This window comes from Salvelinus namaycush, chromosome 22 (assembly GCF_016432855.1).
Source record: "Salvelinus namaycush isolate Seneca chromosome 22, SaNama_1.0, whole genome shotgun sequence".
Lineage (NCBI taxonomy): Eukaryota > Metazoa > Chordata > Actinopteri > Salmoniformes > Salmonidae > Salvelinus > Salvelinus namaycush.
The window spans coordinates 9275489-9347577 of record NC_052328.1 but is presented as its reverse complement, the minus strand read 5'-3'; the positions used below and the strand labels follow the sequence as shown (position 1 = coordinate 9347577).

The following is a 72089-nucleotide window of genomic DNA, read 5'->3' as shown; positions in this document are numbered from 1 at the left end:
AGGTTACGTATATATTTTTCTCTCACTTGAATATAGAAAAGTAGGCTGTCTTTTAATTTGTAGTCTCGCTCAACCCTCCCACTTTCCCCACTGCATTTTATAACAAGGTTATGTAGTCAATATAGCCTCTTTTCCTCAGAGAAAACGTATTGTTTCTAGCCCTTACCATAAAAAGATATGACTCATAATACCTGCGCTATGTTTTTTCTATCGTGCATTGGCCAGCAGCATTTTACATTCATAAAGCATATAGCGGACCGTTCTAAAACTAGGCTACTTGCGGACAAAACCGTTAACCATTTGTTTAGGCTACACCTTTTTCAATCGTGTTACCTCATTAGTTAGCTATAGCTAACAACCTGGGGGCGCGTTCAGAAGGACGCAACGTTTTGGAACGTTCAGATTGAAAAATGCTACGTAGAACAAACATGCCTCTCTGACATGTTGAAAAAGTAATAACGTCTGCTCTATTCATGGCATTTTTATCTACAACGTTCGAGAACGTTTTGCAACTGAGCATGGCCCTGGTAACATTACCAGTAGCCTATATGCAATTACTTGGTGGCACATAAAGAAAGGGAAAGGGATAGCAAACAATTTGACTAAATTCTTCTTGCCAATACGCTACATCTGACTGGGTAGATAATTTTATTTTGAGTTAATGTGGACTCAGTGACATAGACAGTCCACAGACTTGAGCACTTGGACCAGGACTCGAGCCCTGTTACTCAGACTTCAGCCATTGGTACTTGTGACTCAAGATTTAGTGACTTGACTGACTGCATCACTGAGCGAACAGTCATTAGCTCCCGTTCTACTTTTGGACATCAATGTGGCTGCGGTGTCTGTCGACCGTTGATAACAACGGCAAAGCGACCGAGTGACGGATCTGGTGATTGTGCTACACGTCTGTTTGTTTTGTATGTGATATTTATGTGGGCTAAATTAGGAATTTACATGGACAGATAATTGTTATACTGTTTATGATTTTCATATGTCTGCTGTTGGGAAGAGAATAGGATGTTATGCAGAAAAATATGTTGGTAGAACAAGGCGATGTATGTTTGTGCACATGGAAGTCAGTGATTACAGTGCCTTCAGAAAGTTCACACCCCTTGACTTTTTCCACCTTTTGTTGTGTTACAAAGTGGCGTTAAAATCGATTTGTCGATTTTTGTTAACGATTTACACAAAATACTGTAATGTCAAAGTGGCAGAAAAATGTGAACATTTGTAAAACATGAATGAAAAGTAAAACACTAATATATCTTTATTACATAAGTATTCAACCCCGGGTCGAACATGTTACAATCACCTTTGGAAGTGATTACAGCTGTAAACTGGGTACATTTCTAAGAGCTTTCCACACCTGGATTGCGCAACATTTGCCCATTTTTATTTCAAAATTCTTCAAGTTCTGTCAAATTGGTTGTTGATCTTTGCTAGACAACCATTTTCAGGTCTTGCAATATATTTCCAAGTAGATTTAAGTACGGAGAAAATATGGAAAGTTGTACTCAGTAATGTGTTGTATTGGATTTGCCCCAAACGTAACCATTTTATTCAAGACAAAAAGTGAATTGCTTTGCCAATTTCTTTTTGCAGTATTGCTTTAGTGCCTTGTTGCAAACAGGATACATGTTTTGGAATATTTTTATTATGTACAAGCTTATTTCTTTTCACTCTGTCAATTAGGTTAGTATTGTGGAGTAACTAAAATGTTGTTGATCCATACTCAGTTTTCTCCTATCACAGCCATTAAACTGTTTTAAAGTCACCATTGGCCTCATGGTGAAATCCCTGAGTAGTTTCCTTCCTCTCCGGCAACTGATTTAGGAAAGAAGTCTGTGTCTTTGTAGTGACTGGGTGTATTGATACACCATCCAAAGTTTAATTACACTTAAAATATTAACCCAACATGTAAAGTGTTGGTCCCATGTTTCATGAGCTGAAATAAAAGATCCCATTAATTTTCCATACACACAAAAAGCTTATTTCTCTCAAATTGGGAACAAATTCATTTACATCCCTGTTAGTGAGCATTTCTCCTTTGCCAAGATAATCCATCCACCTGACAGGTTTGGCATATCAAGAAGCTAATTAAACGGCATGATCATTACACAGGTGCACCTTGTGCTGGGGCCAATAAATGGCCACTTTAAAATGTGCAGTTTTGTCACACAACACAATGCCACAGATGTCTCAAGTTGAGGGAGCATGCAATGGCATGCTGACTGTAGAAATGTCCACCAGAGCTGTTGCCAGAAAATGTAATGTTAATTTCTCTAACATAAGCCGCCTTCAACATTGTTTTCGGACACGCAGACCACGTGTATGGCATCGTGTGGACGAGCGGATAACATTCCACAATCAACTGCCTGATCAACGCTATGCAAGGAATAAGTCGCTATGCATGAGGAAAATGGACACACCAGATACTGACTGGTTTTCTGAGCCACACCCATATTTTTCTTTTTTTAAAGATGCAACCAACAGATGCATATCTGTATTCTCAGTAATGTAAAATACATAGATTAGGGCCTAATGAATTTATTTCAATTGACTGATTTCCTTATTTGAACTGTAACTCAGTAAAATCTTTGAAATTGTCGCATTTTATATTTTTGTTCAATATAATAACTTCACCATGCTCAAAGCGATTTAGAATGTCTGCTTTTATATTTTTACCCATCTACCAATAGGTGCCCTTCCTTGAGAGGCATTGGAAAACCTCCCTTGTCTTTCTGGTTGAATATGTGTTTGAAATTCAATGCTCGACTGAGGGACCTTACAGATAATTGTATGTGTGGGGTACAGAGATTAGGTAGTCATTAAAAAATCATGTTAAACACTATTATTGCACACAGAGTGAGTCCATGCAACTTATTATGTGACTTGTTAAGCAAATGTTTACTCCTGAATTTATTAAGGCTTGCCATAACAAAGTGGTTGAATACTTATTGACTTAAGACATTTCAGATTTATTTTTATTCATTTGTACAAATTTAATAAACATAATTCCACATTGACATTATGGGGTATTGTGTGTAGGCCAGTGACAAAAAAAAATCTGAATTTAATCCATTTTAAATTCAGGCTGTAACACAACAAAATGTGGAAAAAGTAAAGGGATGTGAATACTTTATGAAGGCACTATATGTTTGCTGTAGGTTAATGAGGCAATACAAATGTGATGTGAAAATGTGACAAAAATTAAAGCGCATTTAGTTGACTAAAATGGCCCACTGTTTGTGATTTTGAAAATACCTAGACTAAATCATTATTCAAATGACAAAAATGGCCCTAATACTTATTGATATATTGGTCAAATCGACTAAGACTATAGACTAAATAACATTTGTTTTAAAAGAGTGCCAAAATGAACACTGACGTTAAAGAGGGCAAGAGAGATACATTGCACATCGTGACAACTATTATTGGCGCTGAAGAGCATTAGACACTTACTATAACAAATGATTGTATATTTAGAGTTTTTACTTAATTTGGCATTAGCTGCTAAGCCTTTGAGCAGAGGGATTTGTTCTGAATACGGTCACGCAGTTACAGTGACGTTGCCGTCAAGCTCTCAGATGAGACTCATTGCAACTCTTCTTACAATTGGCATTGCCAATTTATATAGCTACAACGAAATGATAAATTGCCATTATACAGTTTGCATTTCAATGCAGCACACTACTACTGGTAACATAAACATATATTTCTAAATTAACTTACAGAGGTCTTTAGTAGTCTCCCAACGGTGGCTGCCATTTTGTATTATGACGTTGTTTTCGGGCGTCATACAAATCTTTTGCGCAGGTAGGCTGCGTAATGGCACTTCACTTATGTAGCTAGGTAAAACACATTTGCAATCCCTTGTAAAATTGGCTTTTTGAATATATATATATATATATATATATATATATATATATATATATATATAAAGAAACATATTGCAGATCAAACCACAGCATACTATTTGTATGCTGTGGTTTGTTCGCCAGTTTCTGCAAATGTCTTGATTTTCTTGATCACGCTTGGCTATCTGCACAGCGCTCAGCTCGCAGGCTCTCGTGAACATGGCAAACAAACCCCTGCCATGTGAGCTTCTTCTTCTTCTTCTTTTATTAGGTTTAACGGTGGTTGGCATTCAATAAATGTTGCATTACCGCCACCTACTAGACTGGAATATAATCCCTTATATTTTGCTTTAAAAACATTTTTTACAAATAAAATAAATCAACAAATACACTACCATCTAACCCTTCACTCACTAAAAACCCACCACCCTACTCCACTATTTAAATCTCTCTAGTCATACTTCAGGCCAACAGCCTGAAAGGACGGGACACCACCACTCAACACACCCTGTAACTCTTCTGACGTCAAGTTTCATACACCCAAATACCTCTGCAGCTGCCACCACAACCAAAATGTTCTGCGACTTACATTCCATCCATGCAGTACAGTTGATAATCATTGCTATAAAATGCAAACAATTCAATGTTAGTGAAGCATATAGCACCTGTTGGCCTATAGCGTAGTGGTTAGAGCGTTGGGCCAGTAACTGAAGGGTTGCTGGATCGAATCCCTGAGCTACAAGGTAAAAATCTGTCGTTCTGGCCATGAGCAAGGCAGTTAACCCATTGTTCCCTGGGTGCTGTGGATGTTGATTAAGGCAGCCCCTGCACCACTCTGATTCAGAGGGGTTGGGTTAAATGCTGAAGACACATTTCAGTTGAAGGCATTTAGTTGTACAACTGACTAGGTATCCCCCTTTCCCTCTGTACTGGTACAGATCTATTACTCACACCACTCCCCTTGGGATCCCTTGACCCATCTTCCTCCACTTTCTTCACTGCCTCAGCATTTCACAACTTCTGCACTACTCTAACCCTGGAAACCTCAACCTGCCTCTCTCGCACTGGACATTTCTGATCCCCAGCCCCATGGGCACCCCTACAATTAACACATACCTCTACTTTCCAAAATGCTACACATTCCTTTGTCTTGTGCCCTTCTGCACAATTCTCACACCTAGGAACCACACTGCTGCCACATGCCCATAAGCTTGACACCTGTAAAAACAATGTATAACTTATATATCCTAACATCACTTTGTCGAGCAAAGACTCAACATCAAACTCAAAAGAACAGGCAACGACTCTTCTGTTTCACCACTAACACCACCCTGTCTGTGTCGCACCAAACGATGAGAATCACAAACCCCGGGAATCTTCCCATTCAGTCAACTTTCACATTTACCGCTACCCCAGTAATCACTCCTTTCAATGGCACCCTTTTCTTGAGAGCAAAACAATTCACATATCTTCAAATCAACGTGCTTACCTATTTGTCACATGCGCCGAATACAACAGGTGTACAGTGAAATGCTTACTTACAAGACCATAACCAACAATGCTTTAAGAAGTTAAGAAAAATAAATAAATAAGTGTAAAACATAAAAAACAAAAGTAACAAATAATTCAACAGCAGCAGTAAAATAACAGTGAGGCTATATACAGAGGGTACCGGTACAGAGTCAATGTGCGGGGGCACCGGTTAGTAGAGGTAACTGATGTAATATGTACATGTAGGGAGAGTTAATGTGACTATGTTAATGTGACTATAGATTATTAACAAAGAGTAGCAGCAGCGTAAAAGAGGGGTCTGGGTAGCCCTTTTATTAGCTGTTGGGGGTAGAAGCTGTTAATTAAGAAGTCTTTTGTAGCAGAGAGAACAGTCTATGACTAGGGTGGCTGGAGTCTTTGACAATTTTTAGGGCCTTCCTCTGACACCGCCTGATATAGAGGTCCTGGATGGCAGGAAGCTTGGCCCCAGTGATGCACAAAGGTTCGTCATCAATGCGTCATTCGTTTAACGCGGAGCACCTGCTCCCTCTGACCAGCAGAAACACAAACAATTAGATGTCAGCAGTTGTCAGTTGTGATTAGAATTGTGTCACTGAAGGAGAAGCCCCACATAAAGAACATTTTTGGGGGTTTTTGGAGTCAGAGGAGTCCACGGGCCAACATTTGGCATCCCTGATTCTCAAAAGATTAGAGGAGCTAAAAATTCATTTTGAGGACTGCAGAGGACAGTCTTGTGATAATGGGGCCAACATGAGAGGCAAAAACAAAGGTGTCCAAGCCAGACTCCTGGAAATGAATCCATTTGTGCCACATTGAACCTGGTTGTGGCTGATGCTGCTAAAAGTTCTGTCGATGTCACAGGTTACTTTGGCATCTTACACAAACTGTACATCTTGTTCTCAGCCTCCACACATCAATGGGCCATCCTGAAAAAACATGTGGACGTCACTTTGAAGATGTGGACTGAGACAAGGTGGGAGAGTAAAGTTAAGAGTGTCGAGCCACTGAGGTATCAGGCAGCAGCGGTGAGAGAGTCGCTGATTGAGGTGAGAGATCAAACCATAGACCCTGTGATGAAGATTGAGGAGGTGGGATCATACCGCTTCAGCATCTGTACAGTGGTGTGGTATGACATCTTGAGCCAGATCCAACATGTGAGAAAGCTGATGCAGTCTCCCAGTATGCATGTGGATGTTGCAGTCAGTCATCTCAGAAAGACAGAGAGAGGTCTCAGCAACTACAGGGCATCAGGCTTTATGGCTGCACAAACGCCAGCCAAGGATATTTGCGAGGGTATGAATGTAGCGGCCGTTCTACAACAAAAACGTCAGGTCCACAAAGCGACACTTTTCATAAGAATCATTTGATGAGCCTTTGAGTGATGTCCTGAAGAAGCTGGAGGCAACATTTTTCAATGACGTTGTTGATGCTGCAACCTCAGCCCTTCAGGAAAGATTTTCCACATTGGAAAATGTGGGAGAGAAGTTTGGAGTGTTGTCAACCTTCCAACGTCTCTCAAATGAGGAGCTGACAGAACAATGTGAGGCCCTTAGTATGACACTGCACTATAAAGAACACTCAGACTTAGATGGCAGAGAGCTTGCACAGGAACTGAAGAACTTTCCTGACTTGCCATCGAAGACCATGACCCTGCTTGAGCTGCTGATATTTATACATGAAAGGGAGCTCTCAGAAATGTATCCAAATTTGTGGACTGCTCTCTGAATTTGTCTTACTCTTCCAGTGACCGTAGCTGAAGCAGAGAGGAGCTTTTCAAAGCTGAAGCTCATCAAACCCTATCTGAGGTCCACCATGTCACAGGAACGCCTTAGTGGCCTTGCTGTCATCAGTATTAACCATGCAATTGCTGGGCAGATTTCTTATGATGATGTAATTGATGGCTTTGCATCAAGGAAGGCAAGAAAGGTCAGGGTTTAGATGGCAGTTGTGCAATTTAGTTTGTGTGTTTCTTGTTTGAAGTGCAATAGTGTAATAATCAGGTTCTCTGCTTTATAAATGTGTTATTCTAATTTTGTATTTGTTTGATATAGGATTTGTGCAATTTAGTTTTATTTGTGTTTTTTGTTAGCAATAGTGTAATAGTGTAATAATTCGATTCTCTTTTTTATTAGTATTTATATACTACAATTTGTTTCTATTTGTCTTTGTTACTTATTTTTGATATTTATGAGTTTTATTTTTGTATATATTTTTATATTTATATAGTTTTAATTGTTATTTATTTGTGTTGTTCCAACACAAATGTATGGCTCCATGGGGTTCCCCCAAGCTAGAACCGCGACTGACTCTGGGCGGTCCTCATGAGAGCCAGTTTCATCAGCGCTTGGTGGTTTTTGCAACTGCACTTCAAGAAACTTTCAAAATTCTTTACATTTTCCGGATTGACTGACCTTCATGTCTTCAAGTAATGATGGACTGTTGTTTCTCTTTGTTTATTTGAGCTGTTCTTGCCATAATATGGACTTGGTCTTTTACCAAATAGGGCTATCTTCTGTATACCACCCCTGGATTGTCACAACACAACCGATTGGCTCAAATACATAAAGAAGGAAAGGAATTCCACAAATTAACTTTTAACAAGGCACACCTGTTAATTGAAATGCATTCCAGGTGATTACCTCATAAAGCTGGTTGAGAGAATGCCAAGAGTGTGCAAAGGGTGGCTACTTTGAAGAAACTCAAATATAACATATATTTTGATTTGTTTAGCACTTTCTTGGTTACTACATGATTCTATATGTGTTATTTCATCATTTCGATGTTGTCACTATTATTCTACAATGTAGAAAATAGTAAAAATAAAGAAAAACCCTTGAATGAGTAGGTGTGTCCAAACTCTTGACTGGTATCGTAGATGGACATTCATAAAATTCAATTTCATGCAACACTGTAGACTACACCTCATTAAGCACAGACCGACACCTTTTGGACATCTTTTTTTGGTGCAGTTCTGGACTTGATTTCCACATTCACCGACATTGGTTTTTGGTCCGGTCCGGATCAAATCTGAACCATTCATAGACGTCTATGTTAGATTGAGATTTTGTCCGGTCTGGACCAGCCTTGATTTGGCCTAAACATAGACGTTTATAAATTAATTATTTTCAGCTTTCATTCAGGATAAAAAATGAGCCTGAATTCAACATCCTGAAAATACATATTTTCAACATCTGGAAAATACGTATTTTCAACTTTTATTGAGAACAGAAAAAGAACCTGATTTCAACGTCTGGAAAATATGCCTATTCAAAGTCCTGGAAAATATGTATTTAAAAAATACAGAAAATACCTTTTTACCTTTCATTCAGAACCTAAATTGAACCTAGCTTCAATGTCTGGGACTATTCTAGTTTTGCAGGGGCGTATGTTTTGGTTTCGCCTATGGCGGCAGAACGGCAAGGACCGGCCCTGGATACGCTCATAGGGATGGCAATCATACATCTTCCACATCTATTATAATAATGTATTGTATTGTACTTATGTATTGTAAGTGGTCCTGCACATGGCTCAGTTCATAAGAGCATTGCACTAGCAACACCAGAGTTGTGGGTTTGATAACCACTGGGGTCACATACCAAAATGTGTGGGTTGTTGTCACTTTGGATAAAAGTGTCTGCTACGTAAATGGCATATTACAGTACTGTATTGGCCAATGCAATTTTAGTACAGACCCCAGCAACTTATTTTTGGAAACATGTTTATGGTATATAGGATGCATTTCTTGTTTTGGACTTTCTGGGTTATTTGCGTGTTGGTATTGTAGCATGAGCAGCCCAGCTGTCCAGATGTTTTTCAGGTCCGTATTACCAATTCCCCTCTAAGGTAAGTGCATAGGATTTGAAATACTGTATAAAGTAAGTCTGATCTGGGACATCAGGGTACCGTTTTGCACATCGGCGTTAAACTAGACATCGGGCCGATGTCGATGTTGGCATTTTTAGCTAATATCGTCGATTTCGATATCTTCACCGATATATCGTGCATCCCTAGTTCATAACACACAATCAGTTAATGTTAGGTTCTGAACATAAATTATAACGTTTAATCTAAAATTGCTATTTTCATCATTCTTGATCATTTTGATCATTCTTGAATGATTTTCAATGATCAAAATAGCAATTTTAGATTAAATGTTATAATTTATGTTCAGAACCTAACATTAACTGATTGTGTGTTATGAACTAGGGATGCACGATATCCTGAAGGCCACAGGATGCAGTTTATGGAATATGCCCTGTTACTTCCGACGCTGGGATGATGAATTCAATCATAATTAAAGACATGCTCCAGAACTTTGGCCACTGCTAAGTATTTTTTCAACGTCTCGCTTTGGGCTGGATGTGTTAATGTATAGTTCATACATGCATCATCTATGAGCAGATTTACTGTCTTACCTCAATAGGTTACTACAACCTAGCCTACGATTGGAGTAATCAAGGTGACAGACAGTGACACATTCAATATCGCCTTGCACACTCTTGCCTGTATCTAGCTGATCTAGGGTGTAATCATAAGTCCAACAGTTGCAAACAATAGTTTCTATTGGACAAATTCAGGTAGATTTATCCCTGTTTTCTTTGCTTCCTGCTAAGAAACGTTAACAGAATCGGCGGAATTAATACACCCCTGATCACCTGCACACACAGTTCACTTTCATAGCAGCCACATACAAACAGCATAATCCCTTTGCTCGTTGTATAATTCCTTCTCGTATCTACGCGCTCTCTTCCTCCTCTCACAACAGCTCTGTGACCAGGCGAAAAAACCTTTACAAGCCAAACCTTGATACCATAACCACTACACACAGCCTACACCATTGTCACCATATTAGCTAACGTCATAGTCAACATAGCTACTAGAACTAACGCGTTAGTAAACCCGCTACAATCATGCAGTACAGTGTACAGCAAGCAGTTTAGCAGTTACAACAGCCTGCCCCAGTGGCAATACATTTATAAAACCGAAAGCTTACCTTGACTTGGAAGAGTTCAAGTGTTGGATAGCCTTAGCCAGATAGCTAACATAAATAGCATTCCTCTCTGTTTGAGCCAGGTGTTTGAGTAGGCTACATTAGCTAGCTAGCTAAGCAAGTGAAAGTGGGGGAAAAATACAATGGAATATAGCTAGCTCCCTCTCTCTCTCTGCTGCTTCTCCTTAATGTTTTTGGAAATGAATTTGTTCAAAACTGTTCAACTACTGTATTTTTCTCTCTTTGAGTCAACTACTCACCACATTTTATGCACTGCAGTGCTAGCTAGCTGTAGCTTGTGCTTTCAGTACTAGATTCATTCTCTGATCCTTTGATTGGGTGGACAACATGTTAATTCATGCTGCAAGAGCTCTAATAGGTTGGAGGACATCCTCTGGAAGTCATCATAATTACTGTGTATGTGTACAGTATGGAAGGGGGTGAGAACCATGAGCCTCCTAGATTTTATTGAAGTCAATGTACCCAGCGTAGGACGGAAAATAGCTATCCCCGGCAACACCATGGTGCTACCCCAGAAAGTGCTCATGAGGCTACTGTAGACCTTCATTGCAAAACAATGAGTTTGAATCAGTTATTTGGTGATATGGGAATATATGTAGTATAGTTTTATCTAAAAATTATTACTTTAATGTTTCACTATTTATTTATTTGTTAAATTCACTGAGTAGGATAATCCTCCCCTTCCTTCTTCCTCAGTGGAGCCTGATACACAAGTACCGGAGAATCCCTTTAATTACAAATTGATAAAGGACAGAGTCCATGTTCCGGTTCTGTCACGCGGGACTAGGTGAGTGAAGGAATCAGACGCAGAGAGTTCCACTGGGGAAAAGTGCTCTTTACTTCGGCACACAAAATGATAAGCCCAACAATACAGGGCGCAGACAACAACGTGACAACCCAAAAAACACAGGGTGCCAAGTTTAAGAAAATAAATCCACCTCTACCTAAAACGCACACACGTAACATAAAGACAATCCCGCACAAAACAAGGGCGGGTCCACCTACTAAAAATAGGGAAGCTCATTAAACCAAACAGAAACACAGGTGAAACTAATAAGACAAAACAAAAGTCGTGACAGGTTCAGTTTAATTTAATAACTGCAACTTGTATGTGGGTGTAGATAAACAAAGCACTGCAAGTTAATTGTAACCATGAGAATGTGTATAGCAAACAATGTCCTTCCTCGTACAGCATTTCACATGTGATTTGGTTTGCATGTTTTCATATTGCGCTCCATTATTTACTTGCTAAACATTTAAAGGAGAAATACCTATTTTTCCCGTATTACAACAATAGTTAGGCTATTTTCAAAAAACTCTCCCCCCTCCCCACCCCCTTTCTCAACAAGCCTAGAGTCACTCCCCCTTTGCATGGCTTTTTGCTCTCCGACGTGATAGAATAGCTGCTTCTCTGGATTGTATTATGTTGAAAATGCCTATATATTTAACAAAAATAAAGTATTTTTTCTTGAATAGTTAAATAGTTAATGTCTGAACATAATCATAGTAGGCTATGTGTTCAACTGTTCAGTCATCAGGGAGCTGAATGATGCAGACAACAGGGAGGTGGTGAGGCTGATGTTTCAGCGAGAGCCAAGGTTGGTTTTTATGTCCTAGAGATTTACCGGCAGATGAATGGTGAGCCACCACCTGCACATGTACCAGGTGCACCTGTGGCAACTGCAGGGAGATGCCTATAGACTCATTTGTTCTTAACTGACTTGCCTAGTTAAATAAAGTAAAAAAATATATATAAAAAAAAAATGAATTGACAGAGAGAGGAAGTGTTGCGGTCAAACCAAAATTCTGTGTAAGCCAGCTGCCACATTTCGCCCATTACTGCCTAGACAACGGCTATTTACATTAGCACAGACGGTATAGGGGTTGACGTGCTGGCAGTGGCTAATGCAGCAGAGCCTGGAGATGATGCCCGGGAACACCAGCATACTGACTACACACAGTTTGTGATGTGGCAGCCTGATGCCCTTGGTGCAGGAAATCGAGTTGTCATCCCCAGTTGCTGTGTTTGGAGAATCAGGGACACTTTCCCTGATCCCCATTCGCAGTACACTTGGTTCCACCCTGAGCGCTAGGATTCTCAAAGCGTTTGGCATGATGACACACTAGTGTTATGCCAAAGCGTGTCTGTTGCCAGACATTAGTATGGCATCATGCCAATTGCTGTGAACAGAACACAACCTCTCCCTCAGTTTGCATTCTCCACACACAAACACCTGCCAGGTGCATCTTCAGTACATCACAACCTTCTTTCTGGGCACACCATGTCATATCAAAGATTTGAAAGGTTGTTAGTTTATTTCTCACCCAAAAGTGTGATCACTGCACTTTCTCCCGGCACAACAAAGTTTAAATGGGAAAATGTCTGATTTTATTTATACATCAGAAAGAGTGCTTGAATAAATAATAATTTTACATTAGTTTGTTTGCATATTGTTTTTTTTCTGGATATACAGTTTCAAAGTCCCAATTTTACACATTTTAGACAATGTTTGTCTATATTGAAAATTGGTTACCATTGACATAATTCTACGGGTGAAATGTCACCGTCAAAACAACAGTTAACACCAATGACTTGTGCCAGGTCTATGTAGGTAATTGAGAACTTACTCCAAGCCTTGCTTTTTAAGGAGACATGGGATGTCCGGTGAAATAAGACACAGGACAGTGAAATAAGACAGAGGCGTGCAATGATTAGGTTATGGTACCGATATTCCAGAGGAGTTTCAACTGGGATATAAAACACATAACTACCCCTGGACAAATGTGGGGTTTTTATAAGGTTTTTGACATGCTTAACTAACTATTCTTATGCATTAAAGTTTGAATTGCTGACTCTTGCTACTCTTACCAGTGCTCAGGGCCTAACCATGAACAATCAGCCTGAAATGTGTGTGTGTTAGAGAGAGCGCTGTACTGTATGAAATATGTGTGTGTATGCAACAAATGTATCAGTAGTGTGGGCGCTGTACTATGTGACCGAGACTGTGCTAATCTTAGAGAGACACAGGAGGGGGGTGAATCAGGAGACTGCTGAATAGACAATAACAGATAAACTATACACACGAAAAACATATGTGAGGTTCTGAGTTATGCACTATAACCCAATACTATAACAAACGTGATTAGCAACTGTATTATATGTGATTGAATACTATAACAAACGTGATTAGCAACTATATCATATGTGATTGAATATTGTATTGTATGTGATTGAATACTATAACAAATGTGATTTGATATTGACAAACTGTTTGGGCGCCTGGATGTCTGTATGTGTGTGCTGGAAGTAACAGTTAGCTCAGATAAGAAGCTGGGAAGCTGTAGTTAGCCTTGAGCGAGAACAGAGGACATTGTATACAGGTGCAGATATTTCAGACAATGTTATAAAACTGTCTGACCCCAGTCTCTGGGGTGAAGGAGCGTGATCTACACAGCAACAGCGTTGGGACATCATATGCGCTAAGGGGCCAGGACTGGCTTAAGGCGCCAACATCAACGATAGGCTGGGTGAGTCTAAACCACGCCCAGTCTCTACTCTGACAGGCCGGCTCGGAAGCGGGAACAATCTCTGTCACGAGTATAAAATACTATCTTTGTCGGAAACAAATCAGTTGTTGTTGTTGGAGTTGAAGTAGAAGATGTAGTTGTTGTAGTTCCTTGTCCCACCCTGCGGGGTGGTGCAGTGACCCGGTATATACGGAAAATGTGTTTGTCATTTATTAACTTTTGAATTAAACAATTATTTTAACCAAGTTCAGGTGTTCCTATCTCAGTTGAACTTTCGCAACCCTAACACAAATGAACTCAATTGCATATTTAAAGTGGTAATCAGTGAGTCGTCCATGACCCCAGGCTCACCCCGCTTCTTGTGTTGTTTATATATACACTATGTATGGTTGTGAGAGAGTGGGAGAGCGCAAAGCTGCGTGAGAGAACGCTTGGGCATGAGGGAGCTACTGAAGAATGCAAACAGCAGCTAGCTAGTTGTAGATAAACAGGCAGCAGGGACATCGTTTTTAAGAAATGTTCTACTGAACAAGCGTCATCATCATTAGTATTGGATCTGGATCAACTCGACCCGAAAAGAGAAGTGAGAAAAAGAGGTCAGTGTTGGGTTTCGTTACAAATGAAATAACAAAAGAGTTGCGTCCTGGGGGGGTCGCAGACGACTCACTAATTCCAGCTTTAAGGAGTTTTAAGATGCAATGTGAACATGATAAAACGCAAGTTAACCCTTAGCTACCAAGAACAATGGTCAACTGATAAATGGCTAAAACAGAAACTCAGAATATAACCAGATCAAAAACACCTTTGATCCAGAATCTTGTGTCACTTGTCACCTAACAAGAAATAAAAGACGTGTGTGTCAGCCCAGACATAATACACACCCCTAGAGGCAGGTAGAGCCCCATGAACACAGGAATGGGAGGATTCGAGGAGGGTAAAGAGGCCAACAATATCTTTCAATAGAGCTACGGGTGACAGGTGATCCGGGTAAGATGTAGCAGCATAGGTGGCTCAATGGATCTAGCTGTGTAAAGACCTCTATAGATTTAATCTGAATTAACTGATTCGTTTGCAAGTTGTAAAGTCACTTTTTGCAAAGCGCCTTTTAGGAGGAGCTGCTTGGCAAATTGAATGGGGTGATCATGTGATGACAGCGGGCCTTGAATGAGGTAATGTACTCTCCAAAGTAAGGCCATGTTTACAGAGTAAAGTAAGCCTATGAAAATGGTCTGGCACTGTAGGCCCTCTGTACAGCATTATATTAATGCTAATTTAATGTAATTCCTTCCCTATGCCAGCCAGCCATAGAGCTTAAGCTGTCCATGTGTATGTTCCTGCCATCAGGTTGTGTGTATGTGGCCTGGTACATGGAGAAAGTGCTGCATCAGTTTTTGGGTTGGGACTGTGAGGCAGGCAGGGAGGTCTCCGCCTAGTTGCTTGATAGTGGAGGCTTCAGAGGGGTCTTTAGAGAGGTCCAGCAGCAAGGGTCTTGGTCCATCAGGGCCTTTACTGTTAATCTAGAGATGTATTCCAACAGATAAATATATTATTGTTACTATGAGGGGCAAAGAATTCTGTAGTGCAAAAACTAAATGAAACTGCTTCTTTTAAATTCTATCATTGTAATGTACTTGGTGTAAAAGTTTGGGGTCACTCAGAAATGTCCTTGTTTTTGAAAGAAAATCACTTTTTTTTTTATTCCATTAAAATAACATCAAATTGATCAGAAATAGAGTGTAGACATTGTTAATGTTGTAAATGACTATTGTAGCTGGAAACGGCTGATTTTTTATGGAATATCTACATAGGCGTACAGAGGCCCATTATCAGCAACCATCACTCCTGTGTTCCAATGGCACGTTGTGTTAGCTAATCCACGTTTATCATTTAAAAGGCTAATTGATCATTAGAAAACCCTTTTGCAATTATGTTAGCATAGCTGAAAACAGTTTTTCTGATTAAAGAAGCAATAAAACTAGCCTTCTTTAGACTAGTTGAGTATCTGAAAGCATCAGCATTTGTTGGTTGGATTACAGGCTCAAAATGGCCAGAAACAAAGACCTTTCTTCTGAAACTCGTCAGTCTATTCTTGTTCTGAGAAATGAAGGCTATTCCATGCGAGAAATTGCCAAGAAACTGAAGATCTCGTACAACGCTGTGTACTACTCCCTTCACAGGACAATGGAAACTGGCTCTAACCAGAATAGAAAGAGGAGTGTGAGGCCCCGGTGCACAACTGAGCAAGAGGACAGGTACATTAGAGTGTCTAGGTTGAGAAACAGAAACTTAACAAGTCCTCAACTGGCAGCTTCATTAAATAGTACCCGCAAAACATCAGTCTCAACGTCAACAGTGAGGAGGCGACTCCGGGAGTTCCTCAGTCCACTGTCTGTGTTCTTTTGCCCATCTTAATCTTTTCTTTTTATTGGCCAGTCTGAGATATGGCTTTTTCTTTGCAACTCTGCCTAGAAGTCCCCCTAGGGGGGAGGGAAACCCAACTCTAGGAGGGAGGGAAAGAATGAGGAATGTAGAGGTTTAGTGTACCTATACTGTGAAATTATAAAAAGACAACTATTCATTGACTGCATAGGTATCATCTCCTACAGGCTTTGTTGTAACTCACTCTGAGGTCTGATGCAATTATACCTGATATTCCTGCCTTCAGTTTTTTACTTACCTACACCTCTTCTCACGTGTGATTGCACAAGTTCCTCAGTTGTTGGTGGAGGAATGGGGTAGGACATTATTTCTTTATTGAAGACTCATCTCTTCAGTAGGTCCTATGATTGAGTGTAGTCTGGCCCAGGGGTGTGAAGGTGAACGGAAAGACACTGGAGCGACGAACCGCCCTTGCTGTCTCTGCCTGGCCGGTTCCCCTCTCTCCACTGGGATTCTCTGCCTCTAACCCTATTACGGGGGCTGAGTCACTGGCTTACTGGTGCTCTTCTATGCTGTCCCTAGGAGGGGTGCGTCACTTGAGTGGGTTGAGTCACTGACGTGATCTTCCTGTCCGGGTTGGCGCCCCACTCGGGTTCGTGCCGTGGGGGAGATCTTCGTGGGCTATACTCAGCCTTGTCTCAGGGTAGTAAATTGGTGGTTTGAAGATATCCCTCTAGTGGTGTGGGGACTGTGCTTTGGAAAAGTGGGTGGGGTTATATCCTTCCTGGTTGGCCCTGTCCGGGGGTATCGTCGGATGGGGCCACAGTGTCTCCCGAACCCTCCTGTCTCAGCCTCCAGTATTTATGCTGCAATAGTTTGTTTCGGGGGTCTCTCTTTCTCTCTCTATCAGCCCTAGGACCATGCCTCAGGACTACCTGGCCTGATGATTCCTTGCTGTCCCCAGTCCACCTGGTCATGCTGCTGCTCCAGTTTCAACTGTTCTGCCTGCGGCTATGGACCACTGACCTGTTCACAGGACGTGCTACCTTGTCCCGGACCTGCTGCTTTCGACTCTCTATGTACTGTCTCTAACTCTGAATGGCTATTTACTCCTGAGGTGCTGACCTGTTGCACCCTCTACAACCACTGTGATTATTATTAGTTGACCCTGCTGGTCATCTATGAACGTTTTAACATCTTGGCCATGTACTGTTATAATCTCCACCCGGCACAGCCAGAAGAGGACTGGCCACCCCTCAGAGCATGGTTCCTCTCTAGGTTTCTTCCTAGGTTCCTGCCTTTCTAGAGATTTTTTCCTAGCCACCGTGCTTCTACATCTGCATTGCTTGCTGTTTGGTGGTTTGTATAGCACTTTCTGACATCGGCTGATGTAAAAAGGGCTTTATAAGTACATTTGATTGATTGATTGATTGGAGTCCAAGTCTTCTAGGGTCTTCGGGCCGTAGGGTTCTACTTGCTGGCATCCCACCACCAGATTCCAACCGCTTCCTCAAAATCTTGCATTGTAGGTCTGGAATGTATCCATATGTCTTCTTAGTCTTTAGTGAGTAGACACTCCAACGTTTTGCATTTTTTTCATACAGTCTTCTATAGCTATAAGTCAACATAATTTGAGAGTATGCATTGTGTTGTACAATTTTTTAAAATTACATTCAAGGACAATCACTAAGGTCACAGATCTTGCAATCTGTGTACAACAGAAGACATAAGGTTGTGCATCACCTCCCTCAATGGTTTAGAGAAATGAGATTGGAAGGTTTACAATACACTGCAAATACACTTAGAAGTTCCTGTTTATAGTCAATGACAAAAAAAAATCTTGCATCCCACGTCCTTGCCTACTTCTTAATCATATGGTAGAAGAAGGTCCAGGGTCATTCCCCTCTTCTCCAATAGGTTTTGAAAAGGAGGCAAGGAGAGAGGATGTAAGCAATTCAGGAAATGTTCATTTAGAAAGACCCTGTGTTTGGCCAACGTTTGAGTGCGAACAGGTGCGTGGGGCAGACATGAAAAGTTATAAGTTATGTTGTTCAAAACTTCCTTCTCTAACCTATTGACTTCAAATAGAGTGGGGACATTCATCTTGGTTCCATCTGCGTTCTGCCTGGGTGATCTGTCCGTTTGGAAGTTGTAATCTAGTGCTGCCAGCAGTGTTCGGGCCTCAGACTGGTTGTGAAAAGGAAAAATGCTTTCTGGCATACATCAGAATATGGTTCTGATAGGACTCAAGATCAGCTATTGATCTGTAAAAAAAAAAGACACAAAAAAGAACACAGAGAAGTCATAATGAATATGTCATGAAATCAACTAAATTGTAATCCTTCTTCAGCTGTGTGCATGTCAAACATCACCCTAATGCAGGGTTTCCCAACCATCTGCTCTGTGACCAATAGACCAATATATTTGTATGCATTTCCTGGTGGTCTCCGAGGACAGTACTGCAGTAATGCATAATGGACCATTATCTGTAACCAATTACTAAATAGGGTGAAGGATTCTTGAGAAAATATGTAACCCACCTGAAGTTCAGGTATTTATGAAGATTCTTCAGCCACCTTGCGTTGAGGATGATGTCTGTGAGAGCCTGATGTGCTGGGGAGAACTTTTTGATCCATTCCTTGGTTTGGTTGTTCCCCAGGAAATCATGTTCACAATGTCCCAGTGTCCATGTGTGTTCATTCACCACATGGTGAATAACACCTCTCTACATGTCCTGAAACATACAATAGCAATGCATCCATTTTTGCAAAAATCAGTGTCATTGCAGATATGATTTCAGCAACTCAGGGACGAGTGCAAGCTCACAACTAAGCACAATACAGTAAGTACATCATCTCTCAAACATAACACAAATGACAGGAATAGATAATACAAGGTGAATATGACAACAAACTCCTCGTATGTGCCCACCCTTTTGCAGCACCACAGGATTAGTTCTGTGCTGTCTAGATATGATAACAATTCCAACACTGTAGCAACATCGTCACATCATAAAAGTAAAAAAATATATACTGTGATATCTATCATTACATACTCCCTAAATGGATTTTCTTGGCCAGGTTCTTGACTCCATGCCACATATCGAGAGAGTGTTGTATTCCGCTGTCTTTATATATGAGAAATATACACAGTACCAGTCAAAAGTTTAGACACACCTACTCATTCAAGGGTTTTTCTTTATTTTGACTATGTTCTACATGGTAGAATAATAGTGAAGACATCAAAACTATTAAATAACACATATGGAATCATGTGGTAACCAAAAAAAGTGTTAAACAAATCAAAATATATTTAAAATGTTTGATTCTTCAAAGTAGCCACCCTTTGCCTTGATGACAGCTTTGCACACTCTTGACATTCTCTCAACCAGCTTCATGAGGTAGTCACCTGGAATGCATTTCAATGAACAGGGGATCCTTGTTAAAAGTTAATTTGTGGAATTTCTTTCCTTCTTAATGCCTTTGAACAAATGACTTGTGTTGTGACAAGGTAGGGGTGGTATACGGAAGATAGCCCTGTTTGGTAAAAGACCAAGTCCATATTATGGCAAAAACAGCTCAAATAAGCAAAGAGAAACGACAATCCATCATTACTTTAAGACATGAAGGTCAGTCAATCCGGAAAATTTCAAGAACTTTGAAAGTTTCTTCAAGTGCAGTCGCAAAAACCATCAAGCTCTATGATGAAACTGGCTCTCATGAGGACCGCCACAGGAAAGGAAGACCCAGAGTCACCTCTGCAGCAGAGGATAAGTTCATTAGAGTTACCAGCCTCAGAAATTGCAGTCCAAATAAATGCTTCACAGAGTTCAAGTAACAGACACATCAACGTCAACTGTTCAGAGGAGACTGCGTGAATCAGGCCTTCATGGTCGAATTGCTGCAAAGAAACCACTACTAAAGGACACAAATAATAATAAGAGACTTGCTTGGGCCAAGAAACAGGAGCAATGGACATTAGACTGGTGGAAATCTGTCATTTGGTCTGATGAGTACAAATTTGTGTACAACCGCCGTGTATTTGTGAGACGTAGAGTGGGTGAACGGATGATCTCCGCATGTATGGTTCCCACCGTGAGGCATGGAGGAGGAGGTGTGATTATGTGGGGGTGCTTTGCTGGTGACACTGTCAGTGATTTATTTAGAACTCAAGGCTGTTGGAAAAGCATTCCAGGTGAATCTGGTTGAGAGAATGCCAGAGTGTGCCTCGTGAGGTATTTGTTGGTCTCATAAAGGCAAGGCAACCATACTGCCGAGCACCGTTACAGCCGAGCGTCATTACAGTTCTATCAATCTCAAACAGAAATGCACATGAAACGTTAGCTAGCCGCCAATGCAAAATGTAAATACGTTCTAAAATGTAAGTTCATTCTAAATGATAATGACTCTCAAAAACACACATGCTTATGTCAATATCCTGACTGGTTTTATAACGTAAATACCATGTACACCTTAGTTACTTATGAAGACAGCAATATAATTTAGATAGCATAAAGCTAACCCGGATTCTCCATTCATAAACATCACAGCTAACATTAGCTAGCTAGCTACTGTAGCTGGCGCAATGTCTTGGTACTGCAACCTGTCAAGCAGAAAACAGGCCATCTCTGCATCCGACTTCAGCCCTTTAAGGGCCATAACTTCTCTCCAGCGATTAAAATTGTTACCTATACTTGCTCTTTTTGGCACACGTATCCGCAACCAGTGGGGCTGGCTGCTTGCCTAAAAAAATCCAGCATTGTTGATTGCGCTCGGAAGAAGATGATCAGGCCTCAGAGTGACGCTGCTCAAAGAGGGAAGGTGCAGCCCTCCAATTTGAAAACAAGAGAGCACCGTCTTTTGTTGACCATCAGAAAAACGGAAATTCTGATTTAAATTTTGTAAGGGCCCAAAGCATTTTCTTTTTTTCTTTTTTAGGGGGTGAAACACTATCATTCCACTATTACTGCCGATATATTATGGACATGTTATGACATAATGCAAAAATTCTACATAATGCTCCTTTAAATAAATGTTTTTAAAAACTATTTTATGCATTTTCTTGATTTAGTGGCACATACTTGCATGCATTTTAGAACAAATAGGATATTCCAAAAATGTAAGAAAATATATAGTTGAATCTCCTAAAACTAGATGAGGACAACGTTAGTGTTTCTATTGATCTATTGATCTATTCAGGTCGATCTATTCAGGCACAAAGACCTACTTTACTGAGTGTGTTTGGGACTAGTACTAAGTGAATGTTAGAGTTGTGTGAGTGTTGAAGTTAGGTGTTAAGAGATTGAAATTTGGATAAGTGGTAAACTGAAGTTCAAACAAACGACGGAAATGTGGATAATAAGAGAATTGAAATTTGCATAATAAGATATATTATTAGTACTGAGTGGTTGGAGTGATTAGATAGTATGTTTCAATATATAACGTTATCTAGGGGTTCCGTCCACCACCGCTCATCGAAGTCTGGGACTACTAGTAATAGCACGAGGTGTTATTGAGCACGGGTTGTTGTTTTATATGTATAGGAAGTAGCGGCAAGTCTAAAGGAATTTCTGGGAATTGTCTATGTGGTCTGGGACCACTGTACCATAGTTCTGTGAGGCTAGAGTGTACCATATTCTCTGCAAGGCTAGAGAACCGTTGAAGACACATATGGAGTGGTGTAGATGTGAATACCTAAGATTTAGAATGTTATATAGGGATTCTGTATGATGTGAAAGAGGTGCATGTCTGAATGAATACCCCAACAGTTCCGTGTGAGTTTTTCGATCTATAACGTTATCTAGGGGTCCTGTCAACCACCACTCGTCGATCTACAGGTAATGAGCACTGACAGGAGAAGCCATTGAAGAGTTTGAGAGGATAACAGCTGATACGGGTAAGGGCTGTTCATTGATGCCACCTGACACAGATTTCCTCGAACATGATACAGTTGAAGTCGGAAGTTTACATACAACTTAGCCAAATACATTTAAACTCAGTTTTTAACAATTAGCCTATTGGAAGTATGCTTGGGTCATTGTCCATTTGGAAGACCCATTTGCGACTAAGCTTTAACTTCCTGACTGATGTCTTGATGTTGCTTCAATATATCCACATAATTTTCCGTCCTCATGATGCCATCTATTTTGTGAAGTGCACCAGTCCCTCCTGCAACAAAGCACCCCCACAACATGATGCTGCCACCCCGTGCTTCACGGTTGGGATGGTGTTCTTCGGCTTGCAAGCATCCCCCTTTTTCCTCCAAACATAACAATGGTCATTATGGCCAAACAGTTCTATTTTTGTCTAATCAGACCAGAGGACATTTCTCCAAAAAGTACAATCTTTGTCCACATGTGCAGTTGCAAACCGTAGTCTGGCTTTTTTATGGCGGTTTTGGAGAAGTGGCTTCTTCCTTGCTGAACGGCCTTTCAGGTTATGTTAATATTGGACTCGTTTTACTGTGGATATAGATACTTTTGTACTTGTTTCCTCCAGCATCTTCACAAGGTCCTTTGCTGTTGTTCTGGGATTGATTTGCACTTTTCGCACCAAAGTACATTCATCTCTAGGAGACAGAACGCATCTCCTTCCTGAGTGGTATGACGGCTGCGTGGTCCTATGGTGTTTATACTTGCGTAGTATTGTTTGTACAGATGAACGTGGTACCTTCAGGCATTTGGAAATTTCTCCCAAGGATGAACCAGACTTGTGGAGGTCTACAGTTTCTTTTCATTTTCCCATGATGTCAAGCAAAGAGGCACTGAGTTTGAAGGTAGGCCTTGGAATACATCCAGGTACACCTCCAATTGACTCAAATGATGTCAATTAGCCTATCAGAAGCTTCTAAAGCCATGACATCATTTTCTGGAATTTTCCAAGTTATTAAAGGCACAGTCAACTTAGTGTATGTAAACGTCTGACCCACTGGAATTGTGATACAGTGAATTATAAGTGAAATAATCTGTCTGTAAACAATTGTTGGAAAAATGACTTGTGTCATGCACAAAGTAGAAGTCCTAACCGACTTCCCAAAACTATAGTTTGTTAACAAGAAATTTGTGGAGTGGTTTAACAACGAGTATTAATGACTCCAACCTAAGTGTATGTAAACTTCCGACTTCAACTGTATACTCTTGGGCTGGCTGCGCTGTGATCGTTGCTGGTGGTGTGGATGTGAATACCTAAGTTGATTTATAACATTATATAGGGATTCTGTGTGATGTGAAGATATGAAAGGAGAGAGTACTATTACTGAATATGCTGTATGAATAGTATAATGGGTTACTAGAGATTTGATAAAGTAACACTGGAAAAAATGATATAAATATACAATTTGCATACCCACACGTAGATGTATGTAAGGGGTGCAAAAGTATTCTGAGAAATGTTCAGTGTGGTCCCTTTATGGATAATTTGATAAAAGTAAGGTTAAATCATTGTATGACTGCCTAAAGGGTCTGGGAAATAAAGTCTCAGACAAAGATTGGCGCATATCCACTTTTGGTAAATGTACAGGACTTAACTTAACCCTAACCAATAAAACTATAGATGATAACTAACCTTAAGGCCCAGTCTATCCTGTCTCAGGCGCCAGACTTATTATGAACAGAACACTCCATATACAGTGGGTTGATAGGCAGTGCTAGCCCAGTTTTAATAGACTTGATCCCAGAAAGAAACCCTAGTCTAGAGAGCTATCTCAAAAAGGAAGCTCCCTCCAAAGTTTCTCTCTTCCCTTCTGAATTAGCAGATATATTTTATAAATTTGGCGCATTACATGTTAATCTTAAAATAAGACATTTAATAAGTGTGAAGCAGAAAGTGAATATCCAACAGAAATTAATAATAAATATTATAAGTAACATTGTTAGGGTAGACTAAAATGCCAACAATGACGTCCAATTTGGAGAAAGTTATCATGTTTGTTTTGTTTGTTTTAAACCCTTACAATAGCGGTAAAAGCAGAACATTGTTTGAGAGTGATCCATGTGTATTAGCAGTAGTAATTGAGAGGGTCTTCCTATTGGGAAGAAAGGGTCCTAGTTGAAGAAAACAGAAATGGAGACTAGTGAGAGTAACAAAGTGAATGGCAATATTAGTGGCTTTCAGATAGCACTCTAATAATGCCACATTTGAGTAATTTGAAGAAGCTGAAGTTTCAATACAAAGTTGCATTACGAACAGATGGACTGATATTAAATTAGAGGCTGCCATCTGGTGTTTGGGTTAGAGATAAGCTTCCTGTGGACAAATAGATACGCCGCCAGTGAAAATAAGTGGTACTCACTGAACTCAAAGAGGCTGTAAGGGACACATTGGAACAGAGGTATGAGTAATTGAATAAGAGACGTTTTTTTGACAATTTTCAATGATTATTACTCAATTATATAATTTTGGTAACACCAGTAATTTAAGTAAGAAGGTAATGTCATCTAAAACAATAATCTGTTTTCGATACGTGGAACTGTGTCCAAAATTGAAGTAAATCCAAGTAAATGTTTTAGTACCGAGTATTGAGCTGATAAGCCAGCGCCTACTTTTTGAAGGACCTAGCAGATTTCTTAAACAACAGGTTTCATATTTTGACTAGTTGATGTCAAAGGGGCAGTCAGCACAGGACATATGTCAATGTAACAAGTCAAAATGATAAGATTACAAGAAAGGGGCTCTGGGAAGCTTTACTTTAGAAAGTGCCTATGTTGCTTAACAGGACACTGTATCTGAAGTACAATTCTGTATATGCATGGTTTTATCAAGACTTCCTGCCCAAGATGCAGTAAGCTCGATTAAGATTTTTTTGGACACAGTTCCAAATTAAATAAGGCTTGGCCATTTTGTTTGTTTTTACCCTACATTTTACCACACATGCCAGCACCCACACACAACCCACCTGTTATGAATATTTGTCATTTGTGTTAGTACCGTGTTTGATTTATTGTGTTGGGTCTTTATATTTGGTTTTAGTGGGTTCTTTATAGGTTGGGGAAAAAATGCACCTTAAAGGGCACACAAATAAAATTTTCTGAAGTTTCTATTTTCCGGATTTTGGTTGCACACATGCAAATACTCCTGATAAGAAATGTACTGAAAAACCCAATGTAAACCTGGTACAGAAATGTTTGAAATGTCTTTAGATAATGAGTCTGAATATAGGGAAAGCAAAGACAAATTCCCTTACTGGGGTTGAATGACCTCATTAAGGCTAGAGATATTGGGTGAGATTTAAATATAATATGTAAACACTGATAATTAGGAAGAAGTTTATAATTTATCAATAGTCCTATGTGTGATTCAGACCACGAGAAGGAGAGAGTGCTGCCCCCGAATGAGGGAAACCTGTCTCTAGTCTATTTTACTATGCCTTGAATGACCTTATGGGATACAATTATTTCCTTCTGGAGTTATCAAGGGTTGTAATTAAATTTTGATTTGTTCTGCTGATTAGTACAAATGGTATTTAACTAGCAGTGTTGTTGTCTTTTGGATGCATGAATCCCGATGTGAGTCATGTGTCCAAAGGGGGAATTACCAGTCCCCTGGAGCCCTTTGGTAAATATGCAAATGCTTTTTGTTTACATGCCTGCCTGTAAAAGGAAAACATATATGTTGGTAATGGTTGACAGTTACTCCAAATGGATTGAAGTGTTCCCTGGGTCAAACACTTTCTTGCAATTATCTAGTAATGTCTCTGTACTACAGAATGCATCAGATTGTTGGGTTTGTGGATTGTTACCAGACAGTGCTGAGACTATGCCATTACTTGCTATACCCCTCGGTGCGTATGAAATATTGATGTGGACCAAAGCAGGTAACCTTACAGACAGAGAGCTTGATTGGGTTAAGGATAAGTTGTTTTATATGAAGAAGTGTATTGCTGTTGTTGTTTTTTTTGTAACACAAATCGCACCACTTTGTGTCTGCAGGATTAGCCCTCTAACTCCCTGACCCTGTATCTCTGCGGTGAGGTCGCCAATGTGATAGGGGAGGAGAAGCCTATTTTCAAAAATGGTTTCAACAGTGCGTTGTTATTCTCTTTGACATTTGTCTTAGACATTTGTATTAAGAATATTGGTGGTAGTAATAATTTGTCATACAGTGAATAGTTTGTCTGGATTTCCTGAATCAGAAATACCCTTAACTAAACTGTTGTTCTGATCTGTCCTCTCTTGAGGTTATGGCGAAGGTGACCACAGATGGTATCTATCAAGACTTCATGGAAGGGATAATTAGACCGAGTGAGCCTCACCCCCTCTAACCGGCTGAAGTGATGGCAACAATGGCGTTCACTATGGCCCTGTCCTTCACCACTTCTACTGGAGACCGGAATCCGAGTCAGCAACCTGTGCACAGCATCCAGTCTAAGCTATCAACTGCTTTTTCTCTCAGGAGTGCGGCATGAGTCCACGTGGAGTGAGCATAGAGAGAGATCCCGTCCAAACATCTCTCATGGTTCTGTGTACTGGTCGGAAAATGGACAAGACATAATGGACTGTAAAGGATGGTGGCAGCTCAGGTGAGAGATTCGTCTGCTTGGGAAAATCTGATTATTCCCCCGATATTGAAATTTAAACATTATCAAGGGCCATCTACATTGAACATGTGCCATTGGTAGGACGAACTGAAACACTATCTGAAGAAGAAAATGAAGAAACGCAAGAAGAATGAATGCCGGGGAGAGGGTAGTCAACCGTGCCCATAATTGATTTAGACTTGTCCAAAATTGTTTATTTGGGGTATCAGGTTGATTGTGGAGGTCTGCACACTGCGAAATTCATAGTGATTTAGACAAAAAATGCATTGAGATACCAATTTGTCATTAACAATCACAACAAAAGCCTCATCTGAAATGTCATTGCCAGAATCCATAAATGAAAGTGTCTGTGGTTTTATGAAGCGTTTGTGTAACTGTATCATTCTACTGCAATGGTTTTACAAGTAAGGGCTATGGAATTACAATCAGTTACTAGTTGGATTGTACAACCCAGAATGAAGGGTTTGAAAGTGTCTGTGGTTTTGTGCATTGATTTTGTTTACTTATTATGTATTTTGATAGAAGCTCCTTTGATAGAAGCTATAATCTGACGCTTATCTTAAAATGTAATGATAATTATCACATAGTGATAAAAGCAGGGACTGTGAGGGAAAATGTTGTCTGAAGAGGTAGCATTGAATTGTTGCTGATAATAAATAACTTTTCATTTAATATTGACTCCAGCTGCCCCTGGTGGTAATTTCCACGACAACAAGATAATCCATCCACCTGACAGGTGTGGCATATCAAGAAGCTGACAAAACAGCATGATCATTACACAGGTGAACCTTCTGCTGGGGACAATAAAAGACCACTCCTAAAATGTGCGGATTTGTCACACAACACAATGCCACAGATGTCTCAAGTTGAGGGAGCGTGCAATTGGCATGCTGACTGCAGGAATGTCCACCAAAGCTGTTGCCAGAGAATTTAATGTTAATTTCTCTACCATAAGCCACCACCGGCATCATTTTAGAGAATTTGGAAGTACATCCAAACGGCCTCACAACCGCAGATTACGTGTATGGCGTCATTTATTATTCTTTTTTTTAAACTTAGAAACTGCACTGTTGGTTAGAGCCTGTAAGTAAGCATTTCACTGTAAGGTCTACACCTGTTGTATTCGGCGCACGTGACAAATAAACTTTGATTTGGGCGATCGGTTTGCTGATGTCAACCATGTTAACAGAGTGCCCCATGGTGGTGGTGGTGGTGGAATGGTATGGGCAGGCATAAGCTACAGACAATGAACACAATTTAATTTTATCGATGGTCATTTGAATGCAGAGATACCGACGCCCATTGTCGTGCCGTTCGTCCGCCGCCATCGCCTCATGTTTCAACATGATAATGCATGGCCCTATGACGCAAGGATCTGTACACAATTCCTGGAGACTGAAAATGTCCCAGTTCTTCCATGGCCTCCATACTCACCAGACATGTCATCCATTGAGCATGTTTGGGAGGCTCTGGATCGGCGTGTTCCAGTTCACGCCAATATTCAGCAACTTTCACAGCCAGTGAAGAGGAGTGGGACAGCATTCCACAGGCCATAACCAGTAGCCTGATCAACTCTATGCGAAGGAGATGTGTCGTGCTGCAAATGGTGGTCACAACAGATACTGACTGGTTTTCTGATCCACGCCCCTACCCTTTTTTTAAAGGTATCTCTGACCAACAGTATTCCCAGTCATATGAAATCCATAGATTAGGGCCTAATGAATTTATTTCAATTGACTGATTACCTGAAATGAACTGTAACTCAATAAAATCTTTGAAATTGTCACATTTATTGTATATTTTTGTTCAGTATACATATTTCGCATAGATCTCTTTCTTTAATTCTGAAATATAAAACATTCTTGAGAACTCAAATTAATCTGTTAACGGTCTTAAGATAAACTATTGAATTGCTGAACTATGGAATGCTATGTAAATGCTGTTATTGTATTATTGTCAAAACAAGACAATGTCTGTATATCTCATGTGTCTGTTACATTGTAAAAAGTAGGCTTTGTTAGTATTGTTAAGAGTCAGGAATGCAATTGTGTGCGCTACCTAACACCTGAGTTCTTCCCATTCTCCTTAACATGCCACTGTATGTATAATTACATAGATGAATGCCTATGCTAATATTCAGTGTCCTCACACCGCATGGCATGTTACATGATGTAGGAGATCAAGGGTCATATCTTGAGGAGCTGCTCAGCAGCTGCCAAGTGGAACAGGAAGTTCTCCGTAGCAGGCGGGAAGTGGCGCTGCTTTAAGGTCTCCAGGGTGATTTTAGAGTTCTCACATTCCTCGGCTAATGACGCCAAGTTAGCAAGGATCTCCCTCGTCTTTATGGAAATGTCCTGAAAACATCATAGCAAACAGACAGCTTTTTTCATGACTGTGCTAAATACCAGGATATTTATAATAACATATTTACTGTATAAACACTGTTCATCTTTGAAAATACATACATCACACCTTCTCTGATCACTGAAGAATGAATGGTAAGGATGTCATGTGTACATTCAACTCTCACCTTGATAATCTGCCCATCTGTTCTATCAGCATTCTCTGCAGACTGGACAATGACGAGCCCAATGTCTTTGTGCAGCTTTCCCATAGACATGGCCTCTTTGGTGTATAGAGTGGATAGGAGAGAGACGTCATATTGTTTAAAAAATGGTGGATGCTTGCATTGGGATAATGAGGGCGGACTATTTTTTACATGCCATTTTTTACAGTGGCATGTTAAGGTAGCAAGGTTTCTCTACATTCCGTTACATTTTTTAGATACAGAGCATTCTTCACTTTGAACAGACTGTCTTTTACAGTAATAGGAAGGAGATTAGAATTGAGACACCCACCTTTGGCACTCTGGGATATAGTAATCTCACTATCTGGGAGGTTCACATATACGTCAAACAAATCCGATCTGTTGCTCACTTCTGGATCAACAAATCCTGCGACGTATCCTGCAGAGACAGTGAGCATATGGGTGAATCAACGATTCATTTCTTCACCATAAGGCTTTTCAGGGACAATGCAGATGGGGGTACTCACAGAACTCTACGTTGAGAATCTCCAAGGAACATGTTTTCAAAACAACAGGCAAGTAAATAAATGTACTGCAAGTCAATTATTGCATGAGTCTTCCTGTGTGTGTGTGTATGTGGAACTGACTGTTGGGAGACAATGGGAATCTGGGTTGTGTTCATTAGGACACGCAAAGGAAAACATTTTAAACATTTTGCAAGAGAAAATTAACATTCTATTAGACAGGTCAAGGAAGTCCCTGACTGTTACAGTCCATGTTCTTCTCTTTGGTGTTTAATGAACACGACCCAAGTCTGAATCAGTTTGCTTTAATGTGGATCTAATGAACCAGAAATCCTCACCAGTGCACGTCCTGAGATTCTCGAGCTCACTGTCAGTCAGGTGGACATAAGGGTGCAGAATGGACCAGTCTTTCCTGTGCCATGTCAGAGCTGGAAGAGCTCTAGGAGGGAAAAATACAATAAAATCATACATTTGATATAAAGATTATAATGTTCTCTCAAAAACATAAATTGTAATCCACTTCAACAATGAAGTCCATGAACAGTCAAAGGTCTGGGCCGTGTTTCCCCAAATCATCTAAAGTTCAACGTTAGAACCTTCGTAGGACCATTGTTAAATCTCAGCTGTTGACCAAAACCATCGTTACTAAAGTTGCACTTGAAAAGGCTTGCTATTTAACGACTGCCTCAGACCAGTAGTAGAACAGCTAAGTGCGTCGTTAGATGCTTTTTTGCCCTTCCGCATCAAGATGTTTATCCGTCTTTCTGTAACTGCTGATAACCTTAGACCGATTGTGACTACAAATAGAAAGTTGCCAATGTCTTTGCAAATGATACAAACAAGCCAAGGATATAAGATGCTTCAAATAAAAACAGAGATGACTGTATTAAAATATAAATATAGTATAAGCACTATACTATATTTCAATGATATTGAAATACATTTCTTGTTAATTCAATTGAGTTTTATTCAGCTATTTGTATGCTACTGTATTTGTATGCTACAAATTATGTGTCAAATCTTAATTTCGTGCATATAGGATAAGCATTAGAATAAGCCGCCTCAATATTTGTAGCCATAGGTGATAATATCTCATACGAGCTGATCTGTCATCAGTATTGTGGAATAATTCTAATGTTAAGGTAAGATTTGAACGGGAGAAAGCTGATCCGAAAGCAGCGGTTTCTTTCGATCACATCACTTAGCGAACTCTCTTGCCTTATTCACCTTGTGAACTCCAACAGTACTTCAACCTGAGGGTGATGGACCACGATCCTCTTCTTTAGCATAAGGGCTGTGTACAGGATGATGGTCTCCATCCCAAACTGGGACACCACATCTGAAACAGTAATCACAAGATAGTCTACCTAATCCTGGTAATCAAATGGGATCAGCTTCTTCATGGAAATGCTTCTTTGCATACCAATAAGGAAACTGGACAGTGTCAAGCACCTTGTATGAACAATCATGTCCTTATACTGTAATAAGTGTTTTATATGTGTACATGTTTAACCTTTCACTGAGCCTGCTAAGTAGGCCTTCCTGACATCGTAGTCCTTGATGAGAAAGGAGCCATTCTCGTCACTCTGGCAGATGCCTTTGGTGAGGACTGCAATGTAACCCTCCATCATTTTCACAGGGCTCCCATGTTTGATGTACATCCTGAATGATAAAACACACATGACGAAATGAATAAAGATATGTTTTGGGGAAGTATTAAATAAGCAGACATTTAGCAATGGGGGTGCATTAGCGTCGTATGCTGTACCTGCATAGTACTCGACTGAATGCTGCATACCTCTCAGGGTTGAAATCCTTTGCTGTGACAACTATTGAAAAATGTGTGACCTAAAAAGAGAGAAATACGAGCAATATAATTTATCATTAGACCTACAAGTTAAAATTATTTCAATGAATGGAGAATTTCAAAACTAACTGTACCTTCTTTAGGGCGGTTGGTTCCTGCACCTCTACAGTGGATATGTAGTACCAGGTACGGCGGAACTGGCCAAACACAAAAGTGTGCAAGCCTCGGCTGTCCTGTCTGAGACAGCACTTACTGAGCAGGACCTCCCGGAGCTCAGCACTGACTGAGGGATAGCACCACACCCACAAGGTGTCTGCATTCACATCTTTCTCTGTGTGGGGAAGAATGAGAATACCGTGTCATATTGCTTTCACAACTCATTATTATCAATATTACCAGATCTTTAACTAAATTAATCTGTTCTCATGCTTACAAGAAGTAAAATCAAAGATGGTAAAATACTTCATCACATTGATATCACAGATATAACAATGAGGCAGATATTTCACTGGATGTATAAATGTGAAGCATCCGGTTGGCGTTTCCACTCACTACCAAATATAGTGGTGAGAGAAAGCCCACTGGCGGGCAGTGGGAGGAGATGGAACGAGATGGATTTTGGCCGACATTCTGCAAATCAATTAAACATTTGATCTCAAAACAGTTCTGTTCCCAAAACTAGAATCTGTTATGAACAGAACAGACTAAGTTTTATAGACTTCACCATTTGCCAAAGTTTCTACAAATGTAGTTCTTTAGAAGGAGTGTGCAGACGAATTGAGTTATCGCATACACGCAGTTCACAGCGTAGTCGTTCCCTAACGGAAATATGCTAGAACGCGCCAATAGGATCTCGCTAACTCGTGCTTGGTTCTACCCATTATGATTAATTTGCTCCAATTGGAAACGACAGGCTGTGGTCTATCTTGGGTTAGTTAAACAAATCTTTGTTGATATCATGTGATGCCAGTCAAAGCCTAACAGGAGCAAGCTTGGCACGCATCAACCAAAAAAGCAGGGTAAACAATAATTTGAAATGGGGAAGGATATGTCTTTCCTTACCAATTAATCCAACGCTTAACATGAGCTGAGTTTCTGGTGCCGCCATATCCCATCACAATTCTATTGTACTGTGGAAGTTGACAATTAGGGACTCATGACAGCTTGTCTTGGGCAAGGAAGTACTTTCACCAAAAGAACAGCTAGCTGTTGCTGACTGTTTGGAGATAGGATGAGCAAGAAAGAAGAGTAAACGCTATGATAAAACATGTTCATTAGCTCTAGCAGGTTAGAGGTTATACCGACATCAACAAATTAGCCACAATGAATGATTAGCTACAAGTAGTTCGATAGTGATAACATTTGATTTGAGAAGCCATGCACAGTTTGATGATAACAGTCTTAGGCTTCTAGCTAGCTACAGTATAGGACACACAACGTTGATGAAAGTACAGTTACTGTACCGTGTGTCTGGTCCAAATCTGCGATTATTATCGTGTGGATTTAGCGAAATCTACAAAATGTATAAATGATTAGCTAACATTGATGCTTTCAAAACACACAAGCATTGTGAACCTATCGCAATTGAGGTCATGTGATCATACGGAAAATTTTCTAAATAAAAGTCCCCTGAAAAACTGTTACAGGACGTTTTAATGATTTTAAAAATCGCAAAACGTATAGTTAAAAGTTACTCAAACATTTGAAAATTAACAGATATATTTACTGTATTATTATTCTTAACTATAGCCTAATGATAACGCTTTTCGTTATAGTGCCCTGTAAAAAAACAATACCAACACTGTTGCTGGAAGTATTAGTGGTTTTCTAACTACTGTCAACTCGTAACAGGACAGGATTTAAACATGTTTTGAAGAGAACATTTTCACATTGGCCCCGTCCATGGATAACTTTGGACGGGGCCACAATGTTTGCCCTGTACAAGGCCATAGAGGATAGCGGTGAACCACACAAAAGTGTCTGCCTTCCAGCAGAGACCCCAGACTGTGTTTTTGTGTGAGGAGGATGCAACCATGGAACTGAGGGTTAAAACTGTCAAGTACTTCCAAGGTGAGCCCATGTTACCAAATGGTCTGTGCTATCTGGGATCCTTGGGAAGTCTCTACCCCATTGAAGTTGACATTTTCAATGGTTAACACAAGGGTTAGGGTAGGGCAAGGGTAGGGGTTAGAGCTTAGGGTAGGGAGGTCCCAAGAAACCCGGATAGCATTGAACCTTACCAAATAACTTAATCCCAATGTTTATTTCATGATTGTGCCACTTGCATGGCTTATGAACAAAATAAATGGTGGTGTGTTATTTTTGGCCTGGGATTTTTTTTTAAATTGTATTCAACACTAAAATGTGAATAAAATGAAAATCTAACTCACTTGACCTACTGTTATTTCCCCTCTAGGAAACCTGCAATGACATAGATGCATGACCTGCCTGGATATGAGCAGCATGGAGAACAGTGCCATCTAGTGAAATGAAAATTAAACTATTATTACAGATCATTTAAATGAACAATATTGAACTTGCAATCATTAATTCGTTTTCAACTCATGTATATTGAAGACTGTAAAAGCGATTTGTTTAATATACATTTCGATGTCCCCTTATTAAAATAATTACATGTACTGATTACATGTTTTATTTGATGTATTTACAAATAACCACTAGCACTCAACAATAAGACTTAATACCTCCTACAATAGCATGAAACGAGGAGGGCAGGAACAATGAAACAGAACTAAGGCATCTTGATGCAGCCAAATATACTACCATTTGTGAGTGTAAACGGAGGACCTCTATTTTGAAGCTTTTTGCGCGATTTGGACCGTTAATGAAGCTTATTTTTCCATCCGGACGACCCACGTGACTTTAATGAAACGGTTGTCGCTAGCTTCCATATGCCGCGTTCAAAACAATTGTAAAATCTAAAATATTCGACTTTAGTGCGTTCAAGACAACTGGGAACTTGAAAAAACGAGCTCCGACTGGGAAAAATTGTTTTGAACGGTCATCCAACTCGGAATTCCAACTCGGGCCCCTTTCTAGACCTGAAGATCACTGACGTCATGATTTGAACTCGTATTTTTTTCGAGCTCCATCTTATGGAAAATCTTCTGAATAATGTACACTGCTCAAAAAAATAAAGGGAACACTTAAACAACACAATGTAACTCCAAGTCAATCACACTTCTGTGAAATCAAACTGTCCACTTAGGAAGCAACACTGATTGACAATAAATTTCACATGCTGTTGTGCAAATGGAATAGACAAAAGGTGGAAATTATAGGCAATTAGCAAGACACCCCCCAATAAAGGACTGGTTCTGCAGGTGGTGACCACAGACCACTTCTCAGTTCCTATGCTTCCTGGCTGATGTTTTGGTCACTTTTGAATGCTGGCGGTGCTTTCACTCTAGTGGTAGCATGAGACGGAGTCTACAACCCACACAAGTGGCTCAGGTAGTGCAGCTCATCCAGGATGGCACATCAATGCGAGCTGTGGCAAGAAGGTTTGCTGTGTCTGTCAGCGTAGTGTCCAGAGCATGGAGGCGCTACCAGGAGACAGGCCAGTACATCAGGAGACGTGGAGGAGGCCGTAGGAGGGCAACAACCCAGCAGCAGGACCGCTACCTCCGCCTTTGTGCAAGGAGGGGCACTGCCAGAGCCCTGCAAAATGACCTCCAGCAGGCCACAAATGTGCATGTGTCTGCTCAAATGGTCAGAAACAGACTCCATGAGGGTGGTATGAGGGCCCGACGTCCACAGGTGGGGGTTGTGCTTACAGCCCAACACCGTGCAGGACGTTTGGCATTTGCCAGAGAACACCAAGATTGGCAAATTCGCCACTGGCGCCCTGTGCTCTTCACAGATGAAAGCAGGTTCACACTGAGCACATGAGCACATGTGATAGACGTGACAGAGTCTGGAGACGCCGTGGAGAACGTTCTGCTGCCTGCAACATCCTCCAGCATGACCGGTTTGGCGGTGGGTCAGTCATGGTGTGGGGTGGCATTTCTTTGTGGGGCCGCACAGCCCTCCATGTAGCCTGACTGCCATTAGGTACCGAGATGAGATCCTCAGACCCCTTGTGAGACCATATGCTGACACATGCACATTTGTGGCCTGCTGTAGGTCATTTTGCAGGGCTCTGGCAGTGCCCCTCCTTGCACAAAGGCGGAGGTAGCGGTCCTGCTGCTGGGTTGTTGCCCTCCTACGGCCTCCTCCACGTCTCCTGATGTACTGGCCTGTCTCCTGGTAGCGCCTCCATGCTCTGGACACTACGCTGACAGACACAGCAAACCTTCTTGCCACAGCTCGCATTGATGTGCCATCCTGGATGAGCTGCACTACCTGAGCCACTTGTGTGGGTTGTAGACTCCGTCTCATGCTACCACTAGAGTGAAAGCACCGCCAGCATTCAAAAGTGACCAAAACATCAGCCAGGAAGCATAGGAACTGAGAAGTGGTCTGTGGTCACCACCTGCAGAACCAGTCCTTTATTGGGGGGTGTCTTGCTAATTGCCTATAATTTCCACCTTTTGTCTATTCCATTTGCACAACAGCATGTGAAATTTATTGTCAATCAGTGTTGCTTCCTAAGTGGACAGTTTGATTTCACAGAAGTGTGATTGACTTGGAGTTACATTGTGTTGTTTAAGTGTTCCCTTTATTTTTTTGAGCAGTGTATTTTAAACCTAACCACACGGCTAACTTTATGCCTAACCCAATGCTTAATTTAAGAACAAAAGGCTCATTTAGATTTTCAGGAATTTTTACAATATAGCCTATGTTGACTTTGTGGCTATGGAATATGATGCTGCAATTTGATGCACTATGCAGGTGTCGCTCCACCATTTACTGGTTGCTAAAATTATAATAGTTCGCCTAATTTCAGTTTATGTGTCAAAACAAGCAAGTATAGTGGAAATAATCCTAATACCAACTAAACCGCTGTGAAATATATATTTTCCATGAGAAAAAATATAGTATTTTCAGCTGTTTGAAGCAGGTGTACTAAGCTTAACGTAAAATACAAAAAAATGTAAGAACGGGAAGCATAGAAATTGCACACATAGCCCATATCTACTGCTTCTGAGACTTGCTTTCAATGAGAATGACAGATCTATAACAAACATTTCTATGTAGATTTGATATGGTCCCCCCAAAATGTAAATATTGGAGCTGTAATTCTTTTCATCCTCAAGATGTATGTCAACGTATCACCAATAAATGTATCTAAAATTGTATTTAATTAAACTATGATGTGTTCACACAATGTCTGATTTTACTTTCACATTAAATGTCAGATTATATTTGTCTCATATGCCTACTAACCAAATTAATGTATCATAAATATTGAATATAAATTCATATTAATTTGTTGAAACCTACCAGGTACAACCCCAAATCTGTAAACACGGGCACCCTCATAGATATCATCCTAACCAACTTGCCCTCCAAATACACCTCTGCTATTTTCAACCAAGATCTCAGCGATCATTGCCTGCATCCATAATGGGTCTGCGGTCAAACGACCACCCCTCATCACTGTCAAACGCTCCCTAAAACACTTCAGCGAGCAGGCCTTTCTAATCGACCTGGCCGGGGTATCCTGGAATGATATTGACCTCATCCCGTCAGTAGAGGATGCCTGGTTATTCTTTAAAAGTGCCTTCCTCACCATCTTAAATAAGTATGCTCCATTTAAAAATGTTGAACCAGGAACAGATATAGCCCTTGGTTCACTCCAGACCTGACTGCCCTTGACCAGCACAAAAACATCCTGTGGCGTACTGCATTAGCATCGAATAGCCCCCGTGATATGCAACTTTTCAGGGAAGTTAGGAACAAATATACACAGGCAGTTAGGAAAGCTAAGGCTAGCTTTTACAAACAGAAATTTGCATCCTGTAGCACAAACTCAAAAAAGTTCTGGGACACTAAAGTCCATGGAGAATAAGAGCACCTCCTCCCAACTGCACACTGCACTGAGGATAGGAAACTCTGTCACCACCGATAAATCCACTATAATTGAGAATTTCAATAAGCATTTTTCTACGGCTGGCCATGCTTTCCACCTGGCTACCCCTACCCCGGTCAACTGCCCGGCACCCCCCACAGCAACTCGCCCAAGCCTCCCCCATTTCTCCTTCACCCAAATCCAGATAGCTGATGTTCTGAAAGAGCTGCAAAATCTGGACCCCTACAAATCAGCCGGGCTAGACAATCTGGACCCTCTCGTTCTAAAATTATCTGCCGAAATTGTTGCAACCCCTATTACTAGCCTGTTCAACCTCTCTTTCGTGTCGTCTGAGATTCCCAAAGATTGGAAAACTGCCGCGATCATCCCCCTCTTCAAAGGGGGAGACACTCTAGACCCAAACTGCTACAGACCTATATCTATCCTACCCTGCCTTTCTACGGTCTTCAAAAGCCAAGTTAACAAACAGATTACCGACCATTTCGAATCCCACCGTACCTTTTCCGCTATGCAATCCGGTTTCAGAGCTGGTCATGGGTGCACCTCAGCCACGCTCAAGGTCCTAAGCGATATCATAACCGCCATCGATAAGAGACATTACTGTGCAGCCGTCTTTATCGACCTGGCCAAGGCTTTCGACTCTGTCAATCACCACATTCTTATCGGCAGACTAAACAGCCTTGGTTTCTCAAATGACTGCCTCGCCTGGTTCACCAACTACTTCTCTGATAGAGTTCAGTGTGTCAAATCGGAGGGCCTGTTGTCTGGACCTCTGGCAGTCTCTATGGGGGTGCCACAGGGTTCAATTCTCGGGCCGACTCTCTTCTCTGTATACATCAATGATGTCGCTCTTGCTGCTGGTGATTCTCTGATTCACATCTACGCAGACAACACCATTCTGTATACTTCTGGCCCTTCTTTGGACTCTGTGTTAACTAACCTCCAGACGAGCTTCAATGCCATACAACTCTCCTTCCGTGGACTCCAACTGCTTTTAAATGCAAGTAAAACTAAATGCATGCTCTTCAACCGATCGCTGCCCGCACCTGCCCGCCCGTCCAGCATCACTACTCTGGACGGTTCTGACTTAGGTATTTGTAGTTGTCCACATAGTCTAGGTGTCTGGTTAGACTGCAAACTCTCCTTTCAGATTCACATGAACAATCTCCAATCCAAAATTAAATATAGAATTGGCTTCCTATTTCGCAAGAAAGCATCCTTCACTCATGCTGCCAAACATGCACTCGTAAAACTGACCATCCTACCGATCCTCGACTTCGGCGATGTCATTTACAAAATAGCCTCCAACACTCTATTCAACAAATTTGATGCAGTCTATCACAGTGCCATCCGTTTTGTCACCAAAGCCCCATATACTACCCACCATTGAGACCTGTACACTCTCGTTGGCTGACCCTCGCTTCATACTCGTCGCCAAACCCACTGGCTCCAGGTCATCTACAAGTCTCTGCTAGGTAAAGCCCCGCCTTATCTCAGCTCACTGGTCACCATAGCAGCACCCACCCGTAGCACGCGCTCCAGCAGGTATATCTCACTAGAACTTCCAGTTCTCTGCTGCCAATGACTTGAACGAACTGCAAAAATCACTGAAGCTGGAGACTCATATCTCCCTCACTAGCTTTAAGCACCAGCTGTCAGAGCAGCTCACAGATTACTGCACCTGTACATAGCCCATCTGTAAACAGCCCCATCTATCTACCTCATCCCCATACTGTATTTATTTATTTATTTATTTATCTTGCTCCTTTGCACCCCAGTATCTCTACTTGCACATTCATCTTCTGCACATCAATCACTCCAGTGTTTAATTGGTATATTGTAATTACTTCGCCACCATGGCCTATTTATTGCCTTACCTCCCTTATCTTACCGCATTTGCACACACTGTATATAGACTTTTTCTACTGTATGTTTGTTTATTCCATGTGTAACTCTGTGTTGTTGTATGTGTCGAACTGCTTTGCTTTATTCTTGGCCAGGTCGCAGTTGTAAATGAGAACTTGTTCTCAACTAGCCTACCTGGTTAAATAAAGGTTAAATATATATATTTTTAAGCGTTACAGCAATGTCACGAAACCCCCCCCACATGTAATTCAAATACATTTTCCTCTCAATCAATATACAGTTGAAGTCAGAAGTTTACATACAGTTAGGTTGGAGTCATTAAAACTCGTTTTTCAACCACTCCACAAATTTCTTGTCAAAAAACTATAGGTTTGACAAGTCAGTTAGGACACCTACTTTCTGAGTGACACAAGTCATTTTTCCAACAATTGTTAACAGACAGATTATTTCACTTATAATTCACTGTATCACAATTCCAGTGGGTCAGAAGGTTACATACACTAAGTTGACTGTGCCTTTAAACAGATTAGAAAATTCCAGAAAATGATGTCATGGCTTTAGAAGCTTCTGATCATTTGAGTCAATTGGAGGTGTACCTGTGGATGTATTTGCTTGACATCATGGGAAAATCAAAAGAAATCAGCCAAGACCTCAGAAAAGAAATTGTAGACCTCCACAAGTCTGGTTCAACCTTGGGAGCAATTTCCAACGCCTGAAGGTACCATATTCATCTGTACAAACAATAGTACGCAAGTATAAACACCATGGGACCACGCAGCCGTCATACCGCTCAGGAAGGAGACGCATTCTGTCTCCTAGAGATGAACGCACTTTCGTGCGAAAAGTGCAAAACAATCCCAGAACAACAGCAAAGGATCTTGTGAAGATGCTGGAGGAAACAGGTACAAAAGTATCTATATCCACAGTAAAAAGTGTCCTATATCGACATAACCAAAAAGGCCGCTCAGCAAGGAAGAAGCCACTGCTCCAAAACCGCAATAAAAAAGCCAGACTATGGTTTGCAACTGCACATGGGGACAAAGATCATACTTTTGGGAGAAATGTCCTCAGGAAGTGAAAGCTTGGTCGCAAATGGGTCTTCCAAATGGACAATGACCCCAAGCATATTTCCAAGGTTGTGGCAAAATGGCTTAAGGACAACAAAGTCAAGGTATTGGAGTGGCCATCACAAAGCCATGACCTCAATCCTATAGAAAATTTGTGGGCAGAACTGAAAAAGTGTGTGTGAGCAAGGAGGCCTACAACCTGACTCAGTTACACCAGCTCTGTCAGGAGGAATAGGCCAAAATTCACCCAACTTATTGTGGTTAGCATGTGGAAAGCTAACCCGAAACGTTTGACCCAAGTTAAACCATTTAAAAGGCAATGCTACCAAATACTAATTGAGTGTATGTAAACTTCTGACCCACTAGGAATGTGATGAAAGAAATAAAAGCTGAAATGAATCATTCTCTCTACTATTATTCTGACATTTCACATTCTTAAAATGAAGTAGTGATCCTAACTGACCTAAGACAGGGAATTTTTACTAGGATGAAATGTCAGGAATTGTGAAAAACTGAGTTTAAATGTATTTGGCTAAGGTGTATGTAAACTTCCGACTAAAACTGTACATACATACATACCAGTCAAAAGTTTGGACACACCTACTCATTCAAGAGTTTTTATTTATTTAACCTTTTTTCTACATTGTAGAATAATAGTGAAGATATCAAAACTATGAAATAGCACATAGGGAATCATGTAGAAACCAAAAAAAGTGTTAAACAAATCAAAATATATGTTATATTCTTCAAAGTAGCCATTCTTGGCACTCTATCAACCAGCTTCATCAGTCTTGAAGGAGTTCCCACATATGCTGAGCACTTGTTGGCTGCTTTTCCTTCGCTCTGCGGTCCAACTCATCCCAAACCATCTCAAATTGGGTTGAGGTCGGGTGATTGTGGAGGCCAGGTCATTTGATGCAGCACTCCATCACTCTTCTTCTTAGTCAAATAGCCCCTACACAGCCTGGAAGTGTGTTGGGTCATTGTCCTGCTGAAAAACAAATGATAGTCCCACTAAGCGCAAACCAGATGGAATGGCGTATCGCTGTGGTAGCAATGTTGGTTAAGTGTGCCTTGAATTCAAAATAAATAACTGACAGTGTCAACAGCAAAGCACCATCACACATCCTCCTCCATGCTTCACGGTAGGAACCACACATGCGGAGATCATCCGTTCACCTACTCTGCATCTCACAAAGACACCGGTGTTGGAAACAAAAATCTCAAATTTGGACTCATCAGACCAAAGGACAGATTTACACCAGTCTAATGTCCATTGCTTGTGTTTCTTGGCCCAATCAAGTCTCTTCTTCTTATTGGTGCCCTTTAGTAGTGGTTTCTTTGCAGCAATTTACGCAGTCTCCTCTGAACAGTTGATGTTGAGATGTGTCTGTTACTTGAACTCTGTGAAGCATTTATTTCGGCTGCATTCTGAGATACAGTTAACTCTAATGAACTTATCCTCTGCAGCAGAGGTAACTTTGGGTCTTCCTTTCCTGTCGCGCATCTCATGAGAGCCAGTTTCATCACAGCACTTGATGGTTTTCGTGACTGCATTTGAAGAAACTTTAAAAGTTCTTGAAATTTTCCGAATCTACCTTCATGTCGTTTCCCTTTGCTTATTTGAGCTGTTCTTGCTATAATATGGACTTGGTCTTTTACCAAATAGGGCTATCTTCTGTATACCACCCCTACCTTGTCACAACACAACTGATTGGCTCCAACCCATGAAGAAGGAAAGAAATTCCACAAATTAACAAGGCACACCTGTTCATTGAAATGCATTCCAGGGGACTACCTCATGAAACTGGCTGAGAGAATGCCAGAAGTGTGCAAAGCTGTCATCAAGGCAAAGGGTGGCTGTTTTGAAGACTCTTGGTTACTACAACAAAAGAAAAGGGGATGATCGTGGATTTCAGGAGACAGTTTTAAGTTCTTCGGCGTACACATCACGGACAAACTGAAATGGTCCACCCACACAGACAGAGTTGTGAAGAAGGCGCAACAACGCCTCTTCAACATCAGGTGGCTGAAGAAATTTGACTTGTCAACCTAAAACTTTTACAGATGCACAATTGAGAGCATCCTGTCGGGCTGTATCACCGCCTGGTACGGCAACTGCACCACCCACAACCGCAAGGCTCTCCAGAGGGTGGTGCGGTCTGCACAACGTATCACCGGGGGCAAACTACCTGCCCTCCAGAACACCTACAACACCCGATGTCACAGGAAGGCCAAAAAGATCATCAAGGACAACAACCAACCGAGCCACTGCCTGTTCACCCCACTACTATCCAGAATGCGAGGTCAGTACAGGTGCATCAAAGCTGGGACCGAGAGACTGAAAAACAGCTTCTATCTCAAGGCCATCAGACTTAAACAGCCATCACTAACACAGAGAGACTGCTGCCTACATACAGACTTGAAATCGTTGACCACTTTAATAAACGGATCACTAGACACTTTAAATAATGCCACTTTAATAATGTTTACATATCTTACATTACTCATCTCATATGTATATACTGTATTTTATACCATCTATTGCATCTTGCCTATGCCGCTCGGTCATCGCTCATTCATATATTTATATGTATATATTCTTATTCCATTCCTTTACTTAGATTTGTGTGTATTAGGTAGTTGTTGTGGAATTGTTAGATTACTGTTAGATATTACTGCACTGTCGGAACTAGAAGCACAAGGATTTCCCTACACTCACAATTACATCTTCTAACCATGTGTATGTGACCAATACAATTATTTTATTTGATTCCATATGTGTTATTTCATAGTTTTGAGGTCTTCACTATTATTCTTCACTATTATTTACTTTTCTGCTCTTTTGCACACCAGTATTTCTACTTGCACATCATCATCTGCACATCTATCACTCCAGTGTTAATTTGATAAATTGTGTAATTACTTCGCTACTATGGCCTATTTATTGCCTTACCTCCTCACGCCATTTGCACACACTGTATATAGACTTATTCTTTTCTCTTTTTTTCCTATTGTGTTATTGACTGTAGCTTCTTTATTCCATGTGTTACTCTGTGTTGTTGTTTGTGATGCACTGCTTTGCTTTATCTTGGCCAGGTCACAGTTGCAAATGAGAACTGGTTCTGAACTGGCCTGCCTGGTTAAATAAAGTTGAAATAAAAAATAAAAAAATAATTCTACAATGTAGAAAATAGTAAAAAAAAATAAAGAAAAACCCTTGAATGAGTAGGTGTGTCCAAACTCTTGACTGGTACTATATATTTCATTATTTACTTTGCTACTATGCCTGTCTAGCTATATCAAAGACAAAAACGGTGATGAAAAGCGCTTCGTGTACATACGGGAACTTATGTCGTTACTGATGTAGGCCGGTCACGAGCAAGGTTGCCATGTTTGTGGTTATCCCGTTATAGGCTACTTAGAAAACGATGTCAAGGGTGAAAATGTATTGGTCGAGCATTTCAGTTTTTTTTACCTCATAAGTGACCCGTGGCCGTCTTGGCATTTCTCTTAAAAATATATATATATTTATTTCACTGTGACCTGTTGCTGCCGATTTACATGCCATTGTAAGCTACCATTTGATACAATAAATATGTTGAAATGACTATCACTGGAGTCATTGCAAATCAATTTGTTCCACTTGTGTAGTCTACTTGGAGTTTGCAAACGTATTTCATAAACGCGGCCCTAAGCCGTGGTATATTGGCCATATACCACAACCCCTCGGGCCTTATCGCTTGATTATAAACGGGTTCAAGCCCTGAATGCTGATTGGCTGACAGCCGAGCCCTGAATGCTGTTGGCTGACAGAAGTGGTATATCAGACCATATACCATGGGTATGACAAAAAAAATACTTTTATAAACTGATTACCAACATAAAGGCACCCTGGGGGTTTGTGGTATATGGCCAATATTACAGGACTAATGCCTGTATCCAGGCACGTCATGTTGCGTCATGCTTAAGAACAGCCCTTAGCCGTGGTATATTGGCCATATACCATACCCCCCATGCCCTATTGCTTAATCATAGCAGTCAAACGAGTTAAATTGACATTCATTGATGGAAAATGATCTGACGAGTTTAATAAGGGCAAATTATATTTTCTCTTGCAACATATTCAAATTAGTTTATTATGTCATATCATAGTTTGCAACAATTATTATTTTGATAAACTTGTAACTACTATACATGTGGCAACTCTCCTCTTGCTGTGGGGAAAAAAATTGGCTATTTTTCATGCCTTTTGTGCGGGTTTTGAGTAGTCGTTTGCTTGGGCTTTATTTCGAACCTGGCAACCCAGCTCACGAGGTTAATTCCTTTCCCAGGAGCTTGTAGAGTGGGTGAATGCCTGGCTCGGATGGACCGGTGAAATTAGTAAAATTCACCTAAACCAACCTTCTCTTCATTCCGCGAGCAAGGCCATAAAATGCCGGCATATTTCCAACGACCGGAGAATGCTCTCAAACGGGCAAATGGTGAGTCGTAGAGGGTGATTTCCTCGATGTCATCGCTTGCTAGCTAGCAAGCTACACTAGCTAGCCCAAGTTATGTGTATTCATTGTTGGCTTGCCATGGTTAACGTAACAGCTAGCTACGCATGGCGGGGAAGCCATGTTTCAAGTATACGCTCGTTCAGGCCACCAGTGTCACTAGGCCTAAGAGTTAGGGTTCCACCACCCACAATGACGTTAAATGTGTCATGGCCCTGCCAATTCAGCAAGATTTGCCGCTTGAAATCGAAAATCACACAAACTATCAGATTGTCCCACTGACATCAAAAAAGTACCTGCCATCTTTGCTCACACTGACCTAGATACATTTAAACATAAGCACATCCTAGCCCTGAAGGGGCTTTAACCTGCATGTCGTGATCGCGTTTGGTGTAGGGCAGGGGTGTCAAAGTCAAATGGACGGAGGGCCAAATAAAAAATTTAGCTACAAGCCGAGGGCCGGACTGTTCGAATGTTCATTGAAAATTTTTTAAATGACGCATATAGTCTAGTGAACCTAATTGAACCTACTGAAAACCTAACAAATATATTCCAATATGATCAGATAAATAAAGCAATATTTTCTTATGGCTCTGTCAGTAATCTTTAATTTTCAACAGACACAAAAGACAAATTTCCTTTATATAAAAATCCCCATAACATGAACATTAAATGAAAGAAACCGGTATTCAAGGCACCATCAGTAGCCTATATTTTCTATTTTAGCAAAAGTGGGCTAAATTTACTTCAAAGAAAAAAACAATAATAGCAATTTTCTATCATCCACTCAACTGAAATATTTTTAAAATATAATTGGATTGAAATACAATAAAATAAAGTGCAAAAATCTATTAATCAAAAACAACACTTTGTTTAAGGAGAAGTAACATGCAGTGAAAACAAATATTAAACTTTAACTTTTAAACTTGAACTGAGTAAAAACTCTAAATATGTGATTGCACAGTAATGTTCACTTGTTTGAGGTTGAGGGTGATACTTGGTGGTGTCCCATCTTTTCCACAAGTTCATCAATGTTCGGGGTAAGGCTCTGAGCTGAGGAAATCCTCAGAATTGAGTGGAGGTGTTCAGCAGTAAGTCGACTTCTGTGTGATGTTTTGTTCAGGTTCATCAAAGAAAACAGTTGTTCACACAGGTATGTGCTGCCAAACATAGACAACGTTTGAGCAGCCTGGATGCGCAGCTGGGGCATTGTGTCGGGGAGGAAACGGGCGAACTCCGCAGCACCCACTGCCGCATATTTTGCCCTCAGTGCATCATTGCATTGGAGGTCAATCAACTCCATTTGGAGGTTTGGTGGTGAGCTTTCCACGTCAACAGCAAATGGGTTACCGAGCAGTTCCAACCTGCTTTTTTGTGCTTCAAAGTCAGCAAATCGGCGTCGAAAGTCAGCGGCAAGCATACCTATTTTATCAGCCAACTGTGCGCTCGGGAACGCACTGGTAGAGAGCTTCTCTTTCATGGTCTGGCAGCTGGGAAAGTGGCTCAAATTTTCTTTCCGCATCTGCGTCTCCCACAGAGTCAGTTTGGTTTTAAATGCCTTCACTGTACTGTACATATCAGAGATGACATGATCCCGACCCTGCAGCTGCAAGTTCATTGCATTCAGATGACTCGTAATGTCACACAGAAAAGCCATTTCACACAGAAACATTTCGTCTCGGAGTTGTGTTGTGTCTTTCCCTTTGCTGTCCAAGAACAGACAAATCTCCTCACGAAGCTCGAAACATCTTTGAAGCACCTTTCCCTGGCTTAGCCATCGCACCTCTGTGTGATAAGGCAAATCACCATGCTCCGTTTCTAACTCCGTCAGAAATGCCTTGAACTGGCGGTGATTCAAACCTTTGGCTCTGATAAAGTTAACTGTGCGCGTGATGATGCTCATTACATGCTCCATTTTCAAGGCTTTACCGCACAACGCTTCCTGGTGTATGATACAATGATAAGCTGTCAGCTCACCTGTCGCGTTTTCCTCTTGCATCTTTTCCCGTATCTTCGCCACCAGTCCGCTCCTGTGTCCACACATCGCAGGTGCTCCGTCGGTTGTCAAACCCACGAGTTTTTCCCAAGGCAGCTCCATCTCATTTACACATCTTGACACCTCTTCATACAAATCATGCCCCGTAGTTGTGCCATGCATAGGACGTAAAGCCAAAAACTCCTCTGTCACGCTTAGGCTGGAGTCCACTCCGCGGATGAAAATTGACAACTGGGCAATGTCAGAAATGTCGGTGCTCTCATCCACAGCCAAGGAATATGCAATGAAATCTTTTCCCTTTTTCACAAGCTGCTCTTTTAGATTGATGGACAACTGGTCTACTCTCTCGGCAATGGTGTTTCTGCTCAGACTCACATTTAAAAAGAGTTGCCTTTTTTCTGGGCAAACTTCGTCACAAACTTTAATCATGCAGTTTTTGATGAAATCCCCCTCCGTAAATGGCCGGGCTGATTTAGCGATCTCTTCTGCCAAAATAAAACTGGCCTTGACAGCAGCCTGGCCTTGTGATTTGGCTTTTTTGAACAGAGCCTGTCGAGATTCCTCTGCCTTTTGTAGCCTTTGTTCCATGTCCATATTCTTGTTTTTGTCCGCGTGTTTCGTTTCATAATGTCGTCTCAGATTATACTCTTTCAGTACCGCCACACTTTCTCCACACAGAAGACACACAGGTTTTCCAGCTACCTCCGTGAACATATACTCCGACTCCCACCTTGTTTGAAACCCCCGGTTCTCAGTGTCCACCTTCCGTTTTGCCATTTTTGATGGGTATCTGAAAGTTAATTTTACTGTGATGCTGACGACTGCTGTGCCAATAAATATTGAAATGAAGCAGCCTACTGCTCGGTGCGTCACCGTTGCATTGTGGGAAATGTAGTATTGGTGCGTGTAAAAGATCTGCGGGCTGCCGGCTTGCTGCGGTCTGCGGGCCGGTTCTAATAATAAATCAAGATCATCCCAGGGGCCGTAAAAAACCTTCTCGCGGGCCGGATGTGGCCCGCGGGCCTTGACTCTGACATATGTGGTGTAGGGGGACAAAATACATTTATGCACGATGGCACACGATAGCGCACGCGCGCAGCGATCGTGCATACATGTATTTTGTTCCCCCACACCAAACGCGATACGCAGATTAAAATATCAAAACAAACCCTGAACCAATTATATTAATTTGGGGACAGGTTGAAAAGCATTAAACATTTATGGCAATTTAGCTAGTTAGCTTGCACTTGCTAGCTAATTTGTCCTGGGATATAAACATTGAGTTGTTATTTTACCTTGAATTGCACAAGGTCCTCTACTCCGACAATTCATCCACACATAAAACGGTAAACCGAATCGTTTCTGGTCATCTCTCTTCCTTCCAGGCTTTTTCTTCTCTTGACTTTATATTGCGATTGGCAACTTTCATAAATTAGGTGCATTACCACCACTGACCTCGTTCGTATTTCAGTCACCCACGTGGTTATAACCAATGAGGAGATGGCACGTGGGTACCTGCTTCTATAAACCAATGAGAAGATGGGAGAGGCAGGACTTGCAGCACGATCTGCGTCAGAAATAGGAATGACTTCTATTTTAGCCCTTGGCAACGCAGACGCTTGTTGGCGTGCACTAGCAGTGGGTGCAATAATTGAATAACATACATTTCTAAATTTATTTTGCAACGCACGCGCCGAGAGTGGTGTGGTCACCCTGTTTGACCGCTGCGCCAATGTAACGGATGTGAAATGGCTAGCTAGTTAGCGGGTACGCGCTAGTAGCGTTTCAATCAGTTACGTCACTTGCTCTGAAACCTAGATGTAGTGTGCCCCTTGCTCTGCAAGGGCCGTGGCCTTTGTGGAGCGATGGGTAACGATGCTTCGTGGGCGACCGTTGTTGATATGTGCAGAGGGTCCCTGGTTCGCGCCCGTGTCGGGGCGAGGGGACGGTTTAAAGTTATACTGTTACATTGATGCTGTTGACCCGGATCACTGGTTGCTGCGGAAAAGGAGGAGGTTGAAAGGGGGGTGAGTGTAACGGATGTGAAATGGCTAGCTAGTTAGCGGGTACGCGCTAGTAGCGTTTCAATCAGTTACGTCACTTGCTCTGAAACCTAGATGTAGTGTGCCCCTTGCTCTGCAAGGGCCGCGGCTTTTGTGGAGCGATGGGTAACGACGCTTCGTGGGTGTCAGTTGTTGATGTGTGCAGAGGGTCCCTGGTTCGCGCCCGTGTCGGGGCGAGGGGACGGTTTAAAGTTATATTGTTACACCAATCGGGAACTATCAACTGAAAAGCAACAAGCGCTGCTGGTTAATGTTTTTTTAGAATTGTCTTGGGGCTCCTGAGTGGCGCGGTGGTCTAAGCTCTGCATCTCAGTTCTAGAGGTGTCACTACAGACACCGGATCGGTTCCAGGCTGTGTCACAACCGGCCGTGATTGGGAGTCCCATAGGGCGGCGCACAATTGCCCCAGCGTCGTCCGGGTTAGGGTTTGGCCGTGGTAGGCCGTCATTCTAAATAAGAATTTGTTGACTTGCCTAGTTAAAAAGGTTAAATAAAATAAAGATTGCATCTCCAAAATAAGGCCATACTAAGATTGTCTATCAATTGCAGTCGCTAGTTAGTCACCTTTAATTAGGATTAATGAGTAGGTTGACACATCTTGCAGTTATATTGTCGCTTAGTAGTACCAATAGTCGTTGTTAGTCAACATATAGCTGGTTTGGGGAGTAGCTACCCCATTCATAGACGCTAACTGCTTTAGCGCCTCTGATGATAGTATGTTCTGGTCGGGGATCTTTTGTTAAGAGCCCCTACGCTCGTTTTGAACTTTAAAACACATTGCATACGGTACAGTTTTGTAAACATAAGAAAAGTGTCTTTCATATCAGCGAGAAAATAAAAAATAAAAAAGGTCAAATGACTACACACCTTTTTGTAGGGTTACTTCTTGCGCTTCCCAGAGCAGAGCTGTTGTCAAGGAAGTGAGTTTTTGTGTTGATGCAGGACCACCCGCCTACTACTACCATCAACCAATCATGTCAATGCGGACTTATACAGATCCCTCCGCGTTATTAAACCATTTGGGAGGCGCACGGCATCGCCTTATGGAGCTCGATTTGGCCTCCGCAAGCCTCCGGAGGTTCCGCAATTGCGTCATACCCTCCATACGGAGCCTCCGGGCAGCATTGTAGGATCAAGCATAAATCAGCTATTAGTATAACCACACGGCCGTATCGCCATGTTTCAGCGCTTGTTTAAGGAAGACAGATGGAAGATATAGGTGGTCACCAGTGCCAATTAGCCATCTAGCGCGGTCTTAACACGTGTGTAAGTGTAACTGGGGAAGAAGTGTAGTTCGTCAACTGGAGGCACATAGCGTATGGATCTGTGCAAAACTGGTTTTGCAAGCAATGGTTATTGACGTTTCTAAACTTTCTAAACTTTAAAACACAGCGTCGGCATTGTAGTTCACACGCAGCCAACCGTGGGGGAAGCTAACTGCTGAAAACCCTATGTATAATAAGACAGGTTTTCAAAGGCTAGCTAAATGGTTAGGTTGATAGCTCTACCTTCAACTATCAGATCGGTTTTTAATCCATTTGGTGTCCCATCAATATACATGTTAGTAGCAACTGACTTACCTTCCAAACTATTATGCTGTTTGCCTCCATTTTCATGTCATTTGCTGTGTTTGTACAGAGTTCTTGGAGGTTGGCAAAAAGCAGCCAGCTTTGGATGTCTTGTACGATGTCATCAAGAGCAAAAAGCATCGAACATGGCAGAAGATCCACGAGCCCATCATGGTCAAGTACCTGGAGCTCTGTGTTGACCTGCGCAAGAGCCACCTGGCAAAGGAGGGTCTCTACCAGTACAAGAACATCTGCCAGCAGGTCAGTGGAAGCACACCCAGCCCTTTCTTTGATAACCCTAAATGTTGGATACTATTGGTCCTACTTAGTCACTCACCTGCCGGGGTTAAATGTCCAATGCAGCCGTTTTTGTCTCAATATCAAATCATTTCTGGGTAACAATTAAATATCTTACTGTGATTGTTTTCAATTAAAATGGTCAAAAAGAAACATAGATTCTTAGCAAAGAGCAATTTCTCAAGCAATAATTTTGATAGGACTGTCAGGGAGTGGTCTGAGTGGGGATTGGAGAACTGAAAACTACCTGTTATTGGCAGAAAGGTTTGGAACTCTTTCTTATTGGTCTATTAACTAATTTACTGCCTGGTGATGCCACCAGCCAGGCCAAAACTCCACCCCACCAAAACAGGCAGAAATTTCAGGCGGTCTTTTCAATCAGCTCTTACACTAAAAGAGAACTATCATCATTTTCACAGTATTATTCCAACCTCATTTTATACAGTACCAGTCAAAAGTTTGGACCACCTACTCATTCAAGGGTTTTTCTTTATTTTTACTGTTTTATACATTGTAGAATAATAGTGAAGACATCAAAACTATGAAATAATACATATGGAATCATGTAGTAACCCAAAAAGTTTTTTACAAAATATATTTTATATTTGAGATTCTTCAAAGTAGCCACCCTTTGCCTTGATGACAGCTTTGCACACGCTTGGCATTCTCTCAACCAGCTTCATGAGGAATGCTTTTCCAACAGTCTTGAAGGAGTTCCCACATATGCTGAGCACTTGTTGGCCTCTTTTCCTTCACTCTGTGGTCCAACTCATCCCAAACCATCTCAATTGGGTTGAGGTCAAGTGATTGTGGTGGCCAGGTCAAATAAAGAAAAACCCTGGAATGAGTAGGTGTGTCCAAACTTTTGACTGGTACTGTGTATACACATTAAAAACAGGAAAATCTCATTTTTGACTACACTGGGCCTTTAAGCATGAGCCTTTATTTCGTGATGTAGGTGAACATCAAATCCCTCGAGGATGTGGTTCGAGCCTACCTGAAGTTGGCCGAGGAGAAGACAGAGACCGCCAAGGGGGAGTCGCAGCAGATGGTCCTGGACATTGAGGACCTTGACAACATTCAGACTCCTGAGAGGTATTTATTTAACCAGGAAATAGCTTTGAGGTACGGGGCTATTAAAACTTTATTGTGATGGGCTGATACTATAATTCAGATATATTGGACCGTCTGCACACTTATTGTTACTACCTTTAATGGTGGTAACCATGCTAACAGTCCTGCTTCACCTCTGCTGTAAACCATTCAAGTGGTGGTGTATACCACCACAGTTGTATAACTGATTAGGGGGATACATAGAGGTGCGGAGGGCTGCCTTAATCGACACCCACGTCTTCAGCGCCCGGCGAACAGTGGGTTAACTGCCTTGCTCAGGGGCAGAACGACAGATTTTGTACCTTGTCAGCTCGGGGATTCGATCCAGCAACCTTTCGTTTACTGGCCCAACGCACCTACCTGCGAGGCTACCTGCCGCCCCACAATGTTGACGGTGCAGTTCTGTGAGCTCAAGTATTGATGCATAACTTCCTGTGCGATCCTAGTGTACTTCTGAGTGCTGTGAGTGGGGAAGACACCCAGGATCGTACAGACCGTCTGCTGCTCACTCCTTGGGTGAAATTTCTGTGGGAATCCTACCGCCAATGCCTGGACCTGCTGCGTAACAACTCCAAGGTGGAGCGCCTATACCATGACATTGCCCAACAAGGTGAGCACAATCTGAATATTAAACATGATGTACAGGGTGGGAAATTAACTTTTTGGTCCAACAGCCACTGTGGCAGATAGCTGGAGAAAAAAAAAATCCAACTAATTACACCAAAAATAACAAATAACGGATGAACATGCTTTGTAGTGTTTCTAAAACAAGAAATGTATTACTAGTAAGAAGTAATGTGGTATATTGCTCAGTTGAATTTTTGTGACCGGAGTCTTTTAACCAATCATTTAGATACAATAGTAAAACAGACACAGCTCTACAACTGAACATCACAAATCAAGTGATAAGTCTTATTTATTATTATTAGTTCAGGGCTCTAACGCTGACATTTTTTTACAATGAGTACATATGTCTATTTAGGAGCACAATGCAATTATTTGAGTGTTTTAATGATAAGGAATGACTAAAAATTCATGAATAAAAGTTTTTGGAGTGTTCCATGTTCAATCAAGCACAATGTACCCAAATATTTGAGTAATGTAGGTGAGACAGAAATGTTCAGCTGCTCCTTATAACTTCTACATTTGGGCTTTGGATTTATTTATTTCCCCCCCCAAATGCTGTGTGACCACCCACCAACGTGGCTGGTCAAATAGTCATTCTCCTCCGCCATTGCCAAAATCTACCCACATGTGGCGGGTGTTCATTTCCCACCCGGATGATGTACATGAGGGCTTGGTAACTAGATTCAGCCGTGGCAGATTTTTGTCAGAGAGGACGGTTGGGGGGGCCGGAAAATATTAGTAAGCCCAAAAGATTGTATTTGAAAATAACAATAATTTTGCACGTGTGCCTGGAGTGAGTGTAGGTTTGATATTATCTAACAATCTTGTTATTAGAAATATATATTAGTCTGAGATGCGTAAGTGTAGTATGCTGTGACTTAGTTTTTTTCCTAAAGTTAGGTTTACTCACTCTGTCACCATATCACAGTATGAAGTGTTATTATTTGGGATGCACGATATATCGGTGAACATATCGATGATATAATCTGACGATATTAGCTAAAATGCCAACATCGGTATCTGCCCGATGTCTAGTTTAACACCGTGTTAAAAACCGATGTCAAAGCTACCGTGCATACCTATGTAAAGTAGGTACATGACGTGTAACGCCACCTAAAATGTTGCGCTACACGTGCGAGACAGCATTCCTAACCTAGCCCACAATGTCTGCTGTGTGGATCGAGCAGTCAACAAGTCGAGCAGTCATTTGAAAGAGTAAGACAATTTCAGCGAGACAACTCAAAGGCGAAATCCATTAAAGCCAAGATAATGGAATTCATTGCCCTTGACAATCAACCGTTCTCTGTCGTGGGTGATGTTGGTTTTCGCCGACTGGTCGAGCACCGGTACACACTACCAAGTGCGCTATTTTTCAGATGTTGCCCTACCGAAGTTACAAAGTAGTAGCGTCACTGCTATTAGCTTCACGACATACATACTATGGAACACCGTTTGGGTCTTTGCGTGTCAAAAAAGATACAGTAGCACTGTCAAAGCTGGACAAAAAAGTCTGCAAATAAGCAAGCACCGGCAACGAACTATGTGTTTCCAATACCGCGTTGGTAATAAAGCATCATTTGTTCGACCGCAACTTCTGGGGTAGCTAGCTTTAGCTTGGTACCTAGCTAGCACCAATACAACCAGCCTGAAAACAATGACCAGTAGAAACTGCAGTCATTTTCATTATTCTTAGCAATGATTTAGGAATCCTTGTGAGTAAGTATTAGCTATGTTGTCACTTGTTATTCACCTATTGAAATTGAACTTCAGATCATGAAAATAAGTAGCTAGCCAGCTACTTAACCCTGTTGCCCAAAGCTAACATTATAAGCAGCCAGTTAGCTTCATCGGGCTAGTGAGGCTCGACCGGACCGGGTTATGTGTTGTGAAGCTAGCCACAATAAGGATTAGGCACAATAGTGGAATTTGCGGTTTGCCTTCAAAATAAAAGTATTCAATTGACAGTGATGCAAATGAATACAAAGAGTAGAATTATGCCATACTTTTATTTTGAAGGCTAACCGCAAAGTCCACTATTGTGGCTTATCCTTATTGTGGCTAGCTTCACATAGATGGGTCCGACCACCATTAATCAAATAAGAAGTGTCTTATAAATTAGGGTTATTTTAGATGATGACACCTAGCTATATAGTTAGCTAACTAGCTACTGAAACAGATTATGTCGTGTTATTTGACACGTCAAATACTATAATAATACTATCGGCCAGAAATGTCATATCGGCGCATCACTAGTTATTATGGTTCATAATTAAAGTCAACAACTGTCAGTGTTCTAAACGTTGATGTAAATTAAAATATATATATATTTCTCGTCATCCTAACCATATCCTGATGTGCTCCACAGCTTTCAAGTTCTGCCTTCAGTATACCCGTAAGGCAGAGTTCCGGAAGCTGTGCGACAATCTACGCATGCATCTGGGTCAGATCCAGCGCCACCACAACCAGAGTACGGCCATCAACCTGAACAACCCTGAGAGCCAGTCTATGCACCTGGAGACACGCCTGGTGCAGCTGGACAGTGCCATCGCCATGGAGCTCTGGCAGGTATGATGTCATATATGCAGGGATGGAAATTAAGCTCGCCTGCTCGCCTGAGGCAAGTGTTTTTCAGAGAGCGAGGGAAACTCATTTTAAGGTGTTTTATAAACCGCTGATTTGCACATGTATTAAAATGCTCTACAAGTGTAGCTTTAAGTCAAATTACTGCTCTGGGGTGGGTGGGCAAGCTAGCTGCGGGCTACTTAGCTGGCGTCTAGTGAATGTTCATGTTGACGTAGCTAGCTACAGTGTAGTTGATTGACATGCGAGTAGACTATTAGCCTCGATCCTCTGCCTTCGCGGCGGAGGGTAAACAGACACACACACACAAGCTTAGTGTGGTTGCCAAGGGAACATTGTTGCGTTTGACAGCTTTGTGTGAATAGTTGTCATCGGTAGCTAGCAACAAAGGAAAAAAAATATATTTGTTTTTGCAAACGTAACACCCCCACCACCAAAAAAAATAAAAAACTGACACAAACAAATAGTTGTTACAACCCATTGTGAAATGTTCCGGGAACGAGAGGTTTTCCAATATGTTTTTATGCCTGACTCTGACTTGATCTGATTTCCAATTTCAAAGCAAATACATAGGTCTATATCTGCTGGGCGCTCACCTCGCATATACGACTATATAAACTGGGCTAGTACCATCTTAGCCAGTCTACTAGCCCGGCTGGCCAGTGCCCAAAAGCCTTGAGTTCCATCACTGCATATGTAATTAGCTTGCAATATTGTAACTGTTGCATCTGGGAGAAGAATACTTCATCGTCCATTTTCTTTTTTCAACAAGCCCTTTTTTATCTACATTGTATTATGAGCATTGATTTTATGTGTTATGAATGGTGAAATTAGATTTTTGATTTTTACAGGAAGCTTTCAAGGCTGTGGAAGACATCCATGGTCTCTTTGCCCTTTCCAAGAAGCCCCCCAAGCCTCAACTTATGGCCAACTACTACAACAAGGTGTCCACTGTGTTTTGGAAGTCTGGGAACGCCCTGTTCCACGCCTGCACCCTCCACCGCCTTTACCACCTCTCCAGGGAGATGCGCAAGAACCTCACCCAGGAGGAGATGCAGAGGTATGCTAGCCCAGTCCTTACCAGTCTCTGCTGGAATATGTGGCACGTAGAAATATAATTACTAGAAAGGTCATTCGCAAGTCAGCGTTTGATAGGTAGATCCGAGGTGGCAGGTGCTTACGGCTCTCTTTTCTCTCGCTTCCTCAGGATGTCCACAAGGGTCCTCCTGGCCACCCTGTCCATTCCCATCACCCCGGAGCGCACGGACATCGCCCGCCTGTTGGACATGGATGGCATCATCGTGGAGAAACACCGCAGGCTGGCCACACTACTGGGCCTGCAGTCCCCACCGACCCGCCAGAGCCTCATCAATGACATGGTATATACACGCATGCATGGAACAGTATAGAAATAACCATGGGGATTTCTGTTTGTGAGCAGGCTGGGTATAAGAGGCAGGTGACAGAATGTCCGATATGTCAGACAATGTTAGGAGTTTGTATTTTAGTGCTAGACTTGTTTTAGTCTTGTGAACAACACGTAGATATACGTTTGTTTACTACATAATTGAAAATGAAAATAAACACGTTAACCAACTGCTGTTGCTTTTGTCGGGGGTTGTTCACTGAGTGCTATGTGTGTGTTATGTTTACCTTCAGGTGAGGTTCAATTTGCTGCAGTACATTGTACCTGAAGTGAAGGAGCTGTACAATTGGCTGGAGATGGACTTCCACCCACTGAAGCTGAGCGGAAGAGTAGCAAAGGTAACATTTGAATTCAGATTCAGAAAAGCTATAGTGTCGCGACATTGGGCAATTTGACAAGCAACTGTACAAAAAAACTATACACAATGTACAATGCAAACACACAATTCCTCTAAAAACGACAGCTATTTGTTACACGGCTGATTCATTTACCATTTTGTTTTCTTCATCTGTGGTATTGACCGGCCCCCCCTCTTCCTGTTAGGTGTTGAACTGGGTGAGAGACCAGTCGGAGAAAGAGGCGGACCTCCAGCAGTATGTTCCCCACCTGCAGAGTAACACCATCCTCAGGCTGCTGCAGCAGGTGACTTATTGTTCATTTTTCTTAGGCCTTTATACTTGATGGTCTGTTAATCTCACTCGTAGTTACACGTCGCGAATATGTGTCAAAAAATAACTAATCAAATAAAATGTTATTTAACTTTGTTATTAACCATGTATGTTGTCCTTGTTGTAATGCTATAGTGCAGGGATGGGCACCAGGAGGCCCGCGAGACGATTAAATGCCACCCACAATAGATTTAGTTAATAAATAAAAAAGGGAGGGGGGGGGGTTAGGATTAAAAAACAATTTGAGGCTACATTTGAACGTCTAAAACCTGATAGGTACATTAAAACTTCTACATACTTTCTATGTATTTTAAAATAACTGCCCTTTTTCCAGCCCACAAATTGGTTTTGACTAACAAAATGGTCAACAACAAAAAAACGCAGTCCTAATATGGCCTCAAGATGTTGCCCATCGCTGCTATAGTGTGTAATGCATGTTGTCACTGTAACAAAATGCTTTGTAACACATGTCATGTATTGTATGTAAGTTGTGGTCCTATGAGCTAATCACTGAACACTGTTTATTCTATTGGGATATTAGGTGGCGCAAATCTATCAGAGCATTGAGTTCAGCCGTCTGGCCTCCCTGGTTCCATTTGTGGATGCCTTCCAGTTGGAGCGCTCCATTGTGGACGCTGCCCGACACTGCGATCTGCAGGTAGAGTACTGGACATGGATTTTGCCTGAAACAATGAGATTCTCTGTGCAAAATCATACAAAGTGGACTTTTCAACTTAATCCGTTTTTGTGTTTTCATACCGATACACTTTGAATCCAATCAGTATTTCCACAACTGAAAGATGAACACTTCTGTTTATATTACACAGAATGGTCACAGGAGGTTGGTGGCACCTTAGTTGGGGAGAACGGGCTTGTGTTAATGACTGCCGAGGAATTGTATCAAATACATCAAACACATGGTTTCCAGGTGTTTGATGCCATTCCATTTGCTCCCTTCCGTTCATTATTATGAGCCGTTCTCCCCTCAGCAGCCTCCAGTGAGAATGGTACACGTGAAAAACATTTAGGAAACGTCTGTTCTAGGTTCGGATTGACCACACCACTCGAAACCTGAGCTTTGGTTCAGACCTGAACTACTCAACCAAAGAGGACTCTCCTGTGGGGCCGTTCCTGCAGAACATGCCCTCTGCGCAGATCAGGAACCAGCTGACAGCCATGTCGTCATCCTTGGCCAAGGCGATCCAGGTCATAAAGCCTGCATCCATGCTGGTGAGCACAGCCCCCTGTCGAGATAGCATTTGGATATGGATTGCAAGCCCTAAAAACGTCAAGTCGATAATGTCGCTGTCCTCCCTGATCAAATATCAAGACTTGCTTTTCTATCATCCCCGATGCACATTCCATAAAAGATTCTATGGTATTTAGGGCCAATACTGTATGTATTGTTCCATGCATATACATACAAACACAGCACCAATTCACATTGATACCGCATGAAACCCCCATTCATGCACAATCTCTATTGCTCCATTTCATTCTCGCTCAAACAAACTTGTCCCTGTCTCTCACTCTTCTACCCTCTTGTCTGCCATTTCCAGCAAGAGCGTGAGGAGCAAAGCCATCTGGCCATCACTGCCTACCTGAAGAATGGCCGCAAGGAGCACCAGCGCATCCTGGCCCGCCGGCAGACCATCGAGGAGCGCAAGGAGCGCCTAGAGAACCTCAACATCCAGCGGGAGAAGGAGGAGCTGGAACAACGCGAGGCGGAGCTGCAGAAGGTGCGCAAAGCGGAAGAGGAGCGCCTGCGCCAGGAGGCCAAGGAGCGCGAGAAGGAGCGCATCATGCAGGAGCACGAGCAGATCAAGAAGAAGACAGTGCGTGAGCGGCTGGAGCAGATCAAGAAGACTGAGTTGGGAGCCAAGGCGTTCAAATACTTCGATATAGAGGTAAACTACACATAAGCTCAAATAAGCTGTACATTATGCCACTCATCAAACATATTAACTTAGAGATCCTATTAAAGCTGCAATATGTAACTTTTTGATTGACTGGACCAAATTCACATAGAAATGTGCGTTATAGATCTGTCATTTTCATTGAAAGTAAGTCTAAGAATCGGTAGGTCTGTTCTATGTGCGCTATTTCTCTGCTTCCATTAAGTTTAGTTTTTGTATCTTTTTCTTTCGGTTTTGTACATCAGCTGAAAACACAATATTTTGGGATATGGAAAATATATTTCACAGTGGTTTAGATGGTACAATGATTCTCGACACTACTTGCTTGTTTTGTCATATAAACAGAAATTAGGCAAACTATTAGAATTTTAGCAACTAGGAAATGGAGGAGCGATTTCTGCATAGTGCATCTTTAGATTACTAGAGGGGCTATGTCTTAAACCCTCAAAGTTCCTGAATGGGGTGACAATGGCAGCCATATTGGTCAGGGAGAAATCCAAACCAATCTAATTGGAATGAAGGGCAGTAGAGGCATAATCCAGATTTGACTTATGCAGGAAAATAAAAGTAAGGCATGTTATGTAATAGAGTTAGAGTCAACCTAAAATATTGTCATATAACTATAAATACCCTGAGTATACATAACATTAAGGACAACTGTTCTTTCCTTGACACAGACTGAGCAGGTGAATCCAGGTGAAAGCTATGATCCCTTATTGATGTCACTTTGTTAAATCCACTTTAGTCAGTGTAGATGAAGGGGAGGAGACAGGTTAAAGAAGGATTTTGAAGCCTTGAGACAGTTGACATGGATTGTGTATGTGTGCCATTCAGAGGATGAATGGGCGAGAGAAAAGATTGAAGTGCCTTTGAACGGGGTATGGTAGTAGGTGCCAGGCGCACTGGTTTGTGTCATGAACTGCAACGCTGCTGGGTTTTTAACCCTCCGGCAGTTTCCCGTGTGTATCGAGAATGGTCCACCACCCAAAGGACATCCAGCCAACTTGACACAAGTGGGAAGCCATGGGGTCCTGTGGAACGCTTTCGACACCTTGTAGAGTCCATGCCCTGATGAATTGAGGCTGTTCTGAGGGCAAAAAAGGGGGTGTGCAACTCAATATTAGGAAGGTACAATACTGGTTTTATACCGATTTTCTGTTTAAATAGCCTCTATATGTAACAGATCATAAATGTCTCAGATGTAGTTTTCTTGGAAAGCTGTGAGTGCTATTATACTGAACAAAAATATACATGCAGCATGCAATAATTTCAAAGATTCTACAGTTCATATAAGGAAATCAGTCAATTGAAATAAATTCCTTAGGCCCAAATCTGCTTCCATGCTGGTGAGCACAGTCCCCCATGACTGGGAAGACACATATGCATCTGTTGGTCACAGATACCTTAAAAAAAAAAAAAGTGTGGATCAGAAAACCAGTCAGTTTTTGGTGTGACCACCATTTGCCTCATGCAGCACGACACATCTCCTTCGCATAGAGTTGATGAGGCTGTTGATTGTGGCCTGCGGAATGTTGTCCCACTCATCTTCAATGGCTGTGCGTAGTTGCAGGATTTTGGCAGGAACTGGAACACGTTGATCCAGAGCATCCCAAAATGCTCACTAACAGAGGTGTAAACAAATTTGTGTGCAATATTTGAGCAAAATAAGCTTGTTGTGCATATGGAACATTTCTGGAATCTTTTATTTCAGCTCATGAAACATGGGACCAACACTTTACATGTTGCATTTATAGTTTTGCTCAGTGTATATGATACCATATCAGTACTAGTTGCATTTACAACTAGTGTTGACATCATTGTTTGAATGGAATGTTAGCTTATTGGCAGTTAATTTGACAAATTAATGGAATCAGTCCTCTCAAGCTGGCTTGCTATCTAACAAACATACAGTGCAGGTAAATTCTTAAAATGTATTTAATTATTTTACACTATATAAACACATCTGGAAAACCATCATTGCCCAACTCCGTGAACAAAATGGCTGACCTTTATACCATCATAAGAAGGTTACTGTTCATTCTAGTATTCTAATTCTATGTCAATGATGTTAAGACAAAGTTTTTCCCCAATGGGTCATACCTGTATCAGTACCATAAGTGTAAAGCTGGAATGTAGATACAATCTAGAAGGGGTTTTGGAAAAGAAGTGTGGATGTACAATGATGAAATTAACTCTTAACCACCCTCTGCACAGAACCTTGAGGACCTGGACCCTGACTTCATCATGTCCAAGCAGGTGGAGCAGCTGGAGAAGGAGAAGCGAGAACTTCAGGACCGCCTGAAGAACCAGGAGAAAAAGGTGAAGACAGAATTTTCAGCAAATTAGGCGATTACATGTTTTCTGTCTTGCCTGTTACACAAACAGGTGATATATAAAGACCTCTACTAGGGGGGAAAATTACTCACTCAACATTGTTTCATGTGTGGACTGGTCCTTGCAGATTGACTACTTTGAGCGTGCCAAACGTCTGGAGGAGATCCCCTTGATCAAGAAGGCCTATGAGGAGCAGCGTGTCAAAGACATGGAGTTATGGGAGCTCCAAGAGGAGGAGAGGGTATGGCAAAATATTTCTTCAGTGTCTGTGCCTTTGTAAATCCTAAACACAAAGCCATCTAGGGCTGTCCCCAACCTCCCCCAAAAATCTTGGTCAAACTAGAGTTGTCTGTTCTTAAAACGTGTTTTAATCAAATCGACTATATTTACTGAGCTTGTCTGATGCTTTAATCACACTGTTTGATTAAATAATTAAGACACACAAATGACTAGAGGGTGTCCGACCAGCAATTGATTTGATTGTGCTTGGCCGGGCTCAGACTTGCTGCGCTGTGTTAAAAAAAAAGACAGCGAATGACTGTGTGACTAGCACCCGCTGTCTCTCTCTCCTCCCTGCTGCAGCGACCACCACAGAACATCAAAGTGTTTATCGCGCTCTCCGTGTTGCTGAGGCTGCAACATAATTACAGCTATTTCTGACTGACAAGTTATCGAAATGTAGGAAAAACATTCCCTATTCCCTCAACCCTTGCTGTCTTTACGTGACACATGTATGAATCACACGCATGTGACCAAAGACTTAGTCACATGGGACTAGTATTACTTGAGAGTGTTGGTTATGGAATTATTAGTCTAGAATGCCCGCTATTCCGGAGAATGATTCGGACGGGATTACCGTAATTTCCGGACTATAAGCCGCTACTTTTTTCCCACGCTATGAACCTCGCGGTTTATACAATGACGCGGCTAATTTATGTTTTTTTTTTTTTTTTTTTTTTTTTTTTTTCACAAGATTCATGCCGCCAAAAAACTGAGCACCGTCACATAATGTGACGTAAATCGAGCGCGCTCAAACTTGCCATCATTCTGATTACGGTAGTCATTTTGTCACCCTCATCATGGCAAAGACACAGAGAAATGCATATGATGCAGCTTTCAAGTTGAAGGCGATCGATCTGGCTGTTGGAAAAGGAAATAGAGCTGCTGCACGGGAGCTTGGCCTTAATGAGTCGATGATAAGACGTTGGAACTGTGCAGATCCGACTGAAAGCCATAACAATCGCCACCGCAATGAAGTTTGACTTTCTTGGTAGGCTACTGTTTACTGCTATTGATTTTTTATTTTTGTTACAAGCCGTGTTTCGTTTAAAAGCCTATTTATTTTTGTTACAAGCCGTGTTTCGTTTAAAGGCTGTGTAAAGTTCATTTGTTTCAATGTACCGGTAGGCACTTGCGGCTTATAGACATGTGCGGTTTATTTATGTACAAAATACATATTTGTAAAAAATTCAGTGGATACGGCTTATATTCAGGTGCGCTTAATAGTCCAGCAATTACGGTAGTTTTTTTCCCAAACTGCCCCCTGTAATTAGGATTATTTGTTATGTAAATCGACAATAATGACTAAAGCTTGGAGGTTTTTACTCTAGGCGTGAAGATAGGGCCACACTGATAACTCGAGCTTGCTTCCGAAGTTTTTAAACCACATCAAACTGTCTTTGGTATAGTGTCGCCATAACATTTGAATTGAGGAAGTGTGATCATAATCATTAGGATATTTTAGCGATCTACAGTACGTCCTAAATGCCCCCCAGCCTTCAGGTGTGAGCTAAACAGTGCAATTACACTTGAGATGTGTTTTAAGGCTACGGATGAGAAAGTTAACTTATCATTTCCAAGCGTTTAGGTCAGTTGTATGCTGCTGCTTTGTGATCTATTAACAGAAAGGGTTGCATTAAATAGCCAAAAAAATGTTTTACTGATGCATTTGGCAATATTCAATTCATACGCACAAAACATAAACAAAAGCATTCACTGTGAAAGTTGATAGGCTACATGTAAGCCATTCATATATAGCTTATGCACATTTATCGAATCAGTTATTGTTTTCTTGTTTAAACCGCGAGCAACATCTGTCAAACTCAGGCATTTCTCTCAAAACACAGGGATGTCGATTAGCACGGGACTAGTATTATCAGAGGCTATTCTGCCTGGAATTGTTGCTTTCCTGCCATGAAAAAATGACTGCCATGGCAGATTTGGACGGGACAAAAATTACCGATGTGATGTTTTGTGCTTGTGCACATAATTACATTACCCAACCTCCCCCAGTAAAACGAATCCCGTCCAAATAGGGCACAATAGGGCCTGACCTATAGCGTATCATAATCAAATTGGTTATTACAAACTCAGAACACCGTAACACATGTGACAGGAAAATGGATGCAGAGGACCTGACAAATAAACTTGAAACGGGGGAATGTTTACTGGTTGCTCAGGAGGTAAAGGGAAAGTCATACGTGTGGAATAAATGTGACTAGTTGTGGAAAATATTGGAGATCAAGAAAAAGAAGGTAAGGAGCAAGCACTGCGTGCATATTATGTGTGCCAAACAGGTAGATTACAATATAATTTCTCTGACCGTTTGGAACAATGTAAACAACACTGAATAAATTATAAGCGTACCAAAGAGTCTGTTGTAAACATTTTTTTGCAAAGCCTTTATTACAGCAAAGACTAAAAACAGTTGCGTTCAATCATGAGTGCAATTTCCAAAATGGAAGGATTTATTTATTGTTTAAGCTAATTATTCAAGGCTCACTTAGTTTTTAAATTAAAATTAAAATGTTTGATTGCATTTCAAATCATGAATGACTCCTATGCTTTGTGATGACATAAATGACTTATGACTTATTGATTGATGCAGTAGCCTATATAAGTATTGAAATATAGGCTTAAGTAAGTTACGGTATTAAGACTAAACTGGATACATTCTTGGGCCTGCAGCTCAATGGTGGTTACACAAGGCTGCTATACTAAGCCTACTGATGATAATGACATTACTTATGATCATAATAGTAATAACATTAAGAAGTAGATAAAGAAAAATGATCGTTATTATTATAAATAAAAAAATTCTGACAATTTGGAGCAGTGTAAACCACAAATTATTAATAATACCAGAGAGACTAAGGAGAAAAAAAGTGTAAATTATTATTATTATTTTTTTAAATGGTGAAATTGTTTACTTGAAATGTCGTTGCGTGAGGTTTTTGGCTCACGGAATCAGTAGGCTGTTAAACCAACGGAAGCAGGATCTGTCTTATTTCTGTAGATATATTGATGATTCATAAAGCCAGGCACCTTTAACAGTTAGGCTATTGATTATAGACCTAATTAAGTTGGGGTTTTCGTAGACAATAAGGCAAGGGCTGTTTTCTCATCTCCTCATTCTGCTGCTGCCGCCGCTGCATTGTTCTGATCACTGATATGCTGGTTAACTTTGCTATTATGCACACAGCAACATGGTCAAAGAAAAGGGCCTCAATTCAACAGCCCACTGATGTGTTTCTGAACCGCGGACAGTGACCACTATCCAACGCGGGAGAGCGCATTTTGTTTTAAAATAATCCGATTTTTGTTGGTGTTGCACCATTGTTCTTATGTAATATAACCATATACAATTTCAGTATCACATGTCTTAGACTGATGGACTATGCCATCCCCATGGCCTCCACAATGGATCAGTCATCTCAGACAGGTGCGAATCAGACATGTCTTGTACACCATGATATTTTTATTTTAGCAACTGCTCGACTAAAGAAATCTCGGTCGACCAACAGACTATCAACCAAATCGACCAGTCGACTAACCGGTGTCAGCCCGAAAGCCATCATAGATAGGATGCATGGACTGAGCGCTCTAGTGATGTCAGGCTGACTGGTCCATGTTCTTTTGTGTAATAAAAAAAAATGGTGGTTACACAATGGTCAGTGATTATGGTCCATGTGTTTTGTGTTGTAGATCAGCAACATGAAGGTGGATCGTGAGAAGGCCTTGGAGCACAAACAGAGGATGTCCAGAATGATGCAGGACAAGGAGAACTTTGTGGGCAAAATAACCGACGCTCGCAGCTTCATCTACGAGGTAAACGCCATTTGAACGTGCATGAAACCACAGATTCTATAAGCCCATTGACAATGACATTAAAGAGCTATTATCAATTGCTACTAAGAAAGCAGGAATAACCAAACAAAAGTAATACCAGTGTCAATGGTGTTTCACCATGAGTTATTTTGCCGGTGTTCTTTTTCATCATATAAAGAACACAACTCAGTAAGAATGTTATGAGTTGAAAGCGTTGGCCTAAAATGTCTTTGTTCTTCTTACCTTCTCCAAGGAAAAAGTGAAACAGTTCCAGGAGCGCCTGGTGGAGGAGAGGACGAAGCGTCGAGAGGAGAGGAAGATCCACCGCAAGGAGGACCGTCGCAACACCTTCTACCGCAATAAGGAGGAGGAGGCCCAGCGCATCCACGAGGAGCAGCTCAAGAAAGGTACCTCAAGAGTTACCTCTCAGGTCCAGAAATGACTTGATATATAGAATGACTGTCAAATGAACTTAGATCTAGTCCTCTGAGTTTCTCTTAAAGGGTGGAATACAGGGCATTTAAAAATCTACCAGCGAGTACGATTTTTTTTACCAGCCAAAATATTATTTTTTCGCTAAAGTCACACCAACAAAACACAAAATAAACAGATGAGAATGTTTTGTAATGTTTCTAACACAATAAATGTATTACTAGTAAGAAGTAATGTGGTATATTGTTTAATTTTTAACTTTTAACCAAAATATCACAGATGAGGCAAAAATGTTTACCATACACTTTAAGGATGTGAGGTTACCGTGGTAACATGACTGTTATGTTTGCCTGTGCGATTGAGTCTGACTAGTAGAAGCGTTATCTTTTCCCTAGCAGTTTAAACTAAAATATAGAAAAACAACCTAGCTTGTGAGCAAAACAATGTAAATAACCAAGAAACAGAAGGACAAAGTGTAACTTTAGTAGACTTTCGATTCAAGTAAATTAGACCCACTTTTATGCCTGTGTGCAACGCTTCTAAAAATGAATCTTTCAATCAGCTCTTCACGTGCACACAACCCCTAGCTTGGCGGTGTTGCATCACGAGGTGGAATAGGCTATATAGGATTCCTAGTTCTTTGACTTTGTGCGATTAATTTTCCAGCTATGAAACAAAACAGCGGAAATACTTTGAAAACAGCTACTGCAGCATTTATTTTGCTATAAATGTGATCATATTTGACTATTTTTAGTCACAGATGCGAGTGAAACGCTCTCACTGTGGAGCCCTGACCTGCCACCAACATGGCTGGTGAAATAGACGTCTTACCATCCAATGGCAAAATCTACCCGCATTTGGCAGGTGTTAGTTTTAGGCCTTGGTGGAATAGTTTAATTGATGTCAATTGAAGATGTGTGCAAAAACTTGAGTTATGCGCACAGATTTAGGTAGGTTAGATTTTGGGTCCAATGTGGTTTTTGGTTGGAGTTTGTTCATCTAGTTGTCCAATGTGACGCTTGCCCCATAGTCTTCAGTTGTCCTGTGTTCTGTGTTCTATGTATTATCCATGTGTTGTTGCAGAGCGCGAGGAGCGTGAGCGCATTGAGCAGGAGGCGCGCGAGGCGGAGGAGGCGGTGTACCAGGAGCGCCTTGCCAAACTGGAGGAGCAGGAGAGGAAGCAGCGCGCCCGGCAGCAGGAGATCGAGGAGCGCGAGCGCCGCAGGGAGGAGGAGATGAGGACCCCTGCTAGGTCCGAGGAGAAACCCAGAGGAGAAACCAAGGTAGCCTACTACACATTCCCGCCAACATCTCCCAGAGCACTTTCACACAGCCTCACTTTGCCTGTTGAGTCAAAGATGACTCACTTTAAAGGGGTGTTAAGATCAATATCTAATATTAATAAATGGGTTTTATGTTGCGCTTTTAATGGACCCAAAGTCACTTAAAAGTTTTGTTTGCTCAGTGATGATTCTCCTCCATTGATCGCTCAAAGAGCGACATGAAATGAAATGCACTTCTATTTCACCGGCGAACTGAGAGCGACAAGCACAGGCACCCGTCTGAAAGTAAAATACAGCTATTTTCCCCCTTCACAGTGTGAAGTGTCTTGACACTTTGGGTGTAGAATGTAGTCCTTCACCCTGTCGACTTAGTACCCCGTTAACTTAAAATTGAGCTTAGATAAAGGTATATTGAGTAGGATAAAATGATCATACTTATGTTATAAAGGTAATGAAACCCGTCACTCAGTGTTGGACACTCTTTTCCTCTCCAGGACTGGGGCGCTGAGAAGGAGGAAGGAGGAGGAGGATGGAGGAGGCGTACTGAGGTTGAATCAGAGAGGCGTCGCCCCGTGCCTGATAAGTGAGTGTGATTTCATTCAGAATGTGTTTTTGAAGCTCTTCATCTGGTTAAAAATAATTTTGTGTTCACTGATCAAAATACTGCTTTATTATTCTCTATAGTGTCACCGTACAGGCTAAGTGAGTGGGATTTCATTCAGATTGCAAATTTTAAGTATTTTACCTGGTTTAAAATACTTTGTATGTTTGTGTTCACTGTCTTATAACTGTGCTGTGCGTTCGCTCGGTCTCTCTAGGGACTGGAGAGCCGAGGGCCGCGAGGATGTCGGCGAGGACAGAGACCGAGAGCCACCCTTCAGGAGAGGAGGAGACGGCCCTCGCCGTGGCGGAGACGATGACCGTGGACCCCCGCGCAGGGGCTTCGGGGACGACGACCGCCCCCTGCGCAGAGGCATGGATGAAGACCGTCCACTAAGGAGAACCTTTGGGGACGATGACCGTGGTCCCAGAAGGGGAGGGGACGAGGACCGCGGTCCCCGCAGAGGCTTCGACGATGGCCCCAGGCGTGGTTTTGATGACGGCCCCCGCAGAGGCATGGACGAGTCCAGGGCCCCCAGACGCGGTGCTGATGATGACACCTGGGGCCCCAGGAGAGGGGGAGATGACGAGAGGGGAGGGCCCCGTGACGACAAGCCATGGAAGCCCGCTGTCCGGCCCGGTACGGATGCGTTTTTCATTTAATCTGTTCCAAATATGGATCATTGAGTTGATGTGGTTGCATGTTTGTCTTGTGTAGTAAGTGTGTTGTTGTTGAAAGTGCCCTTGTACTTGTTCTCCTGTAATTCTGTTAACTATTTATTGAACTTCCAATAGTAAATGTTTGTGTAGTGGCAACTGTTGCCAGTTCTTTTCACACATTGTGCTGGATCATGGGCAGTTGCTCTGGTGTCTACTTCAGGTGGTGGCTGGCGTGAGAGGGAAAAGGCCCGCGAGGAGAGCTGGGGTCCACCCCGCGAAGGTGGCGGCCGCAAGGAGGACGAAGAGAGCGAGAGGGAGGAGAGAGAGGAAAAACAGGAGAGCGAACGCTTCCCAGAGTGCCGCCCACCCAGGTCAGACACACAGTATGTGGACTACAAACGGCACTACTGTGATATGGAGGCTCATATACCGTATGATCAGGAGTGGCCCTAAACGGGTGGATGGTTTCACTGATATTGTGAAAATAAAGTAGCATACGTGTGTTATGGCGAGGTGTAGGTTTTTTTGTGGAGTAATGGGGGACCTCTGTTTTCAGGGAGGAGGGTGGTGGAGGTGGTGGTGCCTGGAGAAGGCCAGGTGCTGATGAGGCGCCCAAGAAAAGCTGGAGAGACTCTGTTCGTCAGGAAGAGCCTGCCCGCGAGGACCGCCCTCCTATCCGTCGAGAAAGACCTGATCACAGGGATGACCGTGAACGCCCCCCACCCAGCAGAGAGCCTGAAGAAGGTAAGACGAGCTCAGTCCTCTGCAGATACGTTTAAAGTTTTGCTATAAAGCTTTAATTTAAACCATTTAGCCAGCAGGTGTCCCCACTTGCTTTGTATTTATTGCAAGCGTCAACCGGTATCAAGCATCAACCTGTTACTGCAGCAATAGTATCATACATTGCCTATACCATGAAAATCAAGACTACTGTAACCCCTGTCCTGTGGTGGTATTTCCAATCTGGAGGAGGTATTTTAAACAACACTTAGAGTTAAGATGCCATCCCCTAACGAGACGGGGTTCTGTGCACACAGGAGGCGGCTCCTGGCGCCGTGCAGGTGACGACAAGCGTGAGGAGCGTAAAGAGGAACGTCCGACTCCTCCCAGACCCAGAGAGGGCGAGCGTGAAGAGGACGGAGAGAAGAGCTCCTGGCGCCCCGAGAAAGACAAAGAGAATGCTGGTGGCCCTAAGAAGACCACCGACGAGACCGACGATGACGGCTGGACCACTGTGGCCCGCCGCTGAGTCCACCCTCTCTCTAAGCATCTGCTTCAAAATGCCCCCGCAATGGCTAATGTACCCCTTATTGCCGCCAGCCTCCTAGTGGTTTAACCTTGGCCTAAGCTGATGAAAACTTTGGCATAGCAAAGCTGTTTAATTGTTAAATCAAATGTGTCATCTCATCAACAACTATCTCTATTGCCAATGAATATGTATTTTGTTAAAGTTGCTTCTTAACCTAAAAAGTAGTTGATTCCCATTTTGATGTGCATTCCTAAGAGTATCTACACTGAGCGAAAATATGAACGCAACATGTAAAGTGTTGGTCCCATGAAATAAAAAATCCCTGACATTTTACATATGCACAAAAAGCTTATTTCGCTCTATTTTTTGGGTACAAATGTGTTTACATCCCTCTTAGTGAGCATTTATCCTTTGCAAAGATAATCTATCCACCTGACGGGTGTAGCATATCAAGAAGCTGATTAAACAGGATGATCATTACATAGGTGCACCTTGTCCTTGGAGCAAAAGGCCACTTTTAAAAGGTGCACACAACACAATGCCACAGATATCTCAAGTTTTGAAGGAGCGTGAAATTGGCGTGCTGACTGCAGGAATGTCCACCAGAGCTGTTGCCAGAGAATTTAATGTTAATTTCTCTACCATAAACTGCCTCCAACGTCGTTTTAGAGAATTTAGCAGTATGTCCAACCGGCCTCACAACCACAGACCACGTGCAACCACGCCAGCCTAGGACCTCCACATCCGGCTTCTTCACCTGTGGGATCGTCTGAGGAGGAGGAACTAATTCTGATCGGCTGGGCCTGGCTCTCCAGTGGGTGGGCCTATGCCTTCCCAGGCCCACCCATGGCTGCTCCCCTGCCCATGCATGTGAAATCCATAGATTAGGGCCTAATGAATTTATTTCAATTGACTGATTTCCTTATATGAACTGTAACTCAGTTAAAATCTTTGAAATTGTTGATGTTGCGTTTATATTTGTGTTCAGTTTTTGTTTGTCTATTCTGCATCCGTAGATAAACCATTTGTCTGGGATTAATGGGGGCTGAACTAGAGCTGTGTTTGTGAGACGAGGGCCGGGGCCGGGTCTTTTATACAAAAACCTCTGTAGAGTCAGAATGGTTCAAGCTACAAACTATTAAAAGCTATCTATGAAAAGCTGAGACTTTCACAAACTTGCACGTGACATGTTTTGATCTATGATGCTTACAAGCCACACAAGAGTCGTTAGAAGGTAAGATTCTTCTACATAGATCATAGGAAATCCCATGACATAGTGTCTATAGTACTATAATAAGCTCACATAGTTATTTTTATTTTAGGATAAAAAAAAAAAACTTTATTTAACTAGGCAAGTCAGTTAAGATCAAATGATTTACAATGATGGCCTACCAAAAGGACTCGGGACGGGGGCTGGGATTAAAAATAAAATGATAGGACAAAACACATGACAAGAGAGACACCACAACACTACATAAAGAGAGACCTATGGCAACACAGCATGGTAGCAACACAACATGACAACAACATGGTAGCAGCACAAAACATGGTACAAACATTATTGGGCACAAACAACAGCACACGAGGGCAAGAAGGTAGACAACAATACATCACACGAAGCAGCCATAACTGTCAGTAAGTGTGTCCATGATTGAGTCTTTGCATGAAGAGATGGAGATAAAACTGTCCAGTTTAGTTGCTGTCACAAACTCCACATAGTTGTCACTGACTAGTTGGATATTAATTTCCCAGTGAGTAAATTATTTCTGTACTTAACAGCATTCATATGACTTCATTTTTATCAGGCTTTTGCTTTGGCAGACCTTATTTTTCAATTGACATTTGTCAATAAAAGTCATGAATGCAACTATCAAATTGTGTTGTGTTCTACTTGTAGCCCTGGTTGTCCTGAAAATAAAATGATAAAACAATTAATTGTGAGGCAATTCATGCCCATGCATGTGAAATTCATAGATTAGGACCTAATGAATTTATTTCAAATGACTGATTTCCTTATAACGATCTGTAACTCAGTAAAATCTTTGAAATTGTTGATGTTGCT

General features: G+C 41.6%; 3 protein-coding genes across 8 annotated transcripts in view; 1 reads left to right on the top strand and 2 right to left on the bottom strand.

Annotated features, from left to right (window-relative positions):
• The window catches only part of LOC120017529 (thioredoxin-dependent peroxide reductase, mitochondrial-like), a 9929-nt gene extending 6129 nt beyond the window's left edge, over positions 1-3800 (bottom strand). Inside the window, exon 1 of the mRNA XM_038960351.1 lies at positions 3736-3800. Within this exon, the coding sequence (XP_038816279.1) occupies positions 3736-3771 (36 nt within the window). The 5' untranslated portion in view covers positions 3772-3800. The remainder of the gene's footprint in view (positions 1-3735) is intronic.
• A 24794-nt stretch (positions 3801-28594) lies between these two features.
• Positions 28595-33275, bottom strand: LOC120017895 (DENN domain-containing protein 10-like). Of its 2 annotated transcripts, none has more exons than XM_038960850.1 (10): positions 33145-33275; positions 32744-32897; positions 31816-32012; positions 31643-31722; positions 31388-31536; positions 31102-31213; positions 30213-30313; positions 29682-29789; positions 29354-29448; positions 28595-29177 (listed from the first exon to the last, which is right to left on the bottom strand). In XM_038960850.1, the coding sequence occupies exons 2-10, from the start codon at positions 32787-32789 to the stop codon at positions 29010-29012; spliced, it is 1056 nt and encodes a 351-aa protein (XP_038816778.1). In that variant the 5' UTR covers positions 32790-32897; positions 33145-33275; the 3' UTR covers positions 28595-29009. The 2 variants fall into 2 exon arrangements, with proteins under 2 accessions (XP_038816778.1, XP_038816779.1); XM_038960851.1 differs by having other exon boundaries at positions 31673-31722.
• Positions 33276-44926: 11651 nt separating this feature from the next.
• LOC120017527 (eukaryotic translation initiation factor 3 subunit A-like) lies at positions 44927-70374 on the top strand. 5 transcript variants are annotated; one of them, XM_038960347.1, is made up of 23 exons: positions 44927-45093; positions 50806-50996; positions 51991-52127; positions 52592-52755; positions 55138-55337; positions 56204-56412; positions 56560-56731; positions 57012-57116; positions 57322-57420; positions 57988-58104; positions 58491-58676; positions 59006-59353; positions 61577-61681; positions 61824-61937; positions 65681-65803; positions 66057-66210; positions 67319-67518; positions 68013-68101; positions 68203-68220; positions 68337-68758; positions 68999-69161; positions 69335-69522; positions 69816-70374. In XM_038960347.1, exons 1-23 carry the CDS (start codon positions 45045-45047, stop codon positions 70025-70027), a joined length of 3765 nt encoding a protein of 1254 aa, XP_038816275.1. In that variant the 5' UTR covers positions 44927-45044; the 3' UTR covers positions 70028-70374. The 5 variants fall into 5 exon arrangements, with proteins under 5 accessions (XP_038816275.1, XP_038816273.1, XP_038816272.1 ...); XM_038960345.1 differs by having other exon boundaries at positions 68978-69149; XM_038960344.1 differs by having other exon boundaries at positions 68978-69161.
• Positions 70375-72089: the final 1715 nt, after the last annotated feature.

Excerpts from the sequence above, each read along its gene's own strand:
- LOC120017895 (XM_038960850.1), bottom strand. The coding sequence starts at position 32,789 with ATGGCGGCACCAGAAACTCAGCTCATGTTAAGCGTTGGATTAATTG. Across the intron at positions 29,790-30,212 it reads GAATCTCAGGACGTGCACTG|GATACGTCGCAGGATTTGTT; the intron begins GTGAGGATTTCT and ends CTGTCTCTGCAG. Across the intron at positions 29,449-29,681 it reads TATATCCCAGAGTGCCAAAG|AGGCCATGTCTATGGGAAAG; the intron begins GTGGGTGTCTCA and ends TATACACCAAAG.
- LOC120017527 (XM_038960344.1), top strand. The coding sequence starts at position 45,045 with ATGCCGGCATATTTCCAACGACCGGAGAATGCTCTCAAACGGGCAAAT. Across the intron at positions 56,413-56,559 it reads ACCCAGGAGGAGATGCAGAG|GATGTCCACAAGGGTCCTCC; the intron begins GTATGCTAGCCC and ends TCGCTTCCTCAG. Across the intron at positions 58,105-58,490 it reads CCCGACACTGCGATCTGCAG|GTTCGGATTGACCACACCAC; the intron begins GTAGAGTACTGG and ends CGTCTGTTCTAG.